At 39.9% G+C, this 62607-nt stretch overlaps 1 protein-coding gene across 1 annotated transcript; it reads left to right on the forward strand.

Annotated features, from left to right (window-relative positions):
• The first annotated feature begins 14070 nt into the window (after positions 1-14070).
• On the forward strand, positions 14071-60712 carry LOC139749322 (probable peptidyl-tRNA hydrolase 2). The gene is made up of 10 exons (XM_071663047.1): positions 14071-14301; positions 14832-14903; positions 18658-19257; positions 20416-20518; positions 26409-26568; positions 28953-28976; positions 29385-29439; positions 34469-34593; positions 45815-53154; positions 53965-60712. The coding sequence occupies exons 3-9, from the start codon at positions 19039-19041 to the stop codon at positions 46014-46016; spliced, it is 888 nt and encodes a 295-aa protein (XP_071519148.1). The 5' UTR covers positions 14071-14301; positions 14832-14903; positions 18658-19038; the 3' UTR covers positions 46017-53154; positions 53965-60712.
• The last annotated feature ends 1895 nt before the right edge of the window (positions 60713-62607 follow it).

Below are 62607 nucleotides of genomic sequence, written 5' to 3' on the forward strand. Positions count from 1 at the left end.
ACACCCCTCCCCGCTGTGCCACCAGTCCCCCTCCCTCCCTCCTCCCCCTCTCCTCCTCTTCCTCTTTCCCCTCCTTTTCCCTCCCCCGCCCCATGATATGATATCACCAGAGAACTGGTAATGTCACAGATAGATAGATAGATAGATAGACAGACAGACAGACAGATAGATAGATAGATAGATAGATAGATAGACAGACAGACAGACAGACAGATAGATAGATAGATAGATAGATAGATAGATAAACCCCTTTCCACCTGTTCATACACTCCCGTCTGTCCATGAGACGATGAAGGCCTGGGCGAATATTATGACCTGACCCCTTGAGTTGAAAGGGAATATTAATACGTCCAACATCGAGAATAAAGAGAAGAAGAAGAAGAAAAAAAAAAGCGGAATAGATTACTAAATATATTTGACCGTCAGTCAGTCAGTAATGTAAGTTATGCCCGCGCCAAAGAGCCCCAGGCTAAATATATAGTTAGGAGGCTATGTCTATTATAGTTAGCAGCGTCGACAATGGAGCAGCCAATTATCTGTGACTGTGACGGTGTTTCAGTGAGGATTGTAGACTCATTTCATCTCGTTAAGCCCATATTTGCCTTGCATAAATATGCGATTTAATAGACATGAATTTTGATGATGCATGTAATGAAAGTTTGATGACAACACATCCCCAGACACACACACATCGTGGGGATGGTGTGCAGGCAGGGACAGAGGGAGGGAGTACTTTCTGTACATGTACTGTAGGTGTGCGTTGTGAAACACATGTACTATCTGTACATGTGTTGTAGGTGTATATAGTGAAGCGAGAGTGAGTTAGTACATCCTTTTCGTGTACTGCAGGTGTACGTGGTGAAACATGGGCACCTGTGCTACAGATGTACATGGTGGGTCATGTGTACTTGCGCGACAGATGTACTTAGAGGCACATGTGTACGTGTACTACATATGTACATAGCTGATGCGCATATGTACTACTGGTGTACATAGTGGAACATGTGTACAAGTACTACAGATATACATGGTGTCACAGCATTTGCATATACTACGAGTGTACAATCTCTTTTGTGTACTTTTGTGTACTTCGCATGCAGTACAGATAGGTAATTACACACACACACACACACACACACACACACACACACACACACACACACACACAAGACTATATATGATATGACGGTAAACAAACGACATCAGACATTATCAAGGAACAGAAAACGGAAAAATTAGTGCCAACAATCCATAAACTGAACTTGCACCTGTGCTTGCTCGTCTGTTCCGTTTTCGTTTAAAAAACAAAACATTTTCTTCTCCTTGGAAACATGTATTGATACATCTCATCCCTAAGAAAGGTGACCGTATTGACCCCTCTAACTATCGTCCAATTGCTTTGACATTTCCAAAGTCTTTGAATCCCTCCTCAACTCCCATATCCTGTCAACACCTCGGAAAATCACAGTCTTCTCTCTGATCACTAGTATGGCTTCTGTAAGGCAAGATCCACTGGTGATGTTCTTTCTTATCTTACTAATGTCTGGTCATCATCCCTGAAAGATTCTGGGGAGTCATGTGTAGTTGCCCTTGACATATGTAAGACTTTTGATAAGGTGTGGCATTAGGGTGTCATCTCGAAGCTCCCCCTCTTTTGGCTTCCCTCCCTCCCTTTGCTCCTTCATATCTAGCTTCCTCTCTGGCCGATGTATCTCTGTGGTTGTTGATGGGTCAGTAACAACCCCCCACCCCCTTCCCTCCACCTTTTCTCCCTCAACAGCGGTCTACCTTAGGGTTCTCTCCTGTCCCCTGCACTCTTTCTTCTTCTTTTTTCCAACGATTTCTTCTCCTCCACAAATAATCCAGTGCATTCACACGCTGCATTCATCCACATCTTTCAATTCTGCTCCCTCCTCTATCTTTCGATCTGTAGCTCGTCTTAACACAGCTTCCTCTGTAAACTCACACCAGGCAATACTCGGCAAACTGCTGCCTCACATGATTACTGTGTGGCCATCAGAGACTCGAGGGTGGGCCATTTTGATTACTTCTTCTTTCCCTGTACCTCGAAGCTCTGGAACTCTTTATCTTCTCAGGTCTTTCCCAATCACTATGACCTGACACAGTTCAAAAGACAAGTCTTTCACTCCCTCTAAGATTCGTAAATACTTTCCCTCGTCTTTTCTTTGTCCATTTCATAATTCTCTCTGTATTTCAGGTAAGGTCCGGCCTTGATGTGGACTTGTGTCCGTGACTGAAACCTTCAGCATAGACCAAAAAATCTGACCTTGTCAAGCAGTTCGACTGGTATATTTAAACCCCTTGAGAACGACTGCTCGACCTGACCTTTAAGTTAAGGTCAGGTTGAAGACCAGGTCGTCGTGCTCAAGGGTCGTACCGTCGTGTTCAAGGGTCGTACCGTCGTGTTCAATGGTCGTGCCGTCGTGCTCAAGGGTCGTACTGTCGTGCTCAAGGGTCGTACTGTCGTGCTCAAGGGTTGTACCGTCATGCTCAAGGGTCGTACCGTCGTCCTCAAGGGTCGTACCGTCGTGCTCAAGGGTCGTACCGTCGTGCTCAAGGGTCGTACCGTCGTGCTCAAGGGTCGTGCTCAAGGGGACATCGTAAACCCCTTCCTCTTCTTCCTCCTCCTACCCCCCCCTCCCACCCTTAAATCTGTACTGCCTTCCTTTTGAATATTTTGTGTGTGAGAATATTCACCCCAGCCGTAGCTCCTCTCAGTATTCCGCCTTCCAGAATATCATCTTCATAAATACTTCCACCCCCCCACCCCCCAAGGAGCGCGCTTCCCCCCCCCCCTCCCCAAAATACTCTCTGTATTTTTTTTCTCACGTATTTTCTTTTATTTAGATATTCCCTCTCTGCATGATATTTTCCCTCCTGAATACTTTTTTTTCGGAGGATATTTATTTCCCGTCCTCAAATATTGTCTTCTCTCTGAATATTCTGTCTCCCTGAAATAAAATAAAAGTTAGAATCCTTCTCCAGTAATTTCCCTTGGCGAAGATTCCTCCCGCTGGGTGTATTCCTCCTTAGGAATATTCCTCCTTATGAATATTCTCTCGTAATCAATCCTTCTCAATACCCAGTCTCTCCAGTGCTTCCCCATTCTCCAATACTTCTCGCCAATACTTCCCCATTCTCCAATACTTCTCGCCAATACTTCCCCGTCCTCGAATACTTCTCGCCAATACTTCCCCATTCTCCAATACTTCTCGCCAATACTTCCCCATTCTCCAATACTTCTCGCCAATACTTCCCCGTCCTCGAATACTTCTCGCCAATACTTCCCCATTCTCCAATACTTCTCCCCAATACTCCTCCGTCCTCGAATACTTCTCGCCAATACTTCTCCGTCCTCGAATACTTCTCAGTACTCGAGTCGACCTCCCCAAACCTCTCACACTCCCCAGGACTTCCCCACTCTGGAAATACTTCTCCCCAATACACTCCCCCACCCGGAATACCTCCCCTCTCCCGCTCCTCCTCCTCCTCCTCCTCCTCCCCACCCCGGGCGGGAAGGTGGGGAGGAGTTGGCTGGCAAAATGTTGGCCATAACAAAGTGGGCGGGAGGGAGGCAGTGGGCGGGAGGGAGGCAGTGGGGGCGGGCGCACCACCAGGGCTCGCCCACTCTTGCCTTTGACATGGAAATTTGTGTCGGTGGAAAAAAATATTTGACTGCCGGAGTCTGAGAAGTCTCTCTCTCTCTCTCTCTCTCTCTCTCTCTCTCTCTCTCTCTCTCTCTCTCTCTCTCTCTCTCTCTCTCTCTCTCTCAGTGAGTCTGTGTGTCTTCCGTGTGTCTTTTTGTCTGTGTGATAACGTGCGTATCTGGAAGTATGTATACATACATGACTGTCTGTGTGTGTGTGTGTGTGTGTGTGTGTGTGTGTGTGTGTGTGTGTGTGTGTGTGTGTGTATTATTCAAATCTAAATTGTTAATGCTAGAGTCTTCCCAGCACAGATGTCAACCCTCACCCAGGTAGGAGGTGCAAGGTATATATTCTGCGTGTCGTAGAAGGCGACTGAAAGGGGAGGGAGCGAGGGGCTAGAAATCCTCCCCTCTCGTTTTTAATTATTTCCCAAAAGAAGGAACAGAGAAGGGGGCCAAGTGAGGATATTCCTTCAAATGGCTCAGTCCTCTGTTCTTAAAGCTGCCTCGCTGATGCGGGAAATGGCGAATAATAAGAAAAAAATATAGAAAAAAGGATATGCATATCTAGTATTTGCTGGTAACACGAGTAAAAGTGAAGCCTGGTAAGTCACAAGTGCACTTTCGTGTAATAATCACATCGTCAGGGGAGATACTAGAGTGAGACAGAAGACGTAGAATATAACATTTTGGGATGAGCGTTTGACAGCAAAGGTTCTGTTCATTGATCAGCCATTCTGTACAAGATGGCAAATTACCTCAAAAACCATATCATGTCAGAAGCTTTTAATGTGTTCTCCTGACGAAGGGACTTTTCACGTATCAAAAAAATGCAGTTAGATATTTCTCGTTTGAGATAGAGTGTATGATCCATTTTTCTATATTTGCTAAATAGTTTCGTTTGTCTCTGTACTCTCGAAAACGACATTGTTGAACATTTAGTGAATTTTCTCGACTGTACAGGGAAATAGATGGCTCTTGTGTCCCACTTTCTCCTTGACTATCCATACGCAACTCGTCGTCGCAATGGTTCGAAATACGAGGCCATGAGGCGTCTCTCTCTTTGCAGGGCTGGGGACGTAATTAATCCAGATGTCATGAAAATCATGGATTAACTTGGATCGTCTTTCCTCTGGTGTCGGATCAAGGAGTAGGTTATTCTGGAAGGAGACAATATATATGTGCCTTTGTACGATTGCTGGACACGGAGTCGTTGGACTGTGTTGTGTTGTGGTGCCTCACATTGGCTACTGGTCCGGTCGGGGGGGGGTTTGGAAAGGCAAGTCGAGCGGATGTGGTCGCGAAGACCATGGAAGATTATGAGCTTCCAGTGGCGAAGCTGCTCCAGGTACCTGGCCTATGACCTGAGAAGTAGGGCTAAGTCATGTGAGGTCATACGAGGTTGGGCCAGAGTGTGGCTTTATGATTTCACCACATCGTCAGGGCGCTGCCACGAACGGAAGGGGACGTAAAGCAGGGGCGGACATGTGTGGAGTGACGTTGGGAAATGTTATTACGCCATGATAACCGAGGCTTTCAGTTCCCTAGGACATGGCCCCGGACCACCGCAGAGGTCCCCCTGGTCGCCAACCTTTTCCGTGTATACCAGTGTGGCTGGTAAATACGTAATGGTCGGTGCCGAGTTGGACGGAGGTGGTGGGGGGGGAATACATAGTTGATACAGTAGATGTGTGTAATGAATGCTGTGGTTGAAGATGCATGGAGATAACGCAGGGTTGCGCGTCGTATATATCCCTCTCGCTCTCCCTCCCTCCTTGTCTGATTTATGCATGATGGCTGGCGGCGGGATAGCCACACGTATAGATGTAGGCTTGGGCGATTGCTGGGAGGATCTTGCGCCTAAGTGCCGTTAGCAGGAGAAGAGAAAAAAAGAATTGCTTTCATGTAATCGTGATATGTTTACCGCATTTCTTTATCTTTCTCCATAAACTAAGACTCTTATCATTTATATTTAGTTGGCTGATCTAGAGTTGTAGGAGTAGTATCTGGCTCCGGATGTGTGAGGGTCGTTAATCACTTAGACCACGAGAGGAGCGGGTGTGGGGTGGGGGTGAGGTGGTTTAGGATGGGCGAGTGAGGGCCGCCAGTGTCGTGCGCACATCCCGTGGGGGGGGGGGCAGCCCCCCAGACCTCATTAACGACCCGAGCGTCGTCTGTGGTTCTACTGGTCGTCTAACCCCGCGGGAAAACCATAGTCTTCAATTTTGGATTTGGTTTGACCAAGTTCTCCCTCATCCTCGCCTGTAGACCCACCCTCCTCCACCCTCTCTTTACGTTCAGGACACACGCGAGGAAGGGCTAACATGTAACGCTCCTCTTGAGCCTGGCAGAGCAAACATCACCTCCTTCGTCCTCATCTGCGCATCCAGCACACGGAGGAGGCTTCCTGGAACGGCGAATTTACCCGCCACGCACACTGACGCTTCCTAGAGGGACACATTAACTCACACTCTGGTCTCACCTGTGACGTGTGGAGCCTGCCAAAATTTGGCTCGTGGATGAAAAGACACCCCAGAAAAAAAATAATTTCCCCAAGCCAATTGATACCATCTGGAAGTAAGGACATTAGGTCCGTTTTCTCTCATCGCGTTTGGAGAGAGTGACTGGGTGTAGAGGGCCAGATATGAAAAGTCTTGGAGGTGACTGTGCCATCGTGGGACTCACACACACCTGCAGCATCTCATGGGGAGAGGCATCTCTGGTCTCTGACCTTTTGAGGGCGTTGACCCTCTGCTTAGAATGTAAACAGTTGATGCTTTCTGTTGATACACCCAGCACAGCATCACACCCGGTGATCAACCTCCCGTGTCATGAGACGACATCAGAAAACCCCAGAAGATTTTTTTTCAACTCGCTCGTTCTATGAGGCTGGGGATTCAGGAGTGTCTTTGATGACGAACTGAGTTACCAGAGCAGTTGGTCTTCCCTTAGGGGTGAGGGACGAGTGGCAATGAGCCAGCAGGGTGACAGAAGTAGTCCAGAGTGGCGCTTGGAAGTGTAGAAATGCCATTACTTTCAGCACATGTGGCGCGAACTGGATAGGTTTCGATTCCACTCTGGATGGACAAGGCTTCAAATACCCAACTGTGAGGTGACTGGAGTGGGTCCCTCCTCCTCCTCATGCAACAGGAAGATTATACAGCTGGTGACTCTTAGATCACGCGTGGAGTGCCACGAGCCTGTCGAGGTACAACTCTTTCAATTATGGTCAAGTTATTTTCAAGAATAAACTGTTGGTAATGTAAGAGGTTGGAAGGCGGGGCGGTGGTGGAGGGGTCGCCTCTCTCCTCTCCCCCTCACTGGTGTCCCCCAGGTCGGGCCTCCCACTTTACATACTAATATCGCGTGAGACTTTTCAAACTTTTCTCATTAGGGACTCAAACATGACCTCACCAAGCTCCTGCAGAGAAAAAGCGCTGCGCCCTTTTTCCCCCGCCTCTAATTGCTCGTTCGGTAAGGCTGGCTGTCCCCCAGCAGGGCCCTCAGGTTTTACGTCCTTCCTCCACCCGTTTGTTGGATTAAATGTTGATGAAACTTTAAATCAAGTTAAATATAAGCAGTGAAGAGTTTTAATTACTTGACAGACGACTGGGGCAAGACAAAGACAGACGTCCCCGGTCTCGCCCCAGACACTCCACACACTGATTATACTAATTTGGCCGAGACGCGTCCATGGTGCTGTGCCGGGCCGGTGCTGTGTGCTGGTGGTGGTGCCAGGCTGTGGTGGTGCTGGGCTGTGGTGGTGCTGTGGTACATGAGGGAATGGGAGGGACAGGTGGCAGAAGACCCGATGGTCTATGACGAGGTTATCCACCGGAAGACAGTAACTGTCCCCTGATGATATTCGTAGTCTATATAAATAGAATAGGGGTTAGGACAGCAGGAGGCTCCTCCCCACCCACTCACTCACCCACCCACCACTCCCTCCGGCTCAACAGCCATCAGGGATATATTCTAGAAGAAGAAGAAGAAGAAGAAAAAAGAGCATCGTGTGGTATTTGGCGGATATACCGCCGTGGAAATTTTATAGGAAAGTGCGGGGAAAAAAGAAAAGATGCTGGTCCGCCAAAAAACACCTGGATATTCTTGGCAAGGAGCTTAAACCTGACGAGAGAGAGAGAGAGAGAGAGAGAGAGAGAGAGAGAGAGAGAGAGAGAGAGAGAGAGAGAGAGAGAATAACAAGTTTAAAATACTTGCGTATCATATTATCTTTCTCGTACAATCTAAATTTCCCTGGGAAAATTGATATCACTGAAGACGTTGTGGAGACATGATTCAAATTCGTTGGCCTCCTTGGCACCATGATGGTTTCTGGTGGTGAGTGTGCTTGTGTCCTGACAGCTGTACGCAGCTCGTAAATATGAGCGTTGGGCAAAGTTACATTATACACACGTGTTTTGTCAGATTCTTGGGGTTTTTTTTTTTTTTTTTAGTGTTTTAAAAGCTTATATATGATCTTGTGGCTTCCTGCGTGTGTGTGTTTGTGGAGATCCTGATGTCAGGTGTGTGAGTGGTGGAGATGGTGGTAGTGTGCCGGTGGTGGAAATGGTGGTAGTGTGTTGGTGGAGACCACAGTGTAAACACACACACACCCACACACACACACACACACACACACACACACACACACACACAGCCAGCCAACCAGGCCAGCCAGTCATCCAGCCAGCCACCCAGCCATCCCCCTAGCCACCCAGCCAGTCATCCAGCCACCTAGCCAGCACTTCCACGTCCCTCCTTGTGAGCAAATCCATTAGTATCCCCCCCCCCCCATCACCCTCCCCCCGGCCATTATTCCACCACTGTAGTTCCAGTGTCCAGATAACCACTTAGTCGTTCGTACATGTGGTGTCAGTGGTAAGGCAAGCCAAAAGCCCCCCCCCCATCCCCATCCCACTGAAGAGACCCACTGGCCACAGGGGTCCCTCATGGTCAGGTCTCTGGGGTCCGCCTCATTTCCGATGTCTCATTCTCCTTTCGGGGTCGTTTTCCCCAGTGGGATAAATGTATAGTATGTCCACTGCTTCTGCAGGTGTTTGTCTTGCCTCACAGATACCAGCAGATGTTCACAGATGTTTAATGAGGCTCCAAAAGTGAGTTGGAAAAATGAGTGTTTTGATGTTCTTGCCACAGCACTGGAACCCCAGCGGGTCAGTATTTACACCCAGGTCACTGGTGGCTGTGGCAAGGTAGGTCAGTCCAGTATACCCAGGAGGTCAGTCAGTGGTGACAGAAGCTAACGGTTGTGATAATGGCTATGCATGCCACTCGTCGTGTGAAGAAGAAATAGATTACAAATAAGAAAGATAAAAGAATGAAATGAATCATGGTTTCATCGTGTGTTTATAGCCCAGAGTTCTCTAGATGTAGGAAGGTAACAGGATAAGTGAAAGACGAAGGAGGATAACAAGATGAGTGAAAGACGAAGGAAGGAAGGAAGGAAGGCCATTCCTCTGCTTTCCAGTTCGAGGAAAGATGAGTGAAAGACGAAGAAAAGAAGGCCATTCCACTGCTTTCCAGTTCGAGGAAAGATGAGTGAAAGACGAAGGAAGGAAGGACATTCCACTGCTTTCCAGTTCGAGGAAAGATGAGTGAAAGACGAAGGAAGGAAGGCCATTCCACTGCTTTCTAGTTCGAGGAAAGGAGGAAGTAATGGTTATTCCTGGCGTGGCCTTAGGCCAGAGGGACAAGTACAGAGCTCACCAGAACAGTGGGTTTAGTCCTGGTGTTACCCAGCCAATCCACCACTCACTTCCTTCGACAAGCTGTGATCCAGAAACCTGAGTGAATCAGTTGCTGTCTGCGTGTGCAGAGTATTTCCAAGTCTGAGTTAGAAATGTCCCGTTGAGTCGCACGTCCCCCACCTACAACAGAGAGAGAGAGAGAGAGAGAAGGGGGCGCCTCAAGCAAATATTTGACGAACATGAGGGCTATGGCTAAGTATGGAGAGCTGAATTCTGAGGAGAATCCATTGATGAATCTTGTGAGGGAGAAGAAGTCGTGTCATTTCCCCAGACCTGGAGAATTTGTGGAAGCAATGGGGAATTCTGATATGAATTAGGAGAATTTGTCCCCTTAATCAGAGTTATACTCCAAATTTGATATGTTCCCCTGCAATTTTTATATAATAATCATTTCAGCATATCTAAGAGATTTGTCCATTATTATTCGTTATGGTAAACGTACACTACGTGTTGAGGAAAGTCATTCGTACACGTACGGATCACGAAAAAGAATAGTAGGTCAAACATATATAATATAAGGGATTCAGACTAATGTAATGCAATGACGTTACTTATGTTTCCTTGAAATGTAAAATCAGTTGAATTATTGTTTCACATTATTTACATTTATCTACGTATGCTATAAGTATACCTGCTTAATATTGCCATGTTGATTTGATGACTTTATCATTTCAATATCTGTTTTTGCACTAAAACTTAAACTAGATAGAAATGTAAGAAATGCATAATTTGGCGGAATTTTTTCTCTCCATATTTGGAGGATTTTGGACAAGTTATCAGACAACACTGTGCTTGATTGAGAGGGTGAAGGGTGGAGTAGTGAAATGGGAGTAGGTAGGTACAGTGACCCCCCCAGAAACAGAAGCACCAGGGCCAATGATTTCTCTCCTCGCCTCTACTGATAGTCACATATGGTTTATCTAAGGCTGAATTTTAATGATGAATTGCAGTATGTCAAAGCTTGTGCTGAAAATGTCATAAAACCTTTTATCAACAACGATATAACAACATCAAAGGTAATATCAAATTTTTTAATAATGTTTACGTTATCCTTTTAAATTTGTTTTCTTTTTCTCTTTATAAGACAGAAAACTGGAATCATAATGTTGCGATATCTAAACTAAATTATATCAACACATGCATTCATAACCGAGTAAAATATACCAAGAAAAATATAGGAAATACATACTTAGTTAACCAGGCCAGTAATGATACAAAATAATGTGTGCAATTAGATGAAAATGCAGATTTAACGGATATCAAGTGTAAGTATGATCTTCCACTTCGTCTTATTGGTGATTGGAATGCAAGAATAGATAGATACAAGCAATTATTTTGACTACAATAAAGATAACTCAAATGACCCATGAGATAGGTTAGAAACTGTGCAAAACCATTTTTCTGGATGTTGTTTTTACCTGCCAAACCAGCAGCAGAAGACATTATTATATATGAAAATAGAAATCGAGATATGAGGCGAAATCATGACCATTGGTTTGGGAGAGAAAATGAGAAATTAAAATATGTATGAAAATGATTAACAAAATAGACAAACTCGAAGGACTATATATATATATATATATATATATATATATATATATATATATATATATATATATATATATATATATATATATAAGACTAAAAGATATTTATATAGAAGTGATTCATTGCTGTCATAAATGTTCATCTTACTAAATACTTCAAAACTGTTGAATTAATAGTTCGTTATCATTTTCATTTTCTTTTTATTGACTCTTCAAAAAGCCTGTAATGTACGTTCATCAGTAATGGAACTGCTCATCGCATTGGTGGATTTGATGAGGGTTTTCGATTGAACTGAATGGCCACTGCTATGGTAAAGAAAAAATAATAGCCATTAATATTAACGGTATGTGGTATACAGGGGTTGACGTGCTGTCAGTGGATTGAATCAAGGCATGTGAAGCGTCTGGGGTAAACCATGGAAGGCTGTGTACGTATGTATATTTGCGTGTGTGGACGTATGTACATGTGTATGGGGGGGGGGCCATTTCTTTCGTCTGTTTCCTTGCGCTACCTCGCAAACGCGGGAGACAGCGACAAAGTATGAAAAAAAAAAAAATATTAACGGTAAATTACGTGTAATTAGAGCGGTCTATAATCTATGATAGAACCAAGTCATGTATTACACATGACTTGATCTATTAGATCTATTTTCTTTTAGTTTTTCAACAGTTATATTTGGATAAGGCAGTGTGAACACTCGCCAACATTATTTCTGTCATTTATTTGAATTATTTTGATGACTGCATCAGCAGAAGGTAACCAAGGCTTGAAAGAATTGTCATTGATAATGATGATACAAAAAAAATAAACACAATTGATCATGATGATGTCGAAATTTACCTCAAAATGTTTTATGTCATTTGATCAGTAGTCTTATGTTACAGTCAGCATTAAATGCAGTATATGACTATAATACTTGGCACCTCAACTTGATTACTGATGAAAGTAAATTAATCATCTTCAAAAGTAGTCACTTCAAGTCTAAATTCGGAAATGAAACGCTTGAAACAGTTTAGAATTTTATGTAGTGTTACGAACACGTGTGTGTGTGTGTGTGTGTGTGTGTGTGTCTATTTCTTATCAGGGCGAGGAGTGATGCTGCTTGAGGCTGGCTCAGAGTTTCTGTCCACCCAGCATTTTATGAAGAGTGTAACTACGCCGAGACTCTGGGACCCTCCAACCAATAAGAATTGCTCCTATATTTCTATAGCCAGTCGAAATGCAAGGTTGTATAGCAGCAAGGGTTGAACGCTTGTCTTCTTGTACCCACAACACCCGCTGAGATCTGATTCCTCTCTCTGAAGCCCAGCGAGGTGGGTTGTGTCCCCTGCTGTAAACCCGTAAGCCTGTAAACCTGTAAACCCATAAGCCTGTAAACCTGTAAACCCATAAGCCTGTAAGCCCGTTACCCGAGTGTTGTGCTATAAGTGTTTACTGTGTTACATCAGATTTAGCTATAAGTGTTTACTGTGTTACATCAGGTTTAGATAAGTGTTTACTGTGTTACATCAGATTTAGCTATAAGTGTTTACTGTGTTACATCAGGTTTAGATAAGTGTTTACTGTGTTATATCAGGTTTAGATAAGTGTAACGATGAAGTTCATTGTGTCACGTCAAGCGTAACTAAGTGTCACAAGAAAGAGATCTCCTGGCTTGAAATCTTATCTGGAATGTTATCTCATGTTCAATGTTAAACTCACTTTCAGTGTTAACGTAAATGATTCATGCTTGATTTATGTGCCTATCTTTGTACACTTGAATTCTTTCATTATAAGTAGATTTAATGTAATGCTGGTCTTTAATTCAATCCCATAACTTTATCATTGTGTTATCCTGAGTTGTGCAACTTGACAAATCTATAACGTCCTTGCAAGACGAGGACCAATATAAGTATTTGTAAAATATGTTACTGGCTACCTTGTTCGAATAAGTATTGAGTTCGTAACAATATTCATGAGGTACTTTTCAAAATCAGATAACTCATTGTAGATGCTCTATTGTTCGACCATTTGCCTGCTGAAGATAAGAGATCAGAATTCCTAATCGATGAATTCTAAACATATCCGTTTGACCTATAAAAGATCAGAAATATAGAGCTAATTAGATCCTCCTAATACAGACACATTTCGAAAAAAAAATATTATAGATTAAGTATCTTAATTAAATGTCAGAAAACTGTACCGTGTTAGGATGAGATAATCTATAAACTACAAAGATTAGAATACTGATTTTTTTTTTCTTTAATCAGGAAAGATATCGGAGACTAAGATTGTCTTTCGTCTTTTTTCTTTCCTTCATCTCACCATCGCCATTTTCTTCCGCACTTTCTTTCATATAAATTCTACCATCTATGAAAATTGTTGCCCGGGTTCGCAGCCATAGATATAGAAGTTAAAGTTGTCACTGTTATTTCTTGGGATCTTGATTCTCCTTTCATTTTGAAGATCAAGGTGGAAGGTTTGGTGATCTATACAAATATCTAGCTTCTTTGGCCAAAAAAAATGTAATAACATTCGAAAATTATAAATGTACCCAATGACGTGCCGGTCTTTCTCTATCATAAGTCAAACGCAAGCATTTGTCATCTACAGATGTTTTATTGGCAATATGCAATTTTTATTTCTTTTAGTAAATATTTATCAATCAGAGAGTGACATCTGCTTTGTACCTAACTTGTAAAAAAAAAAAAAATCACGGGCTGGCAATGGCTGCTTCGTTTCACAATGTTGTAGATAGTCTATTGCCGCTGAATACCCGGTGAAGAAGTGAGATTTGCTTTTTCTCAACAGAAATCCAATTGACACTGATAATTTTTTGTATATAATTATCATAGCTTTTCAATATTGTATTATGATTAGTCATAGCTCCTGAAACAACGTGTTACATCATTTATACTTGTACATTTGAAAATTCCTGTGTACTAAATCACAAAAATTCTTTTATAATGTAGCTGACTATTAGGATATTACAGGGGAAATATTTATTAGCTGAAAATATAACCAAAACTAGTATTTTTTGTAATAATGTCTTCATGCCTCTGATCAATTGTTCCTAGGCGCTACAAGGATATGACGTCATGAATTTGAGTGCTGCTGTGCCATATATTCTCGCTAATGACAAGGGAATTGGCTGGCATTCATGTGGTCATACAAGACTTGGCACCTGTGGTGCATTCATGACGTAATAACCCTAGCGTGCTCAGGAACAAGTGGCGTTCTGTTGTTTACTTCTGCACGCCACCCCCGCTGGGGTTCAGGAAAGGGCATCTTTGAAGTAATTTGTTTATTCAAAGAAAGTGATTTGGACTAATTGATAATCAGGTAATGTGCATTTCCTGAGAGTATATCCCTGCTGATATAATACTGTTAATGCTCATGTTGTAAGATAATTGTATATGCCCGGACTTCAAAGTGTAATTCGTGTATATCTCGAGGCTCACACATGGGTTACTGGGTTCGTTTGACCCAAGCTATTTATACCTTCATGTCAGCTAGATAACACTTTGGCTACTGTTACAGTAGAGTGTGGATAAGCACTTAGGATTAAGTGATGTAGCGCGGAGAAATGACTTGTTCCCATTATTTCTGCCACCAGATATGAACATATGAAGGCAACAGATCTCATTTTTATTATCTTATTCCATTTGTTTTGTGGACTTTATTTTGTTTTTTTTTTATATGTCCTTGTTAAATCAGCCAAAACCATCTTAGTATAAGTAGCTCATGACTTTTATGACCCCATCCCCATACCCTCAGAAGAACTAGGAAGAATAGGCATTAGATTGGACATTACGTAGGATTTTACCTTAAGATACTTAACGATATATTAGTAGCTCTGCGTACCCACACAGGTTGTACGTAGAGGACCTGACCTCAGCTATACCATGATGAAGACTGCTGTACTACAATGCTGACTGTTTCAGGTATACAAATACCTGACACTTTATGCCCTAATTCAGGGCATATCAAATGGTTAAGGGAACCCAGGGAGCACTGAGGGATGTGTGGAAAGAGAGGTCACTATCAGGGAGTGTGAAAATGAGATTGTTTGATAGTATATTGGTCTCAACAATGTTGTATGGATCTAAGGCAGGGATTTTAGATGAGGATGTGCACCGGAGGTTAGATGTGTTGAAATGGATAACGACAGTATGTGGTGTGAGGAAGTTTGATATACTAAGTGATGAATAGGTTAGAGAGAGGCGCAGAAATAAGTAGAGTATGGTTGATTGTGCTGAAGAAAGTGTATTGAAGTGATTTGGACGTACGGAGAGAATGAGTGAGATGCTGACAGAGAGGATATATGTGTCTGAGGTGGAGGGAACATGGAGAAGGGGTAACCAGATTGGAGGTGGAAAGATGGAATTGAAAAGAACTTAAGTGGTCCAGGCTTGAAGATGCGGGAGAGTGAATAGTATGCACGGAATAGAGTGAAATGGAACGATGTGGTATACAGGGGTTGAAGTGTTGAGTTTAGTGTATATGAGGTGGCCATAATTATGATTAGATTATTTTTGGTACATAACTTACTTGTAAACACATAGAAATTCAGTGACTGAACAGGGTTAGATTGAAATTTTGCATTTTCATCACTTATATTGAAATTGACAATTTTTGCAGGGAAAAAATGCAATTGAGTGGGAGATGTATAAAAGAAAGAGACAGGAGGTCAAGAGAAACGTGCAGGAGGTGAAAAAAAGGGCAAATGAGAGTTGGGGTGAGAGAGTATCATTAAATTTTAGGGAGAATAAAAAGATGTTCTGGAAGGAGGTAAATAAAGTGCGTAAGACAAGGGAGCAAATGGGAACTTCAGTGAAGGGCGCAAATGGGGAGGTGATAACAAGTAGTGGTGATGTGAGAAGGAGATGGAGTGAGTATTTTGAAGGTTTGTTGAATGTGTTTGATGATAGAGTGGCAGATATAGGGTGTTTGGGTCGAGGTGGTGTGCAAAGTGAGAGGGTTAGGGAAAATGATTTGGTAAACAGAGAAGAGGTAGTGAAAGCTTTGCGGAAGATGAAAGCCGGCAAGGCAGCAGGTTTGGATGGTATTGCAGTGGAATTTATTAAAAAAGGGGGTGACTGTATTGTTGACTGGTTGGTAAGGTTATTTAATGTATGTATGACTCATGGTGAGGTGCCTGAGGATTGGCGGAATGCGTGCATAGTGCCATTGTACAAAGGCAAAGGGGATAAGAGTGAGTGCTCAAATTACAGAGGTATAAGTTTGTTGAGTATTCCTGGTAAATTATATGGGAGGGTATTGATTGAGAGGGTGAAGGCATGTACAGAGCATCAGATTGGGGAAGAGCAGTGTGGTTTCAGAAGTGGTAGAGGATGTGTGGATCAGGTGTTTGCTTTGAAGAATGTATGTGAGAAATACTTAGAAAAGGAAATGGATTTGTATGTAGCATTTATGGATCTGGAGAAGGCATATGATAGAGTTGATAGAGATGCTCTGTGGAAGGTATTAAGAATGTATGGTGTGGGAGGAAAGTTGTTAGAAGCAGTGAAAAGTTTTTATCGAGGATGTAAGGCATGTGTACGCGTAGGAAGAGAGGAAAGTGATTGGTTCTCAGTGAATGTAGGTTTGCGGCAGGGGTGTATGATGTCTCCATGGTTGTTTAATTTGTTTATGGATGGGGTTGTTAGGGAGGTAAATGCAAGAGTTTTGGAAAGAGGGGCAAGTATGAAGTCTGTTGGGGATGAGAGAGCTTGGGAAGTGAGTCAGTTGTTGTTCGCTGATGATACAGCGCTGGTGGCTGATTCATGTAAGAAACTGCAGAAGCTGGTGACTGAGTTTGGTAAAGTGTGTGGAAGAAGAAAGTTAAGAGTAAATGTGAATAAGAGCAAGGTTATTAGGTACAGTAGGGTTGAGGGTCAAGTCAATTGGGAGGTGAGTTTGAATGGAGAAAAACTGGAGGAAGTGAAGTGTTTTAGATATCTGGGAGTGGATCTGGCAGCGGATGGAACCATGGAAGCGGAAGTGGATCATAGGGTGGGGGAGGGGGCGAAAATTCTGGGGGCCTTGAAGAATGTGTGGAAGTCGAGAACATTATCTCGGAAAGCAAGAATGGGTATGTTTGGGGGAGTGGTGGCTCCAGCAGTGTTGTATGGTTGCGGGACGTGGGCTATGGATGGAGTTGTGCGCGGGAGGATGGATGTGCTGGAGGTGAGATGTTTGAGGGCAGTGTGTGGTGTGGGGTGGTTTGATCGAGTGAGTGGCGTGGGGGTGAGGGGGTGTGTGGAAGTAAAAGGAGCGTGGTTGAGAGAGCAGAGGGGGGTGTTTTGGAGTGGTTTGGGCACGTGGAGAGGATGAGTGGGGGAAGATTGACCGGGAGGATGTGTGTGTCGGAGGTGGAGGGAGCAGGGGGAGGGGGGAGACCAGGTTGGGGGTGGAAGGGTGGAGTGGGGGGGATTTTGTGTGGTCGGGGCCTGGGCATGCGGGAGGGTGGGGGGGGGGGGGGGGGCGAGGAGTGGAGTGGGTTGGGGCGGTGTGGTGTACCGGGGTTGGCGTGCTGTCGGTGGATTGAATCAGGGCATGTGAAGCGTCTGGGGTAGACCATGGAAAGCTGTGTGGGTATGTATATTTGCGTGTGTGGACGTATGTATATACATGTGTATGGGGGGGGTTGGGCCATTTCTTTCGTCTGTTTCCTTGCGCTACCTCGCAAACGCGGGAGACAGCGACAAAGTATAAAAAAAAAAAAAAACAATATTGAAATTGAAACTGACTGCACTTTTAGTGTCAACCAAAAGCTAAAGTTGTATTATCACTTTCCAAAATACAGAACAGGAGAAAGAGTAAAGGCTCAGACTAGGGTATTTAAATGTGCATAGATGTAATAATGATAAGAACATAAGGGTCAGAGCTATGATTGATGAGATGTTGTGGCTCTCAGTGAAAATAAGTTAAAGGGGAAAGACATAGAATGTTATGGGAATTATTTGGGATGTAGCAACTGGCATCAATGTAAGGATAAGAGCTAAGGAGGGGAGGCTTTTCTGGTGGAGGAGGAGCTGTTGAGCTGTGAAAAAGAGCATGAGAAAGTGAGTTCATGACTTACATGGGTGAGAATGAAAGTAGACTGTGAAAGGTAGGTGACTAGCAGTGCTAATGCACCTGGTAATAAGAGGAATGAAAAAGAGACGAGTTCTGGATGGTTTAGCAGTTTTGATGCAAGGGATCAAATCCTTTTGGTCGGGGATCTGAATGCAGGAGTTGATGAGTGTGGCATTTGAGGGTATAACGGGGCCATGAGGTACCCATTGTAAATGGAAGTGGAAAACAGTTTGTCACATTTTAAGGTGGCTAGGAATACTACGTATGAAAAAGATGCATGCATAAGTTTAAGTGACTGAGTTAGGTTATTTGTCTTTGAGCATAACAGTGGAGCAAAGACAGTAGGAAATGCTGTTGTCTCCTTACATTATGATTAGAATAGTCACTTCATATTGTTAAATGTTTTTTTGTAACTAACTGCATCATATAGGATTTTTAATGATGGCTAAATGATATATTGTTTCAGAACACTTAGTGATATAAACCCCATAGGGGAAACGAGTATACTTTGTATTATAGATTAGTTCAACAGTTCTACATGTATGACAATTATTGTGTCAGGATTTTTTTTATATCATTATATTCTGCATTTTGCATAACCTTTTCCCTTCCTTTCAGGGGTTCATCTGGTTCTGCAGAAAATATTTTTAACTTACCCTGTCTTGAAGTCTCAAGTTTACAAGGATGATTATCACTTGAAGCAAGATACACGAGTTACATTTAGAATTGTGTTGTCAGATATGATCACTGTTAGTAATTATCACTGACAGGATTCAAGAAACTGTGCTTGTCATAAGTGTGAAACTTAAATAAGCACATACTGGATAAAGATTTATTTCCAGTATAGCTCAGAGAGACAAGTAATAACTACCTTGTTATCTAAAGAGGTAACAGAGAGGCAAGTGATAACTACCTTGTTATCTAAAGAGGTGTTACATCATTGCCTTTAAATCTTTATGCAGTTGCATGATTTGGCTCACACTGACTTATTGTTCATAAATGGAGCAAGGAGACAAAAATATGACAGATGCTTCGAAGGTTAAGATGGAACCCAGTGAAGAAATAATGAAATCTGATAATTTGTCCCGTGAACAGCAAGAGGAAAAGAAAAACAGTGTGGCTGCTGCTGACACTGAAGATGAAGCAACTGCAAATGTTGACCCAGTCCTCTTTGACAACCTCATCAAGATGGGAATGGACAGAAGATTAACAGCAAAGGTAAAGTTGCATTTTTCAGAACTTTGGAGGATGGTTGTATGGCAAAGAATAGTTGGATGTTAGGGTAGTAGAAATGATGATATGTTAAGGGTTATGAGTGAAGGATCAAGATCTAACCTGTATAGGCTTACCTATTCTGTATGCTACGGTGATCAAGTATAGAAATATATGAGTGAATAGGTCTTTCTTCGTCTGTTTCCTAAAAATATGGTTAATCATCAGAAATTCTTATTGTGGATCTGTCTTTTATGCCTTTCTCTTTTTCACACTCAAATTCTGGATAAAAGATTGTTCTGTGGATAAACTTCAGTCATTCTCCCAGGGTTTGCATGTTATTTCAAAGAGTAAGCTCAAAGGGGACCGATGGCACACCCAGCATATCAAAAGATGGTGTTTTGTGGGTGTTATTTAACTATGCCCCTCAGATTGGTCAACCTGGTCATAAGAGCCATGACAGAGGAGGCTTGTTTGCTTGCACAGCATGAGCATGGGCATTTTAAATGATATAGATAGGCTGGTAAAATTTATATTGGCCCAGCAAAGAATTTTTATCAAGCTCTAGATTTTCTGTGACAAAGACAAGGGACTTACACTCTTTTGTCGTGGAATCTGGCTCTATTGTCTTGCAGGCTCCGAACAGAAGTTTAACTCAACCTGATTGATTGGATCAGAATTTCAGCTTGGGCCCTATTTTATGTTTTTTGTTATTTTTGTTGTTAGTAATACATGATAATTTCAATACAATCAGTACTTTATTTGAGCTGTGTGAGTTTCATCTATATCAAGATTTTTCTGCATACTCTACAGATGTATAGTAGTACAGCACAGTGTACATAGCTTTTCTATGTCTTACTAAAGTGACTGCTGTTTAGAAACTATTTGCTTTTGAATTCCTTAATAGATGTGTTAGAAATTATTGTTGTTCAGTAAAGATAGACAAAAAACTAAAGAAAAAAATAAGGCATGTTCATGTCTGGACTTCCAAGAAAGAGGCACTGATGTGTAACTTAATGTGTTTGTTAATTCTTATTTGAAGCAGTATACTATTATTGTCTTAACATTTGGTGGTGTCTTTGAACATGCACATCAAATGATTCACGATAGTACATGGTGCTTTTCTTCATCAAAGTAGTCTTTCATACTTTTTCTTTTCTCCAGGCTTTAGTGTGCACAGGTAATAAAAGTGTTGATGCTGCATTGTCATGGATAGCTGAGCTGGGGGCAGATGAAATGGAAGCTTTATGTGGAAGCAGTGATCATGGTAAGTGAATTAGTAAAGAAAACAATCATATTATCTGATTTTGTTTTTTATCAGTGGGAAGGCAAATCCCAACTTTCTTGGCTTTTCCTTCGTTGCCTAACTCCAAAGAAAAGATCAAGTTGATGTATTTTGATGTTACATGCAGGAGAGTCCTGCTGAATGGTTCATTGAAAAAGGAGGGAGGTAATGAAAACCTTACTTGAGATGAATAGTGGCAAAGCTGCAGGAGTGGATGGGAGAAATCACAATTGAGTTTCTTGAGGAAATGGAAAAGTTTAGTTGATTGGTTAATCAAGAGCATTGCAGTGTATGTAGAGCATTGTATACAGGGTTCTCTAAAATGTGGCACTGTGAGGTGACCACTGTTACTTAAATTGTGAAAGTGCATTATTATGTATTTTTTTGTAAGATGAAAAAGAAAGACATAGAATTGTGGCATTACCTATCATATTGATTGGGGTTTCTCCATACTTTATACTGTCATTTACATCTGAAATTGTGATATGAAGGTTATTAGGTACAGTAGGGTTGAGGGTCGAGTCAACTGGGAGGTAAGTTTGAATGGAGAAAAACTGGAGGAAGTAAAGTGTTTTAGATATCTGGGAGTGGATCTGACAGCGGATGGAACCATGGAAGCGGAAGTGAATCATAGGGTGGGGGAGGGGGCGAAAATTCTGGGAGCCTTGAAGAATGTTTGGAAGTTGAGAACATTATCTCGGAAAGCAAAAATGGATATGTTTGAAGGAATAGTGATTCCAACAATGTTGTATGGTTGCGAGGCGTGGGCTATGGATAGAGTTGTGTGCTGGATGTGCTGGAAATGAGATGTTTGAGGACAATATGTGGTGTGAGGTGGTTTGATCGAGTAAGTAATGTAAGGGTAAGAGAGATGTGTGGAAATAAAAAGAGTGTGGTTGAGAGAGCAGAAGAGGGTGTTTTGAAATGGTTTGGTCACATGGAGAGAATGAGTGAGGAGATTGACCAAGAGGATATGTGTCAGAGGTGGAGGGAACGAGGAGAAGTGGGAGACCAAATTGGAGGTGGAAAGATGGAGTGAAAAAGATGTTGAGTGATCGGGGCCTGAACATGCAGGAGGGTGAAAGGCATGCAAGGAATAGAGTGAATTGGAACGATGTGGTCTACCGGGACCAACGTGCTGTCAATGGATTGAACCAGGGCATGTGAAGCATCTGGGGTAAACCATGGAAAGTTGTGTAGGGCCTGGATGTGGAAAGGGAGCTGTGGTTTTGGTGCATTATTACATGACAGCTAGAGACTGAGTGTGAACGAATGGAGCCTTTGTTGTCTTTTCCTAGCGCTTCCTCGCACACATGAGGGGGGAGGAGGGTTGTTATTCCATGTGGGACGGGGTGGCAATGGGAATAGATAAAGGCAGACAGTATGAATTATGTACGTGTGTATATATGTATATGTCTGTGTGTGTATATATATGTGTACATTGAGATGTATAGGTATGTATATTTGCGTGTGTGGACGTTTATGTATATACATGTGTATGTGGGTGGGTTGGGCCATTCTTTCGTCTGTTTCCTTGCGCTACCTTGCTAATGCGGGAGACAGCAATAAAGCAAAATAAATAAAATGAATAGTTCATATCAAGTGATGGGGATAGGAGAGAAAGAATACTTCCCACGTATTCCCTGCGTGTCGTAGAAGGCGACTAAAAGGGAAGGGAGCGGGGGGCTGGAAATCCTCCCCTCTCATTTTTTTTTTTTTTTTCCAAAAGAAGGAACAGAGAAGGGGGCCAGGTGAGGATATTCCCTCACCAGTCCTCTGTTCTTAACGCTACCTCGCTAATGTGGGAAATGGCGAATAGTATGAAAGAAAGAAAGATCAAGTGATTTTATTGGTTTGAAAATCATATTAGTGTATCATTGTAAAGTAACACAAAAGTGGATGCTAGGCACATAAATTTGGAGCACACCTCTTGACACATGGTCTTTCTTTTTTTAGCTTTAGTGTGATCCTGTCAATATTTTTTGGGGGGAGGGATTATGATATTTGAAACCCAATTGAATTGTTAGCGGCAGGAATTTACTCTGCTTACCATTGAAACATGACTGAATCCTCCCAGTATTATGCTGGTTAATAATGTCATAACATACTTTGCATTAGCAGGAGCTTAACTGTTAATGTAACATTATGGTAGGAGTAGCCAAATATTAGGGAAGATGTCTGATTAATGTAATCGTAGATACTTCTCAACAATTTAAGACTTATTTCTGATTCATACACCTGAAACAACAGAATTCCCTTACACCTGGAAGGCTTCTCCCACATAGCCTAGCCTCCAAAAGATTAGATATAATAGCAAGGGTGTGTTAGATCAAGTAAAAGATAGAAAATCGAACTTGCAGGGGCAGGTTGTGAGAATAGACTTCGAAATTATCCTTATAAAAGAAGAGAGAATGTTGGGGTGAAGAGAGTGGTGAGAGTAAGTGAGCTTGGAAAGAAGACTTGTGCGAGGAAGTACCAGGACAGATTGAGTGAAGAATGGCAAAATGTGAGAGGAGTGGAGGAGGAATGGGATGTATTTAGGGAAGCAGTGATGGCTTGTGCAAAATATGCTTGTGGCTTGAGAAAGGTGGGAGATGGGCAGATTAGAAAGGGTAGTGAGTGGTGGGATGAAGAAGTAAGATTGTTAGTGAAAGAGAAAAGAGAGGCATTTGGATTATTTTTGTAGGGAAGTAGTGCAAATGACTGGGAGATGTATTAAAGAAAGCGGCAGGAGGTCAAGAGAAAGGTACAAGAGGTGAAAAAGAGGGCAAATTAGAGATGGGGTGAGAGAGTATCATTAAATTTTAGGGAGAGTAAAAAGATGTTTTGGAAGGAGGTAAATAAAGTGTGTAAGACAAGAGAACAAATGGGAACATTGGTGAAGGGGGCAAATGGGGAGGTAATAACGAGTAGTAGTGAATTGAGAAGGAGGTGGAATGAGTATTTTGAAGGTTTGTTGAATGTGTTTGATGATAGAGTGGCAGAAATAGGGTGTTTTGGTCGAGGTGGTGTGCAAAGTGAGAGGGTCAGGAAGAATGGTTTGATGAACAGAGAAGAGGTAGTGAAAGCTCTGCAGAAGATGAAAGCCGGCAAGATGGTGAGTTTGGATGGTATTACAGTGGAATTTATATAAAAAAAAATGGGTGACTGTGTTGTTGATTGGTTGGTAAGGATATTCAGTGTATGTATATATCATGGTGAAGTGCCTGAGGATTGGCGGAATGCATGCATAGTGCCATTGTACAAAGGCAAAGGGGATAAAGGTGAATCTTCAAATTACAGAGGTATAAGTTTGTTGGGTATTCCTGGGAAATTATGTGGGAGGGTATTGAATGAGAGGGTCAAGGCATGTACATAGCATCAGGTTGGGGAAGAGTAGTGTGGTTTCAGAAGTGGTAGAGGATGTGTGGATCAGGTATTTACTTTGAAGAATGTATGTTAGAAATACTTAGAAAATCAGATGGATTTGTATGTAGCATTTATGGATCTGGAGAAGGCATATGACAGAGTTGATAGAGATGCTTTGTTGAAGTTATTAAGAGTATATTGTGTAGGATGTAAGTTCCTAGAAGCAGTGAAAAGTTTTTACCAAGGATGTAAGGTATGTATATGAGTAGGAAGAGAGGAAAGTGATTGTTCCCAGTGAATGTCGGTTTGCGGCAGGGGTGCATGATATCTCCATGGTTGTTTAATTTTTTATGGATGGTATTGTTAGGGAGGTGAATGCAAGTCTGTTCTGGATGAGAGGGCTTGAGAAGTAAGTCAGCTGTTGTTTACTGATGATACAGCACTGGTGGCTGATTCAGGTGAGAAATTGCAGAAGTTGGTGACTGAGTTTGGTAAAGTGTGTGAAAGAAGAAAGTTGAGAGTAGATGTGAATAAGAGCAAGGTTATTAGGTTCAGTAGGGTTAAGGGACAAGTTAATTAGGAGGTACATTTGAATGGAGAAAAACTGGAAGAAGGGAATTGTTTTAGATATCTGGGAGTGGATTTAGCAGCGGATGGAACCATGGAAGTGGAAGTGAGTCACAGGGTAGGGCAGGGGGTGAAGGATCTGGGAGTGTTGAAGAATGTGTGGAAGGCGAGAACGTTATCTTGGAGAGCAAAAATGTTTGAAGGAATAGTGGATCCAACAATGTTATATGGTAGCAAGGCATGAGCTATAGACAGGGTTGTTTGGAGGAGGGTGGATATATTGGAAATGACATGTTTGAGGACAACATGTGGTGTAAGGTGGTTTGATTAAGTAAGTAATGAAAGGGTAAGAGAGATGTGTGGAAATGATAAGAGTGTGATTGAGAGCAGAAGAGGGTGTGTTGAAATGGTTTGGTCACATGGAGAGAATGAGTAAGGAAAGATTGACAAAGAGGTTATGTGTGTCAGAGATGGAGGGAACAAGGAGAAGCAGGAGACCAAATTGGAGGTGGAAGGATGGAGTGAAAAAGATTTTGAGCAATCGGGGCCTTAACATACAGGAGGGTGAAAGGCGTGCAAGGAATAGAGTGAATTGGAATGATGTGGTATACCAGGGTGGATGTGCTGTCAGTGGATTGAACCAGGGCATGTGAATTGTTGGGGTAAACCATGAAAAGTTTTGTGGGGCCTGGACGTGGAAAGGGAGCTGTAGTTTCAGTGCATCACACATGACAGCTAGAGACTGAGTGTGAAAGAATGTGGTCTTTTTCATCTTTTCCTAGTGCTACCTCGTAGGTAGGATGCTATTTCATATGTGGCAGGGTGGCAATGGGAATGGATGAAGGCAGCAAGTGTGAATATGTATATGTGTATATATGTATATATCTGTGTGTGTATATGTTGAAATGTATAGGTATGTATATGTGCATGTGTGGGCATTTATGTATATACATGTGCTTGTGGGTAGGTTGGGCCATTCTTTCATTTTCCTTACACTATCTCAGGGTGGCAATGGGAATGGATGAAGGCAGCAGATATGAATATGTACATGTGTATATATGTATAGGTATGTATATGTGCATGTGTGGGCATTTATGTATATACATGTGCTTGTGGGTAGGTTGGGCCATTCTTTCATTTTCCTTACACTATCTCAGGGTGGCAATGGGAATGAATGAAGGCAGCAGATATGAATATGTACATGTGTATATACGTATATGTCTGTGTATGTATATGTATGTAAACATTGAAATGTATAGGTATGTATATGTGCATGTCTGGTTGTTTATGTATATACATGTGTATGTGGGTGGGTTGGACCATTCTTTCGTCTGTTTCCTTGCACTACCTCACTAACACAGGAGACGATGATTAAGATAATACATGAATATAGATAAAAGTTTTACTGTAAGGAGAATGAATGGGAAAAGGTACAGGAGCAGACCAGAGATGAATTAGAAGGACTTGTAATATTGTCAAAGAGATCTGCTAGTCTAAAGATGGAAGAATAGAGAGAGGAAGTTTTTCTGAGATGTATCTTAGTAGAGGAATGAACGGAGATAGTTTGGGAGTAATTTTTAAGGAGTTTCTGTATGAGTTTCTTTGCAGGATGTAAAGAAAGTTGTGTGATACAGATGAATTGGTTGATGATTGGTGAGGGATATTGATATTTTCTATGGCATGACTCCATTCTGATGCATCGCTTATATTAGAAATGGCTCCAGATAATTAGAGCTTATCAGACTTGATATAGTATGAAATGGGAAAATATGAGTTTGGAACCACTACCTAACTCATGATATCCAGAGAAACAGATATTAATTCCTTTTATGATTCTGAGTAATAAGATACAGGAAAGATTTTTCTTGTGCAATTAGTCAAAATTTAGATAGAATATAAGATTCCTTGACTTGTTATGGAGATGATCCTAATTGCTATAACTTGCCAAAAATTTTAGGTTCCCTTGAAAGTGAGGAATGGGAAGACTGTGAAGAAGAGGATGATGACGACGAGACATATTACAAGATGGTTTTTGTTGTCAATACAGAACTTGGCATGGGAGTTGGTAAAGTGGCAGCACAGGTCAGTTTTGGTAGTGTCCACACCTGTAGCACTTAGTAATGATTATTATTTTTAACTGAAATTTTGCTGTGCTAATCTTTCTCCATCATCCTGTTTGTTAGTATTTCAGGGTTTCTATGTGGTTTTTCACCTTACACCAGGCATTTGGACGATTTTTGCAAGGAAATAATGCAAATGAGTGGGAGATGTATAAAAGAAAGAGGCAGGTGGTCAAGAGAAAGGTGCAAGAGGTGAAAAAGAAGGCAAATGAGAGTTGGGGTGAGAGAGTATCATTTAATTTTAGGGAGAATAAAAAGATGTTTTGGAAGGAGGTAAATAAAGTACGTAAGACAAGGGAACAAATGGGAACTTCAGTGAAGGGGGCTAATGGGGAGGTGATAACGAGTAGTGGTGATGTGAGGAGATGGAGTGAGTATTTTGAAGGTTTGTTGAATGTGTTTGATGATAGAGTGGCAGATATAGGGTATTTTGGTCGAGGTGGTGTGCAAAATGAGAGGGTTAGGGAAAATGATTTGGTAAACAGAGAAGAGGTAGTAAAAGCTTTGCGGAAGATGAAAGCCGGCAAGGCAGCAGGTTTGGATGGTATTGCAGTGGAATTTATTAAAAAAGGGGGTGACTGTATTGTTGACTGGTTGGTAAAGTTATTTAATGTATGTATGATTCATGGTGAGGTGCCTGAGGATTGGCGGAATGCTTGCATTGTGCCATTGTACAAAGGCAAAGGGGACAAAGGTGAGTGCTCAAATTACAGAGGTATAAGTTTGTTGAGTATTCCTGGTAAATTATATGGGAGGGTATTGATTGAGAGGGTGAAGGCATGTACAGAGCATCAGACTGGGGAAGAGCAGTGTGGTTTCAGAAGTGGTAGAGGATGTGTGGATCAGGTGTTTGCTTTGAAGAATGTATGTGAGAAATACTTAGAAAAGCAAATGGATTTGTATGTAGCATTTATGGATCTGGAGAAGGCATATGATAGAGTTGATAGAGATGCTCTGTGGAAGGTATTAAGAATATATGGTGTGGGAGGAAAGTTGTTAGAAGCAGTGAAAAGTTTTTATCGAGGATGTAAGGCATTGTACGTGTAGAAAGAGAGGAAAGTGATTGGTTCTCAGTGAATGTAGGTTTGCGGCAGGGGTGTGTGATTTCTCCATGGTTATTTAATTTGTATATGGATGGGGTTGTTAGGGAGGTGAATGCAAGAGTTTTGGAAAGAGGGGCAAGTATGAAGTCTGTTGGGGATGAGAGAGCTTGGGAAGTGAGTCAGTTGTTGTTCGCTGATGATACAGCGCTGGTGGCTGATTCATGAGAGAAACTGCAGAAGTTGGTGACTGAGTTTGATAAAGTGTAACTGTTAAAGAAGAAAGTTGAGAGTAAATGTGAATAAGAGCAAGGTTATTAGGTACAGTAGGGTTGAGGGTCAAGTCAATTGGGAGGTAAGTTTGAATAGAGAAAAACTGGAGGAAGTGAAGTGTTTTAGATATCTGAGAGTGGATTTGGCAGTGGATGGAGTGGATTTGGCAGTGGATGGAACCATGGAAGCGGAAGTGAATCATAGGGTGGGGGAGGGGGCAAAAATTGTGGGAGCCTAGAAGAATGTGTGGAAGTCGAGAACATTATCTCGGAAAGCAAAAATGGGTATGTTTGAAGGAATAGTGGGCTATGGATAGAGTTGTGCAGGGGAGGGTGGATGTGCTGGAAATGAGATGTTTGAGGACAATATGTGGTGTGAGGTGGTTTGATCGAGTAAGTAATAGGGTAAGAGAGATGTGTGGTATGAAAAGAGTGTGGTTGAGAGAGCAGAAGAGGGTGTTTTGAAATGGTTTGGTCACATGGAGAGAATGAGTGAGGAAAGATTGACAAAGAGGATATATGTGTCAAAGGTGGAGGGAACAAGGAGAAGTGGGGGTCGACGTGCTGTCAGTGGATTGAACAAGGGCATGTGAAGCACCTGGGGTAAACCATGGAAAGTTCTGTGGGGCCTGGATGTAGAAAGGGAGCTGTGGCTTCGGTGCATTATTACATGACAGCTAGAGACTGAGTGTGAACAAATGTAGCCTTTGTTGTCTTTTCCTAGCGCTACCTCTCACACATGAGGGGGGAGGGGGTTGTTATTTCATGTGTGGCGAGGTGGTGATGGGAATGAATAAGGGTAGACTATGAATTATGTACATGTGTATATATGTATATGTCTGTGTGTGTATGTATATGTATTCGTTGAGATGTATATGTATGTATATTTGCGTGTGTGGACATGTATGTATATACATGTGTATGTGGGTGGGTTGGGCCATTCTGTTTCCTTGCACTACTTCGCTAATGTGGGAGACAGCAACAAAGCAAAATAGATAAATAAATAAAATAACCAGTACCTTATCTTGTGACAGGGTTACATTCATGGACAACCTTTTGCCACATTTAGTAATGATTTAGTAAAATATGGCAGGTAATGAATTGTGGAATTGTAGAATAGATGACACATAATATTTTGAAGTTGCTTGGGTATGTGGAAAGATTGCAAGACAAGGAGTTTACAAGGAGAGTGTATGATAGTATGATTAAAGGAACTTATGTGAGAGGGAGACCACTTGTGACATGAGGAAACAGAATAGAAGAGAAATGGTGAAAGAATGCATGCTATGGGCTATGCTTGTGAGGCATGTAAGGACAGGGACAAGTGAAAACTTTATAGACCACACACATGATGTGAGTTCCTTTAGAGAATGGGTTTCAGAGATATTAATAGATAGATAGATAATATGTATTATGTTTAACTGAAATTTTGCATTGCTTATTTTTCTCCATCATACTATGTGTCAGTATTTCAGGCTCTAATTGTAATTTCTCACTTTAGGCCGGTAATTTGTGACAGGGTCACATTCTTGGACAAACTGTCACAAGTCAAACATGTAAGTCAGGCAATTTAATCCCACAGTTTAAGTAAGTTACAGTTCTGAACAAAAATTTTCCCAAATTTATCCTTATGGGTAAATTATATGGGAGGGTATTGATTGAGAGGGTGAAGGCATGTACAGAGCATCAGATTGGGGAAGAGCAGTGTGGTTTCAGAAGTGGTAGAGGGTGTGTGGATCAGGTGTTTGCTTTGAAGAATGTATGTGAGAAATACTTAGAAAAGCAAATGGATTTGTATGTAGCATTTATGGATCTGGAGAAGGCATATGATAGAGTTGATAGAGATGCTCTGTGGAAGGTATTAAGAATATATGGTGTGGGAGGAAGGTTGTTAGAAGCAGTGAAAAGTTTTTATCGAGGATGTAAGGCATGTGTACGTGTAGGAAGAGAGGAAAGTGATTGGTTCTCAGTGAATGTAGGTTTGCGGCAGGGGTGTGTGATGTCTCCATGGTTGTTTAATTTGTTTATGGATGGGGTTGTTAGGGAGGTAAATGCAAGAGTTTTGGAAAGAGGGGCAAGTATGAAGTCTGTTGGGGATGAGAGAGCTTGGGAAGTGAGTCAGTTGTTGTTCGCTGATGATACAGCGCTGGTGGCTGATTCATGTGAGAAACTGCAGAAGCTGGTGACTGAGTTTGGTAAAGTGTGTGGAAGAAGAAAGTTAAGAGTAAATGTGAATAAGAGCAAGGTTATTAGGTACAGTAGGGTTGAGGGTCAAGTCAATTGGGAGGTGAGTTTGAATGGAGAAAAACTGGAGGAAGTGAAGTGTTTTAGATATCTGGGAGTGGATCTGGCAGTGGAGGGAACCATGGAAGCGGAAGTGGATCATAGGGTGGGGGAGGGGGCGAAAATTCTGGGGGCCTTGAAGAATGTGTGGAAGTCGAGAACATTATCTCGGAAAGCAAAAATGGGTATGTTTGAAGGAATAGTGGTTCCAACAATGTTGTATGGTTGCGAGGCGTGGGCTATGGATAGAGTTGTGCGCAGGAGGATGGATGTGCTGGAAATGAGATGTTTGATGACAATGTGTGGTGTGAGGTGGTTTGATCGAGTGAGTAACGTAAGGGTAAGAGAGATGTGTGGAAATAAAAAGAGCGTGGTTGAGAGAGCAGAAGAGGGTGTTTTGAAGTGGTTTGGGCACATGGAGAGAATGAGTGAGGAAAGATTGACCAAGAGGATATATGTGTCGGAGGTGGAGGGAACGAGGAGAAGAGGGAGACCAAATTGGAGGTGGAAAGATGGAGTGAAAAAGATTTTGTGTGATCGGGGCCTGAACATGCAGGAAGGTGAAAGGAGGGCAAGGAATAGAGTGAATTGGAGCGATGTGGTATACCGGGGTTGACGTGCTGTCAGTGGATTGAATCAAGGCATGTGAAGCGTCTGGGGTAAACCATGGAAAGCTGTGTAGGTATGTATATTTGTGTGTGTGGACGTATGTATATACATGTGTATGGGGGGGGGGCCATTTCTTTCGTCTGTTTCCTTGCGCTACCTCGCAAACGCGGGAGACAGCGACAAAGTATAATAAAAAATAAATAAATATCCTTATGGGTAGACTAGGTTTGAAGAAACTTAGTTTAACACCAATGCACCATGCTTTCTCAAGAAATAACTGAGAATATTTAAGGAAAATCTGTAGAGAAGGGACTGAAAATGATGATAATAAGAACTTGTGCTTCTGCTGTTGTGGAATGGGGTGGAGTGAGGGTTACTGGGAGATAGAGGAAGATGTATTAGGTATTTCTGCATCACACACTGAATTATTTATGTAGTTGCTGTTGCCAAATCTCAGGTATTGCACACAGAATTTTGTGGATACTTACCAAAAAATGTGATGTATGGGCTTGATGTGCTGCAAAATTGGGATGGGATGGATTGAAGATTACTGGGAAGTACAGGAAGGTGCATCTGCATATCCAGTTCACCCCCTGAATTATCTGGTTATGTAACTGTTGACCTATCACAGATAATACAGACAAAATATAACCCATAAAGAATGGCGATTCCTCCCTGGTTCATCCCCACATGCCAAATACACTGAATTTCCACAATTTTTTTTTTTCCAGACTGTCCCTGTAATATTTTATTCAAGAACATTCCCTACAGGTTTATATACTTTCATCTGTGTTGATTTAGGAGGGAGATGAGTGGATGGGAGATAACCTATGCTGGCATCATGGATGTTCCATGTATATTAAGTTATAACTTCCTTTTTACAAAAGAGTCCTGGTGTTACCCAGGAGCTCTGCACCGTCAGGGTTACACTACTTCCAGTAGGAGGGAAACGATGGAATCCTTTGGTGAGAAGTTCATTGATGAGACTGTATTCCTTAATGATACAGCCTCACCAAAGGTGGCTTTTCTTTCTCTGTGTAACCCCATGTAGGCAGAGTGTACCAATACATTCTCCTTATGTATACAAATCTGTGAAGATTTTTTTCCAGGTGTAATTTCATTTTTTTTTTTTCCATATGTGTTCTCCATTTCCTATGTTAGTGAGGTGGCATTAGGAATAGAAGAAAAAGCCTCATTCTCACATCCATTCCCAAGTTCTCACGTGTAATGTACTAAAACCACAGCCCCCTGTACACAACCAGACCCCACATACCCATCCATGGTTGTCTGTGGAAGCATCGTATGCTTTTCTCTGTTTCAGTCCTTTGACAGCATGTCATCCCTGTATACTGCATCATTCCAGTTTACTCTGTTTCATACACACCTTTCACCCCTCTGCATCCTTAGACCTTGAGCACTTAAAATCTTATTCTCTCCATCCATCTATCTTCAGTTTGGTCTTCCCCTCTACATTTGACATATATTCTCTTTTATCAGTACTACCTGCATGGGTATCAGGAGGGTTAGTGATGGCTGCGTAGTGAGCCAGCACTTCATTGGTTGTCAAGTTGCTCTCCTCTAACCCAGGTAACTCTTTTCTTTCTGCCTAACCCACATGTAGATCACTGACATTCTGTCCACTTACATACAACCTCTCTTTGTCAAGTATATAACAGTTACACTTAACTCACACAGCTCATTCATCATAACTAGATTTTTCTGCAATGAGCACTGTGCACTATCCCTGCCTTATGGTAGAATGATGAGAGTAATAGATAGAAGTAGCAGGTAGGAGCATTTGGTAGAAGTAGTAAATAGGAACATTAGGCAGGGGCATTAGGTTGAAGTAGTCGGTAGGAACATTAGGAAGGAGCCTCTGCAAATACTGTGTTAGAGTTGCCATCTACCTGTGGCCAGTTAAGGGTGAGGCACTAACGGATAAGAAGCAGCACTGGAGTTCACTTGTTATGGAGAGACTATTGCTGTGGGCACCCCTTTAAGGGAGTTCCAGGAGGAAACAGGTGTCAGATACAGGTAGATAGATAATCCACCTCTCCTCGTTTATTCTATCCTTGTCTATACCATTTTAGCATATCCTTTTCAGCTTTCTCAACCATACTGCAGAAGCCAGTCTTTAAGTTTGGGATAGTGTATGAAAGGAGAAAGTTGAGAGTAAATAAGAATAAAAGCAAGGTTATTAGGTTTATTGAGGAAAGGAAACAGGCTATTTGGAATGCGAGTTTGAATGGAGAGAATATGGAGGAAGTGGATTGTTTTAGATACCTAGGAGTGGGTATGGCAGCATATGGAACCAAAGGAGCTGAATTGACCCATATGGTAGGTGAGGCAACAAAGGGCTTAGGCTTATTGAGGAATGTGCAGAAAGAAAGGTAGCTGTCTTTAAGGAAGTGGATCATAGGGTGGGGGAGGGGGCAAAAGTTCTGGGGGCCTTGAAGAATGTGTGGAAGTCGAGAACATTATCTCGGAAAGCAAAAATGGGTATGTTTGAAGGAATAGTGGTTCCAACAATGTTGTATGGTTGCGAGGCGTGGGCTATGGATAGAGTTGTGCGCAGGAGGATGGATGTGCTGGAAATGAGATGTTTGAGGACAATGTGTGGTGTGAGGTGGTTTGATCGAGTGAGTAACGTAAGGGTAAGAGAGATGTGTGGAAATAAAAAGAGCGTGGTTGAGAGAGCAGAAGAGGGTGTTTTGAAGTGGTTTGGGCACATGGAGAGAATGAGTGAGGAAAGATTGACCAAGAGGATATATGTGTCGGAGGTGGAGGGAACGAGGAGAAGAGGGAGACCAAATTGGAGGTGGAAAGATGGAGTGAAAAAGATTTTGTGTGATCGGGGCCTGAACATGCAGGAAGGTGAAAGGAGGGCAAGGAATAGAGTGAATTGGAGCGATGTGGTATACCGGGGTTGACGTGCTGTCAGTGGATTGAATCAAGGCATGTGAAGCGTCTGGGGTAAACCATGGAAAGCTGTGTAGGTATGTATATTTGCGTGTGTGGACGTATGTATATACATGTGTTATGGGGGGTTGGGCCATTTCTTTCGTCTGTTTCCTTGCACTACCTCACTAACACAGGAGGACGATGATTAAGATAATACATGAATATAGATAAAAGTTTTACTGTAAGGAGAATGAATGGGAAAAGGTACAGGAGCAGACCAGAGATGAATTAGAAGGACTTGTAATATTGTCAAAGAGATCTGCTAGTCTAAAGATGGAAGAATAAGAGAGAGAAGTTTTTCTGAATGTATCTTAGTAGAGGAATGAACGGAGATAGTTTGGGAGTAATTTTTAAGGAGTTTCTGTATGAGTTTCTTTGCAGATGTAAGAAATTTGTGGTGATACAGGGTGAATTGGTTGATGATTGGTGAGGGATATTGATATTTTCTATGGCATGACTCCCATTCTGATGCATCGCTTATATTAGAAATGGCTCCAGACAATTAGAGCTTATCAGACTTGATATAGTATGAAATGGGAAAATATGAGTTTGGAACCACTACCTAACTCATGATATCCAGAGAAACAGATATTAATTCCTTTTATGATTCTGAGTAATAAGATACAGGAAAGATTTTTCTTGTGCAATAGTCAAAATTTAGATAGAATATAAGATTCCTTGACTTGTTATGGAGATGGATCCAAGATTGCTATAACTTGCCAAAAATTTTAGGTTCCCTTGAAAGTGAGGAATGGGAAGACTGTGAAGAAGAGGATGATGACGACGAGACATATTACAAGATGGTTTTTGTTGTCAATACAGAACTTGGCATGGGAGTTGGTAAAGTGGCAGCACAGGTCAGTTTTTGGTAGTGTCCACACCTGTAGCACTTAGTAATGATTATTATTTTTAACTGAAAATTTGCTGTGCTAATCTTTCTCCATCATCCTGTTTGTTAGTATTTCAGGGTTTCTATGTGGTATTTACTCACACTTACACCAGGCATTTGGACGATTTTGCAAGGAAATAATGCAAATGAGTGGAGATGTATAAAAGAAAGAGGCAGGTGGTCAAGAGAAAGGTGCAAGAGGTGGAAAAAGAAGGCAAATGAGAGTGGGTGAGAGAGTATCATTTAATTTTAGGGAGAATAAAAAGATGTTTTGGAAGGAGGTAAATAAAGTGTGTAAGACAAGAGAACAAATGGGAACTTCAGTGAAGGGGGCTAATGGGGAGGTGATAACGATTAGTGTGCTGTGAGAGAAGGAGTGAGTATTTTGAAGGTTTGTTGAATGTGTTTGATGATAGAGTGGCAGATATAGGGTATTTGGTCGAGGTGGTGTGCAAAATGAGAGGGTAGGGAAAATGATTTGGTTAAACAGAAGGAGAGGTAGTAAAAGCTTTGCGGAAGATGAAAGCCGGCAAGGCAGCAGGTTTGGATGGTATTGCAGTGGAATTTATTAAAAAAGGGGGTGACTGTATTGTTGACCTGGTTGGTAAAGTTATTTAATGTATGTATGATTCATGGTGTGGTGCCTGAGGATTGGCGGAATGCTTGCATTGTGCCATTGTAACAAAGGCAAAGGGGACAAAGGTGAGTGCACAAATTACAGAGGTATAAGTTTTGTTGAGTATTCCTGGTAATTATATGGGAGGGTATGATTGAGAGGGTGAAGGCATGTACAGAGCATCAGACTGGGAAGAGCAGTGTGGTTTCAGAAGTGGTAGAGGATGTGTGGATCAGGTGTTTGCTTTGAAGAATGTATGTGAGAAATACTTAGAAAAGCAAATGGATTTGGTATGTCCCCTTTATTGGATTTTTGGGGAAGGCATTAAATAAGTTGATAGAGATGCTTTTTGGGGGAAGGTATTAAAAAATTATGGTGTGGGGGTTTTTGGGTTAAACCAGGGAAAATTTTTTAATCGGGAGGGAAGGCTTTTTGTATTTTGTGAAAGGAGGAAAGTGTTTGGGTTCTCATGAATTTGGTTTTGCGGGCAGGGTGTTTTTTTCCCTCCAGGTTTTTTAAATTTTTGGGATATATGGGGGTTGTTGGGGAGGTGAAGGGCAAAAATTTTTTGGAAAGAGGGGGCAAGTATAAAGGGCCGGGTTGGGGATGAGGAGTTTGGGAAGTGACCCTTTTGTTGTTCCTGATATACAGCCCCGGGTGGCGGATTCATGAGAAAACTCCCCCAGAAGTGGTGCCTGAGTTTGGGTAAAGTGAAAACTGTTAAAGAAAAAAATTTTTGGGAAAAGTAAATGTGAAAAAAAGGGGCAAGGGTTATTAGGTACGTGGGTTGGGGGTCAAGTCAATTGGGGGGTAAGTTTGAATAGAGAAAAACGGGGGAGGAAGTGAAGTGTTTTAGATATCGGAGAGGGGATTTGGCAGGGATGGATGGTTTGGGCCCGTGGAGGGGAACCCAAAGGAAGGGGAAGTGAATCATAGGGTGGGGGGGGGGGCAAAAAATTGTGGGAGCCTAGAAGAATGTGTGGAAAAGTCGAGAACTTACTCGGAAAGCAAAAATGGGTATGTTTGAAGGAATATTGGTTAAGGTTAGGGGGTTTGCAGGGGGGGGGGTGGGGGGCTGGGAAAGAGTTTGTTTGGAGGGAACAAATAATGTGTTTTAAAAGGGGGGGGTTTGATCAAAGAAAGTAATGGGGGGAAGGAGATGTGTGGTATGAAAAAGTTTTGAGAGAGCAAAGGGGGTTTTTTAAAAGGGGTTTTGGGGCCCACATGGAGGAATGATGAGAAAGATTGACAAAAGGAAATGTGTCAAAGGTGGAGGGAACAAGGAGAAGGGGGGGTTTCCGGGGCGTCAGGGGGATTGAAAAAGGGCATGTAAAAGCCCCTGGGGTAAACCATGGAAAGTTCTGTGGGGCCTGGGGTTTGAAAGGGGCTGTGGTTCGTGCTTTTTTTTCAGGGCAGCAGAGACTAGTGGGGAACAAAGTAAACCTTTGGTTTCTTTTCCTAGCGCCCCAAAAAAACCCCTCACACATAAGGGGGGGGGGGGGTTTTTTTTTCATGGTGGCGGGTGGTGATGGGAATGAATAAGGGGAGCCCATGGGAAATTAATTTTACATGTGTATATATGTTTTATGTCTGGGGTGTGTAAGGGTTTTTGTTTTTCCCTTGAGATTGGGGGGGAGTATATTTGCGTGTGGGAAAAGTATGATTCAAGGGTATGGGGGGGGGGTTTGGGCCATTTGGGTTTTCCTTGCACACTTCGCAATGGGGAGACAGCAACAAAGCAAAAAGTAAAAAATAAAAACCTTCCTTAACGGGACAGGGGGACATTCAAAGGACAACCCCCTTTTGCCACCCTTTTTGTTTAAAGATTTAAATAAATTTTGGCAGGAAAGAATTGTGGAATTGTGAATTTGATTTACACATAATATTTTGAAGTTGCTTGGGTATGTGGAAAAATTGCAAGACAAAGGGGTTTAAAAAGGAAGTGTATGATAGGATGAAATTAAAAAGGGAAATTATGTGAGAGGGAAACCACTTGTGACAGGGGGAAACAAATAGAAGAAAAAATGGGGAAAGAATGGGAAGCTTTTAAATTTTTGGGATGCTTTTTGAGGGATGTAAGGGCAGGGACAAAATGAAAACTTTTATAGACCAAACCAAAATGATGTGAGTTCCTTTAGAGAAAAGGGTTTCCCGAGAATTTTAAAAATAGATAATAATATGTATTATTTTTTAAATGAAAAAATTTTCATTGCTTTTTTTTTTTCCCCCATCATACTAAAGGGGCAGTATTCCAGGCTCTTAAATTGTAATTTCTCACTTTTCCAAAAAGGGCCGGGAATTTTTGACAGGGGCACATTCTTTGGACAAACCCTTCCCCAAGGGCAAAACAGGGAAGTCCCCCCAATTTTAAACCCCCCAATTTTTAAATAAGTTACAGTTCAAACAAAAATTTTCCCAAATTTTTCCTTTTGGGGAAATTTTTTTGGGAAAGGGGATTTTTTTTGAGAGGGTGAAGGCATGTACAGAGCATCAGATTTTTTTGGGAAAAACAGTGGGTTTCAGAAGTGGTAGAAAGGGTGTTTGGAAAGGTGTTTGCTTTTAAGAATGTAAGTGAGAAATACTTAGAAAAAGCCAAAATGGAAATTTTTTTTGTGCATTTATGGGTCGGGGGAAGGCATATTTATAGAGTTGATAGAGATGCTCTGTGGAAAAAGGAATTTAAAAATATATGGGGTGGGGGGAAATTGTTTGAAGCAGGGGAAAAGTTTTTTTCAGGATGTAAGGCATTTTGAACCCTGTAGGAAAAAGAGGAAAGTGATTGGGTTTTCCCCGTGAAAGTAGGTTTGGGGGCAGGGGGTGTGATTCCCCCATGGTTTGGGTTTTAAATTTTTTTAAAGGATGGGGTTTTAGGGGGGTAAAGGGGAAGAGTTTTGGGGAAAAAAGGGGCAAGTTGGGCCGGGTTGGGGGTGAGAAGGGGCTTGGGGAATGAAATCAGTTGGGGTTCCGGGTGAGGGGAAAAGCGCTGGTGGCTGATTCATGTGAGAAAACGCAGAAGCTGGTGACTGAGTTTTGGTAAAGTGGTGGGAAAAAGAAAGTTAAAGTAAATGGGAATAAGAGCAAGGGGATTAGGTACTTTGGGGTTGGAAAGGGCAAGTCAATTGGGAGGTGAGGGTTTTTAAAGGAAAAAACTGGAGGAAGTGAAGTGTTTTTGGGGGAACTGGATGGGTTTTTGGGGAAAGGGGGGAACCATGGAAGCGGAAGTGGATCAAGGGTTTGGGGGGGGGGGGCAAAAATTCTGGGGGCCCTTTAAGAATGTGGGGGAAATCGAGAACATTATCCGGGAAAACAAAAATGGGATTTTTTGAAGGAAAAAGTGGTTCCCAAAAATGGGTTTTATGGTTTGCGAGGCGTGGGCCTATTTGGAAAAGAGTTGGGGGCCAAAGGGGGATATGTGCTTGGGAAAAGAATGGGTTTTAGGGCAAATTGGTGTTGGGAGGTGGGGGGTTTTATCGATGATAACTAAAGGGGAAGAAAAGATTGTGGAAATAAAAAGGCGGGGGTTGAGAGACAGAAGGGGTGGGTTTTTAAAATGGTTTGGGCACATGGAAGAAGGGGTGGGGGGAAAGATTGACCAAAAGGATATTGTGGCCCGGAAGGTGGAGGGAAAAGAGGGGAAAAGGGAGACCAAAGGAAGGGGGAAAGAAAAGGGAGTGAAAAAATTTTGTGTGATCGGGGCCTGAAAATTGGGAGGAAAGGGGAAAGGAGGGGAAGGGAAAAAGTGAATTTTGGGGCGATGTGGTTTTAACCGGGGGTTTAAGTTTCTGTCAGGGATTGAACCCAAAGGGATGTGAACGTCTGGGGTAAACCATGGGGGGGGGGAAAGTTTTGGGGGAGGGGGGGGGGGGGGGGGGGGGGGGGGGGGATAAGGGGGTTGGGGGTGGACTATGGTATATACATGTTATGGGGGGGGGGGGCCATTTTTTTCGTCTGTTTTTCCCTTTCGCCTACCCCGCAAACGCGGGAGACCGACCCAAAATATAATAAAAAAAAAATAAATAAACCTTATGGGGAGACTAGGTTTGGGGAAAAAACTTTGTTTTAACACCCCAATTGCACCATGCTTTCCCCAAGAAAAAAAAGAGAAAAAAAAATCCGGGAGAGAAGGGACTGAAAATGAGGATAAAAGAACTTGTGCTTCGCTGGTTTGGAATTGGGTGGGGGGGGGTTTCTTGGGGGAAAAGAGGAAGATGTAATTTGGTATTTCTGCATCACACACTGAATTTTTTATGTGTTGCTGTTTCCAAATCTCAGGGATTGCACCAAATTTTTGGATACTTTCCAAAAAAAGGGATGTAAAGGGGTTTAAGGCGGGGAAAAAATTTGGGGTGGGATGGATTTAAGGGTTACTGGGGAAATAAAAGGAAGGGGCCCTCTGCATTCCAGAAAACCCCTGAAAATTTTCTGGGTTTTGTAAAAAATTGACCTAACACAGATAATCCCGACAAAATATAACCCATAAAGAAAAGGCGTTCCTCCCCGGGTTTATTCCCCCCATTTCCAAATACACTGAAATTTTCCCCAAAATTTTTTTTTTTTTAGACTGGTCCCGAAATTTAAAATTTCACAACATTCCCTACCCGGTTTATAAACTTTTTACTTGTTGGGGTTTTGGGGGGAGATGAGTGGATGGGAGATAACCCCATGCTGGCATCCCTGGAGGGGTTTCCCTGTATATTAAAATTTTAAAATTTCCCTTTTTTCAAAAGAGTCCCGGGGTTTTCCCAGGACTCTTTCACCGTCAGGGTTACACTACTTTTTTATAGGGGGAAACGATGGAATCCCCTTTTGGGGAGAAGTTCATTTATTTAACTGTATTTCCCCTTAAAAGATACAGCCTCACCCAAAGGGGGCTTTCTTTCTCTGTTTTAACCCCATGTAGGCAAGTGTACCAATACATTCTCCTTATTAAAATAAAAACTGTGAAGAAAATTTTTTCCCGGTGGGAATTTCATTTTTTTTTTTTCCCCAAAAGTGTTCTCCCCTTTCCTATGTTAGTGAGGTGGGGATTAGGAATAGAAGAAAAAGCCTCATTTTCCCCCATCCATTTCCCCAAATTCTCACGTGTAATGTACTAAAAACCCCAAACCCCCCGTACACAACCAGACCCCACATACCCCTCCCCTGGTTGTCTGTGGAAGCAAACGTATGCTTTTCCCCTGTTTTTAGTTTTCCCTTTGGAAAAGCAGGGCAAACCCTGTTTTACTGCCCTCATTTCCAGTTTATTTGTTTTAAAACACCTTTCACCCCCTTGCATCCTTTTGAAATTAGCACTTAAAATCTTAAACTCTTTCCCCCATCTATCTTCAGTTTTGGGCCCTTTCCCCCTTCCCTTTGAAAAAATATATTCCTTTTATCAGTACTTAAAAACCCGAAAGGGGGTCAGGGTAGTGATGGGTGGGGGAGTGAGCCGCACTTTATTGGGTCAAGTTGCTCCCCCTCTAACCCAAGGGAACTCTTTTCTTTCTGCCTAAACCCACATTAAACAACCCGACATTCTGTCCACTTACCTACAACCTCTCTTTGTCAAGTATATAAACAGTTTTCACTTTAAATCACAACCCGCTTTCACCCTAACCCCCATTTTTCTGCAAAAGAGCACTGGACATTTCCCTGCCTTTTGGTAGAATGATGAGAGTTTAAAAGAAAAGAAGTAGGGAGGGGGAGGGATTTGGGGAGAAGTAGTAAATAGGAACATTTGGCAGGGGCATTAGGGGGAATAGTCGGTAGGAACATGAAAGGAAGCCTCTGCAAATACTGTGTTAGAGTGCATCTCCCTGTGGCCATTATGGGTGATGCACTAACGATAAGAAGCAGCACTGGAGTTCACTTGTTATGGAGAGACTATTGCTGTGGGCAACCCTTTAAGGAGTTACAGGGAAACAGGTGTCAGATACAGGTAGATATATAATCCAACCTCTCCTCTCCACGTTTTTCTATCCTTGTCTATACCATTTTAGCATAATCCTTTTCAGCTTTCTCAACCAATCTGCAGAAGCCAGTCTTTAAGTTTGGGATAGGTGTATGAAAGGAGAAAGTGAGAGTAAATAAGAATAAAAGCAAGAGTTATTAGGTTATTGAGGAAAGGAAACAGGCTATTTGGAATGCGAGTTTGAATGGAGAAAATATGGAGGAAGTGGATGTTTTAGATACATAAAAAACAAAAAAAAAAAAAAAAAAAAAAAAAAAAAAAAAAAAAAAAAAAAAAAAAAAAAAAAAAAAAAAAAAAAAAAAAAAAAAAAAAAAAAAAAAAAAAAAAAAAAAAAAAAAAAAAAAAAAAAAAAAAAAAAAAAAAAAAAAAAAAAAAAAAAAAAAAAAAAAAAAAATGTATATGTGCATGTCTGGTTGTTTATGTATATACATGTGCTTGTGGGTAGGTTGGGCCATTCTTTCATTTTCCTTACACTATCTCAGGGTGGCAATGGGAATGGATGAAGGCAGCAAGTGTGAATATGTATATGTGTATATATGTATAGGTATGTATATGTGCATGTCTGGTTGTTTATGTATATACATGTGCTTGTGGGTAGGTTGGGCCATTCTTTCATTTTCCTTACACTATCTCAGGGTGGCAATGGGAATGGATGAAGGCAGCAAGTGTGAATATGTATATGTGTATATATGTATAGGTATGTATATGAGTAGGAAGAGAGGAAAGTGATTGGTTCTCAGTGAATGTAGGTTTGCGGCAGGGTGTGTGATGTCTCCATGGTTGTTTAATTTGTTTATGGATGGGGTTGTTAGGGAGGTGAATGCAAGAGTTTTGGAAAGAGGGGCAAGTATGAAGTCTGTTGGGGATGAGAGAGCTTGGGAAGTGAGTCAGTTGTTGTTCGCTGATGATACAGCGCTGGTGGCTGATTCATGAGAGAAACTGCAGAAGCTGGTGACTGAGTTTGGTAAAGTGTGTGGAAGAAGAAAGTTAAGAGTAAATGTGAATAAGAGCAAGGTTATTAGGTACAGTAGGGTTGAGGGTCAAGTCAATTGGGAGGTGAGTTTGAATGGAGAAAAACTGGAGGAAGTGAAGTGTTTTAGATATCTGAGAGTGGATTTGGCAGTGGATGGAACCATGGAAGCGGAAGTGGATCATAGGGTGGGGGAGGGGGCAAAAATTGTGGGAGCCTAGAAGAATGTGTGGAAGTCGAGAACATTATCTCGGAAAGCAAAAATGGGTATGTTTGAAGGAATAGTGGTTCCAACAATGTTGTATGGTTGCGAGGCGTGGGCTATGGATAGAGTTGTGCGCAGGAGGATGGATGTGCTGGAAATGAGATGTTTGAGGACAATGTGTGGTGTGAGGTGGTTTGATCGAGTGAGTAACGTAAGGGTAAGAGAGATGTGTGGAAATAAAAAGAGCGTGGTTGAGAGAGCAGAAGAGGGTGTTTTGAAATGGTTTGGTCACATGAGAGAATGAGTGAGGAAAGATTGACCAAGAGGATATATGTGTCGGAGGTGGAGGGAACGAGGAGAAGAGGGAGACCAAATTGGAGGTGGAAAGATGGAGTGAAAAAGATTTTGTGTGATCGGGGCCTGAACATGCAGGAAGGTGAAAGGAGGGCAAGGAATAGAGTGAATTGGAGCGATGTGGTATACCGGGGTTGACGTGCTGTCAGTGGATTGAATCAAGGCATGTGAAGCGTCTGGGGTAAACCATGGAAAGCTGTGTAGGTATGTATATTTGCGTGTGTGGACGTATGTATATACATGTGTATGTGGGTGGGTTGGACCATTCTTTCGTCTGTTTCCTTGCGCTACTCGCAAACGCGGGAGACAGCGACAAAGTAAAAAAAAAAAAAAATGTATATGTGCATGTCTGGTTGTTTATGTATATACATGTGTATGTGGGTGGGTTGGACCATTCTTTCGTCTGTTTCCTTGCACTACCTCACTAACACAGGAGGACGATGATTAAGATAATACATGAATATAGATAAAAGTTTTACTGTAAGGAGAATGAATGGGAAAAGGTACAGGAGCAGACCAGAGATGAATTAGAAGGACTTGTAATATTGTCAAAGAGATCTGCTAGTCTAAAGATGGAAGAATAGAGAGAGAAGTTTTTCCTGAGATGTATCTTAGTAGAGGAATGAACGGAGATAGTTTGGGAGTAATTTTTAAGGAGTTTCTGTATGAGTTTCTTTGCAGGATGTAAAGAAAGTTGTGTGATACAATGATTGGTTGAATGATTGGTGAGGGATATTGATATTTTCTATGGCATGACCATTCTGATGCATCGCTTATATTAGAAATGGCTCCGTAATTAGAGCTTATCAGACTTGATATAGTATGAAATGGGAAAATATGAGTTTGGAACCACTACCTAACTCATGATATCCAGAGAAACAGATATTAATTCCTTTTATGATTCTGAGTAATAAGATACAGGAAAGATTTTTCTTGTGCAATAGTCAAAATTTAGATAGAATATAAGATTCCTTGACTTGTTATGGAGAGATCCTAATTGCTATAACTTGCCAAAAATTTTAGGTTCCCTTGAAAGTGAGGAATGGGAAGACTGTGAAGAAGAGGATGATGACGACGAGACATATTACAAGATGGTTTTTGTTGTCAATACAGAACTTGGCATGGGAGTTGGTAAAGTGTGTGGAAGAAGAAAGTTAAGAGTAAATGTGGAAAAAGACAAAACTCTTACCTTGGGACGCTTTTGTCAGGAACTGTGGTTCCAAAGCCGTGCTACACACAGTAGCAGGGACAGATGGATTCCCTTGAAGTGAGAAGCCCTTTGAAGAAAATGTACTGTTTCATCATCCTTGACAAATTCCAAAGTTGGTTTGATGAATGGTTGGTAAAGTTCAACCAGGGTGAATTTGATTTAATGAGGATGGGTTTCCTTGCGCTACCTCGCAAACGCGGGAGACAGCGACAAAGCAAAAAAAAAAAAAATGAGTAAGAAGTATATTCCTTGGTGTGTAGTTACAAGCAGTTCTTTGCACCGCAGGGAGAGGAATTTTGAAAAAAGGATACGTTTCAATTTATTTTCTTTACAGTCATTGAGCAGCTCGATGATTGAACTGATTAATGTGGAGAAAGAAGCAAAAGAGTATAAGCATGCCAGAATTTTGCATTTTCTTTTTCAAAGAATTGTTTATATATTTATCTTGATAATGCTTACATGGGAAGTTGAAATAAGCCAGTAAAGACTTAAAAGAAGGAACTTTTCTAAGATTAGTTTGACTGCAGCATTATGTTTGGCATCACATTTCACTCATGTTTAATACTATAATTGGCTTTATTTCAGGCTTTCTTTTTTTAGGTTATATTTCATCCTTGGCTCTTTCCCCTTTTTCTGTCATTAGGTTTCAGGGATGTTCCCAAATGTCACTAATTCTATATGAGAAAATGAATGTTTTGATTTAATCTTTTATATTACCTCTCCAGTATGAAAAGATGTAAGATTTACATATCAGGCATTGACATTTATAGGAAATCATGAAATCATACAGTTACATTCAACAGACTTGGCTTGTAGCTTGAGCATTCACTTTTATCCCACTTTCCATTATACAGTGGCATGATACGGGCACTCTGCCAGTCCTCAGGTACCTCACCATGAGCCTTACATCCTGACTAGCCAGTGTACAACAAAGTCAACACCTTTCATCAGAAGTTCATCTACAATCCCATCCACTCCAGTTGTCTTTTCACACTTCACTAAGTGAGTTAGGCCATTTCTTCATCCCATGCCCTACATGCATACAACAGCACTGGGGCTACTATATATGTATCCTTTCTTTGTCCATTCCTGTCACTACCTAACTATGTGGGAAACGGCTTTGAAGCTTGAAAAAAATTGACAGGTTCAGGGCACAAGCTTCATTGGTCTGTGATTAATGGTGGTGGCTGTGCAACTGGCACTTCATCATTCCAGTAAGATTTGACAGACATTATTGGGTTGCTGTATGATTTGTGAGTCCTTCTGAACAAACACTAGGTGGACAGCCACATGTACTTTATGATGGTTGAGGAGCACAGATTCTCATGAATACATTTTGTTTTAGAGTAATATGTTGTTTTAACCCCTCACTGAGAGAATGCTCTCTCAGGTGCACACTTGCTTCCTTCTGCCCTAGTAGTATGGTTTTTATTCCTGTGAAACCTCATTTATTAGTGAAGGATTTTATACCCTAAGAGGGAGGAGTGAATTGTTTTACTCAAGTCTTTTACTCTTTTACTCAAGTCTTTTACTCTAGTCTTCCCCTTCATTGAATTGGATGAGTTTGTTCCTCCTTCCGATTCCCCTCTTGTTTGACTAGTACTTCCTGAATACTGTTCCTGCAGCAGATTTGGTAGTCTCCAGTTGCAGATATTCATGATGCACTGTCATTTGCTGCTTAAAGTTGCCTGTAGTGATTAGATTGTTCTAGCCAGAGCCAGTGATGTACCACCTGTCTTTCATGATTAAGTGATCTCAAAAAGGGAGAAAGGAGCATATGTTTACATTAAAGCTATATTTCTTAGTTTTACATATCCATCTTCATACTTGATAGCAACTTTATATATCTCCCAATATACTATTCACTCCTATTTCTGTTTCCAGGGAGAGGAAGATAGCATTAAGAGGCAAAAATTCACAAGAACTCGTTGAACTTCAGAAAAAAGCAGAGGCATTGTACCTTCCAACATATTTGGTGCAGGATGCAGGCAAAACACAGGTTCCAGTTGGCTCTACTACTGTCTTGGCAATATTTGGTGATGAAGAGGCAGTTAATGAAGTAACAGGGAAATTAAAGCTGTTGTGATAGTGTTTTTAGAAATATTCCTCTTACATTAAATAATAATTTGTAAGTAACTATCATCACATTCTCTGTTTATTTGCCATTGGTAATGACACTTGGAAAAGTCAATAAATTTTCCTTAGGATTTATACATCCCATGTTTGTGATGTATGAGCAAGATCTCAGCATTTACCATATTTACATTACTTTTTGATTGTTATGAATATCTTCCCACTATGATATTAGCTGGGTTGTGTATATCATTCCAAGAAAGGGGAGCTATGGCTAGCTTCATTATGATTCTAGAAGGGAACAGACAGTGATACATTCAAAAGTAACTATATGTTGTTCCTTGACATATATCATGATGGCCATTGCAATCACTAAACTCATTGCTTCTCATGACAAACTCCTCCAAACTAACACACACCATCTATCCCAGCATCACAGAGAGGAACAGTATTGTTCATCAAGCAAAAGATGCATTGAGTGCTGTACACTAGTGTAGCCGTTATCGTAATATGTTTTAGATAAGTAGGTATTCATTTCATTCACTCTCTCTGAATAAGACAAGCATAACATGTCATAGAAATAATCACAGCCTATTACCTGAAAATGGTAAAAATGAACACGATGCAGCAATTGAAATGGCAACAAATTGAGTGATATGAATTTTTGTTATGACCGAATGATCTGATTGCAGATACAACAAGATTGATGTCAACAAAGAGAGTAGAATTGATCCCAACATAACAGTATTTCACAATTAAGAGTAGTCAGTTGAATAATAAGTCAGATATAAAATTAATGTTAGGCTGTAGGTTATTTGATAAAAAGTATGATCTGCTCAATGAAATTATAAGAAATGTTGAAATAATGAAATCTCTACAGAGGCAAACAAAGAAATTGATAAAGAACCCAATATTATCCTTACATGTGTACAGAACAAAGAGCTAGAATCTAAGATTGTATGGGAGAAGATTATTGGTGATCCCAAGAAAATATGCAAGGTTATTAACTGGTACAAATCAGCATTCAACTCAAAATGCACAAGAATTTAAATGATGAATTGCTTAACCATTGTGGTGATAATGCAGTTAAAGATAATGAGATATCAGAAACCAAAATAAAAAGTTTAGATAATTATATTGGGACCCCTGAACCAGGACTAGATGGAAATCCAACCATCTTCCTGTACCCTTAACCCTTTAACCAAACTCCTCATAGATCTACATTTTTTGGTGAACAGGACATCTGATAAAAATCAGATTTTTAAACAAAAGTTACATGAATGAAGGCAGCATGGATTTGTGTTTGTTAGAAATACAGAAATACAGTGATTAGCCCATTACAATAGCATTTGTGAAATTGTAATGCAAGGAAAGACAAAGGATATTCTTGTTCTAGACTTTTATAAGGAATTTAACAAAGTAACCATATAAGATACATCAAAGAGTTTAACTAATAGAAAATAGAAAGTAATAGCAAAGGGAGCCACATCTGATGAAAGAGATGAATCCAGAGCCAGTAAAATGCTACAGTTAGAGGAGAGTGAGAAAGAATGCAAAAAGGTGTAGAAAAAGTACAGATGCTCCCCAACTTACAATGGTTCAGCTTTATGATGGTGCGATTGCGATACGCATTCAGTTGAAACTGTAATTCAGATTTTGGATTTTGATCTTTTCCCTGGCTAGTGATATGCGGTATGATACTCTCTCATGATGCTGCTCAGTGGCAATGAGCTGCAGCTTGCATTCAGTCACGTGATCATGAGTGTAGACAACCATTACTTTACAATGTACTGTGTTGCCAGCTCAGTTTCATGTAGTGTTTGCAAGGTTGGGTGATGAGCATGAACCTGTTGCAATGCTGCACCATTTTCCTCTTCAGTATCATTGCTGGAAGAGACTGCCCTCAAAATCACTTTCCACACCATCTGGAGACATCATTATGTAGATCCTCTAGATAATCTGCTATGTCGTGCTCCATATCCAGCAGAATCTGCTTGATTTCTTTACCCAGTAACTGGCAATATTGTCTTTTCTTAGGTATGGTTGAAGCCTTAATGACTACTTGCAAGATTCTAAGTGTATTTGGCAACTACATGATTCCCTCTATTTTTGAGTGCCAGCTCTAATATTGAAGTAGGTGTGGCATCAGTGACATCCTCACCGCACCAGTGATGTCCTCATAGCACTAGAACACCAGTAATATCCTCAGAGTGCCAGTAATGTCCTCAGAGTACAAATGAAGCTCTTCATGTGTGGACATGGATCACGTAACAAAGACTTTCCTTTATGAAAGCTAAAGGGTTAATTGTAACCTATTTATGATAGATTTTGGGAGGTAGCACACTTGCCACTGCGAATTCTTGTTTGTCTTTAAAGTCAACACTCCCTTTGGTTTCTTCATAGGGGTACCATGATGTAAGAATATATTCTAGAATGTGCATTTTTAAGTAATAAATAGAATTAGTTGTATTGATATATTGTGGAGGAACTATTTCTCATCTATTATCTTAATTATGGCACTAACTTTAGCAGAAGATTTTTTATAATTACAGCATCTTTGTACAGTTACCAAAAGGTTTCTGTTTGATAGACACAATTCATGGAATGATTTTTTGCATATGGTGTTAAAGAAATTTACAAGTTATACAAATCTGTTAACCACAACAGAAAAATACTGAATATTTAGGTAATTTTGATTCAGCCAAAAGTTCCATACACATATTTTCCTTTTGTGTGGTTATTAATGCAATGCTTCATTTTTATTACAAAAAGCAAGGCTTCTTTGGCATGTGTAAAACATTTATGAAATGTCTGGTCCACCCCAGGTGTTTCATGACTTGTGCACCTCATAACACCCGTAATGTCCTATTTGTTCATTCATTTCATTTATTGGCAGTTCATTACACAAGTTCAGTGAATTACATTACAGAATGAAAGTAATATAACTGAGTATTTACTCCATTTTTATACTTATACTTTGCAAATCTGTGTTAGCATTCATATTCTAAAGTATAGTCATGTAGCTGATGTAATGAATATTGCATTATAATGATATTGGTAACAGTATTCAGTGATCATTGTAGCAGTAAATCAAATTTTTTATTGCCTCTGTTTTTTGTATACTGTATATTTTCCTTACTTATCATAGTTAAGCATGTCTAAATTTTAACATCCCAAATTGAATTTCAGGAACTCCTTAGGAAACAATGAGATTGACATTTTAATAAATGAAAGTCTTTTGAATTTTACTCAAGTTTTTGTCAAATTGCATTTGCCCAAATAAGTCCCATAGCATTTTTTGTGTTTAGATATGCCTTTACCACAATGTCTTATTTCATCATTAGTGACCACATGAATTTGAAGAAAGTATGATGAGCTCAGTTGTTTTGACATATTTTTGTAGTCCTAAAGAGTATTTCAAAAGTTTAAGTAAACACTGGATGGCACTCATAGTAAAAGTAGGGACAGGCAATTGGAATATTTTGACAGGAAAATGATATTAGGCATTGTAGTAGGAGGCACTATAGGCTATGAAGTTGCACTACTCTGGAGATCATCAGTTATGGAAATTTTTGCTGTGGCCACCCCCTTAGAGGATAGTTCCCGAAGGAAATGGGCATCAGAAATGTAGATAGGTAGATAGGAGGAGGAGCAATGATGGTTGGAAATGATTAAGGGGCTAGGAATCAAAAGTAGCACTGAGGCTTAATGCATCTCTTATCGGGCCCTGTTCATGGGCTGGATTAGGGTGGTGTGTGTACTCCACCTGTCTTACCTCTTACTGTAGGCAAGTGAAACCCTCCTTGCATTGTCTGACAGTGGTGCCAAAATATTAAACTTTCTTATATTGTATCCTGCATACCAGGCCCATGAAGTCAAAATATATAAACTGGAAAAGCCAGAAAGCATAGTAGCTATCTTAAGAGTTTGTGATGGTAGTTTAGGTGTTCCATATTTTCAGATATAAAATGCTCAGTTCTCTCAGTTACTTTCAGTTGTTTGGTTAGTTATCATACAATTCAGCATTATTCAGTTTTGCTGCTGAGGTATACATATGTTGAACATTTCATCAGCTTTCTGCCTCTCATATAGAGATTCTTTGTCATACCGCTTATTACTTGTCTGAAAAGTGCTGTCTAATCAGTGTGCTTGGTGAATTTATGTTTCTTGTTTATTCTGACAGATCTTTGAAATTTACCTCTTTTTTTATCTCCTTCCATGCTGATGTCACTGATGCATTTTTAGTTGTTCCATGACTTCCTTTTTAAGATGTTTCCTCATTAAATGTCATCTTTGATTCATATATAATTTTGTATATTTTATTGGTCTTTTTCAGTTCCTGTCATTTTACTCCAGTTTCATCTGCAGAACATGACACTACTTTCTTTTACTTCTTTTACTTCACTGGTTGAATGCCCCACTTGGGATTTGAACCCATGTGAACCTGATATTTGACTAGCCCCTGCATGTACCAGGGTTAGTAATGCTAACCATGACACTGTGGTGGCTCGTTGTTTTGCTTTTGTTTAGGTTTTACTTCATCAGTAACATCATAAATTTTACTGATATCATCCTTCTATTTTTCAGGCAGGTGGCAGTATTCCATTGTGCTGTTGCTGATTTCTCATTAAGTTGGCCTGTTGCTTTGCATTCTTAAGTTTCTGATATCTCAACATAAGTAACTGCATTTTCCTTATAGTGGTTGAACAATTAGTCATTTACCTTCACTTAGTTTTTGTGCTGAACATTGATTTGTACTGGTTCAAACAGGAACAAGTGAAGGAGCCAAGTGAGGATTTTTTTCTTGAAGGCTCTGGCTAGGATGTATGAATGTGTGAATGTTCTGGCTCTGAGTGAAAATAATTTGGAGAAGGAGAGACAATGGTTTCAGAATCTTTGTTAAGTATAGTCAGGGTCAGTGAAAGAGCAAGGAGCGAAGGAGGTGGCGGTTCTCATTAAGTAAGAGCGATGGGATTATGTTAATGAGCATAGAGAAGTGAGTTCAAGATTGAAAGGATTACAGTGAAAATAGACTACGAGATGAGGGTGATTGTTAGGACCTACTACATACACTCAGTTTTCATGTTTCGGGACAATGCACAGGTAAACCTCAACAATTGGTTAGAAAATTATACGCAACGTTAACTCTACAGGCCAAATGTTGGCCAATATTATATCAGGTGGTGACAGAGAAGTTAAAGGTAAGTGAAAAATGGAGTGCATGTAGTGGCCCTGAGATAATGTAAGCCTGTTAGGAAGGGGAGTGAAGAAGAAAGGGTTGCTTTTTATGAAGAGTGATCCGAGTTTGTAGGTGATATGGCATTTAAGGTTAAAATTAGGGAGCATGGAATATTTAGTATGAATGAAAATAGGGAAAGGTTTGTGCACTGTACAGAGATTAGTGATAAATGAAAAGAGGGAACAGCTTGTAAAAGGATTATCAATTGGAAATACTTGGTTAGATATAGATTCATACATAATCATATGTGGTTCAGGGCATTTGGGGGTTAATGGGCATTACAATATTTGGAATATGTGCTGATTGATGGATGTGCAAAGGAGAGGTTGCTGGGATTGGTTGTGGAAGATGTTAAGAATATATGGTGTTAGAGGAAAGCTAAAGAAAACAATGAGGAGTTTTTATAAAGGGTGTAAAGACAAAACTAATACTTTTTTTTTTTTAGAAACATTGGAAAATTGAGGGCACACTGAACATCTTGAGTAGATGCAGTCATTGGGTTAATGTATTCTTTTGAGGTTCTTTTTCACATAGAGAAATTCTTTTAGCATTTTTTTTTATTTTTTTAATACTTGGTCTGATTTTCCTCTTCTGCTGTCTTTGTGATCTTGATTTTATCACTTGGCCTAGATACCCCGCAAGCCTGTTTTTTATATTTACTGGAGTCGTTCATTTCTCTCTTCATCCAACCTGGCTCTTCCCTTTCACAACTCCTTTTCATCTCTCTGGATACAGTGATGCTCTCAAGGGGAAGTACTGTATCCTTGAAGTTTCTCCACATCTTTTCTACTGTATACATGTCTAAGAGTCGGATCCAATTTACTGCAGCAGTCTATCGCAGTCATCTAATTTATTTTCTTTGAAATCAAAGGAACCATTTATATTGAATTTGACAATACTTTGATTACTGTTTTCTACATTTTCACTGACCATACATGTGCTGATTAGGTGTATGTTTTTAGACATCACTGTATTAAATATATTTCTGCCCATTGTTGGGTCTTGGGTCACTTGACATGGAAAGCAGTCTTCCATAAAATCACTTAGCCTGCTTTCTTCATGGTCACCAGTCATAAGGGTGTGCTCACAAGATGTCAACTTTGGCAAGGCTGCATCATTGTCAGTAGCGGGAAATAGTACAGCCTTGTAGAGAAACTTCCATTTCTAAAGGGACCATCATTTCCTTGTTCTTGCATGAAGTGCAACTTCAAAGACACAGGGTGCTGGGGTTATATTATGATGTTAGATTTCAAAGTTGTTTTCTCAAGAGAAAGGTACCCAATTCAATAATGTTTGTCCATCTATGTGTTTTTATTTATTTGTTCATGTCTATATTTATATATCTTACTCCCCATCTGTCTGTGTCTGTCTCTGTCTATGTATCTTGCATCTGTTTACCTATCTATCTATTTATAAATTCACTACCATTTACATGGGATAGATATAGGTTTACCTTTTGATGACAATGATTTTGCAGAACTGGAGTACTGTACATGATAGGCAGACAATGGATGGGAATGCCCATTTCTTTGATGTAGACTTGGTATACTGTTACACAGGGTTGACTTGTCAAGGAAGTAATATTTGTTGTTCAATATAAAAGAATGTTTGAGGTAAATGGTTTCAGAGTTCAGTAAGGCATTTACAGGACATGTTCCACCCACAGTAGAGGAAGAAATACCACTTTCATCGCCTCATTAAGGGAAACTTATATATTTGCAGGAAAAAGGTCCATCAGAGGGAACAAAAATTGTGCATTCAAAAGAGGGGGATGATTTGGAAGAGAGGAGGAAGACAGGAAATGTGATCACAATCGTCAAGATTCTAAATCCACAACTAATGACATTTCTTTTTGATCCAACAGATAATTCTAAATCGTCAGTGAATCAGGATTCAAAATCAGTTTGACAAGGTGAATATTGACGAACTTTTTGAATTAAAAAAATGTGTCACCAGTAGAAGAGATTCTACAAATTGTTAGGACAGCTGTGAAGATATTCTTTTAAACAGTGAATAGCTATATCATGCTGAAGAAGTTTTGAGAAATGGGGCTCTATCGATATAGCACTCCTTTCTCCATATTGTACTAATAGGTAATTCGACACATGCACACAAAGTGTTTGTTCTTAGCAATTTACAGACATTCATTTTTACCTTGAATTGATAATATATCATGACTGCATGGAATGGTGACAGTTCCTAACATACACATTTGAATGCAAAGCTTGATTAGTACATCATGTACTCATATATTTCATATACATCATGCAGGGTTCAGTGATTAAGGCTTTCCATCATCATTTATTTCAGCATCCAGCTAAGCTTTTTAGGTCACTGTAGTTACTTCATTCCCATTCATTCATGTAGGGCCAGAATCCATCTTTGCATCATGTTGATTATAATGGTGTAGTCTTTTTTTTCAGCCATTGTTATTAGTAAATTATGACTTTTCCTTCTTTATAAATACATTTTATATTTTTATGATTCATATATATTTCTACTCTTTTAGACAGTCTGAGAGTATTGAAACAGGAAATATCAGTTGTACTGATGTCAGACTTTTGTCACAAATGTGGTATTTATTTCTACTTATTTAGATTCTGTATACTTCACTTGAAGACTAATAGATTATGTATACTGATTATCAGATGTTTGATTTATCAGCACTTTTATTCTACCACAGAAGCCTTAACAGGCTCTTATTTATTTATGAAATCTCCAGCATGTTCCTGCCAATACTTAGTCTTGGATGATGTATGAAAGTTATGTACTGCACTTGTTTTCATGCAACTGAAGAAACTGAAAAGCTGCCTCTCTGAAGCAGGGGGTAACGATGCTGCTTCATGTGGGGTGGAGTAGCGACAGGAATGGATGAAGGTAAAGAAGTATTAATATGTATATGTGTATGTATGTATTGATATGTATATGTATGTATATGTGCATACATGGGCATTTATGTATATATGAGTGGATGGGCCATTCTTCGCCTGTGTCCTGGCGCTACCTCACTGACATGGGAAACTGAGATTAAGTATAATAAACAAATAAATCAGTAAATAATATATTTGCTTGAAATTCTCAATTTATGGACTAGTTTACTTGCTGAATTCGAATCTGGTGTATGAATGTATATTTGGGGATATTAAAGCCTTTAAATAAGTAATTAATGGGTACTTATTTGGAATATTCTGTGATTATTTGGTTCGTATTTATTAGGTATCAGTCATGTAATGGAAGCATTATGAGATATTTTCTGTGATTATTTCAAGCATAGAAGCATTTCATTATGTCTTCTTTCAGTTTCAAAAAAAGTAATGGTTTTTAGATTATAAATCTTTCATATTTTTATGAAGGTCATAGATTTGCTTGGAAACCTGAATAATAGGCCTATTGAATTTGCTGAATTCAAATCAGGGGATAAAAGCTTGTGAATAAGTCATTAATGGTTACTCCTTTGGATGATTCTGTGATTATGATGCTCATATTTATTGGTTATAAATCGTTTTACTTAAGAATTATTGAGATATTTTCCCTAATTATTTCATGTATAGAAAGGAGCATGTCATTGTGTCATATTTCAGTTTTAAAGTGAAAGGTTTTTTAGTCTACAAAATGAAAATAGTAACCATTGAATAATTATTTTCAGATCTTAATGTCCCACAACATATATTTCTAGCCCAGATTTGAGTAAAGCATGAAAAGTAGTCCTAATATTGGTACTTCTGGTATTTTCTTGAGGTTAATAGATATGCTTGAAAACCTTGATATAAGGATTGATTTTCATGCTTAATTCAAATCTAGGCTTGAGATGAATGTCCGGGACATTAAGACCTGTAAATAATTAATTGGTCATTATTACTTTGGATTATTGTTAGATCGCTCAGTTCATCTTTATTGGGTAAGCATTATGAAACATTTTCTGCGATTATTTCAAGTGTAGAGGGGATTTATTATGTAATATATCCATTTTAAAACAATATATTCCTGAGCTAAAAATTTTCCTGAACTAGTACCTGCAATTTTTTTTATTTTCTTAAGGCTAATAGATTTGCTTGAAAACCTCAATATAATAATGACTGATTTTCATGCTTAATTCAAATCTTGGCTTGAATATATGTTGCAGGACATTAAGACCTGTAAATAACTAATTGATTGTTACTATATTGGTTACTATACCTTTTTCTTTTTTTCATACATATTCACCTTATCCCGCATTAGCAATTAAACGTTAAACACAGAGGAGTGAGCCTTAGAGGGTATGTCCTCGCTTGACCCACCCCTCCGTTCCTTGTTTTGGAAAATTATAAATGGGAGGGAAGGTTTTCCAGCCCCCGTTCCCTCACTTTTTAGTCGCCTTCTACGGCACACAGGGAGTACGTGGGAAGTATTCTTTCTCACCTATCCCCAGGTTACTATACTATGTTACTATATTTTTTTTCTTTTCTTTCAGACTATTCGCCATTTCCCGCATTAGCAAGGTAGCGTTAAGAACAGAGGACTGGGCCTCTGAGGGAATATCCTCACCTGGCCCCCTTTTCTGTTCCTTCTTTTGGAAAAATTAAAAAAAAAACGAGGGGAGGATTTCCAGCCCCCCTCTCCCTCCCCATTTAGTCGCCTTCTACGACACGCAGGGAATACGTGGGAAGTATTCTTTCTCCCCTATCCCCAGGGTAATTACTATATTTGTTCTGATAATTATTTGGTTCAAATAATAAGGTATAGGTATAAGTTTGTTGAGTATTCCTGGTAAATTATATGGGAGGGTATTGATTGAGAGGGTGAAGGCATGTACAGAGCATCAGATTGGGGAAGAGCAGTGTGGTTTCAGAAATGGTAGAGGATGTGTGGATTAGGTGTTTGCTTTGAAGAATGTATGTGAGAAATACTTAGAAAAGCAAATGAATTTGTATGTAGCATTTATGGATCTGGATAAGGCATATGACAGAGTTGATAGAGATGCTCTGTGGAAAGTATTAAGAATATATGGTGTGGGAGGCAAATTGTTAGAAGCAGTGAAAAGTCTTTATCGAGGATGTAAGGCATGTTTACATGTAGGAAGATAGGAAAGTGATTGGTTCTCAGTCTGAGTGAATGTAGGTTTGCGGCAGGGGTGTGTGATGTCTCCATGGTTGTTTAATTTGTTTATGGATGGGGTTGTTAGGGAGGTGAATGCAAGAGTTTTAGAAAGAGGGGCAAGTATGCAGTCTGTTGTGGATGAGAGAGCTTGGGAAGTGAGTCAGTTGTTGTTCACTGATGATACAGCGCTGGTGGCTGATTCATGTGAGAAACTGCAGAAGCTGGTGACTGAGTTTGGTAAAGTGTGTGAAAGAAGAAAGTTAAGAGTAAATGTGAATAAGAGCAAGGTTATTAGGTACAGTAGGGTTGAGGGTCAAGTCAATTGGGAGGTAAGTTTGAATGGAGAAAAACTGGTGGAAGTAAAGTGTTTTAGATATCTGGGAGTGGATCTGGCAGCAGATGGAACCATGGAAGTGGAAGTGAATCATAGGGTGGGGGAGGAGGCGAAAATTCTGGGAGCCTTGAAGAATGTTTGGAAGTCAAGAACATTATCTCAGGAAAGCGAAAATGGGTATGCTTGAAGGAATAGTTCCATCAATGATGTATGGTTACGAGGCGTGGGCTATGGATAGAGTTGTGCGCAGGAGGGTGGATGTGCTGGAAATGAGATGTTTGAGGACAATATGTGGTGTGAGGTGGTTTGATCGAGTTAGTAATGTAAGGGTAAGAGAGATGTGTGGAAATAAAAAGAGTGTGGTTGAGATAGCAGAAGAGGGTGTTTTGAAATGGTTTGGTCACATGGAGAGAATGAGGGAGGAAAGATTGACCAAGAGGATATATGTGTCAGAGGTGGAGGGAACGAGAAGTGGGAGACCAAATTGGAGGTGGAAAGATGGAGTGAAAAAGATTTTGAGTGATCGGGGCCTAAACATGCAGGAGGGTGTAAGGCGTGCAAGGAATAGAGTGAATTGGAACAATGTGGTATACTGGGGTCGACGTGCTGTCAATGGATTGAACCAGGGCATGTGAAGCGTCTGGGGTAAACCATGGAAAGTTCTGTGGGGCCTGGATGTGGAAAGGGAGCTGTGGTTTCGGTGCATTATTACATGACAGCTAGAGACTGAGTGTGAACGAATGGGGCCTTTGTTGTCTTTTCCTAGTGCTACCTCGCACACATGAGGGGGAGGGGGTTGTTATTCCATGTGTGGTGGGGTGGCGATGGGAATGAATAAAGGCAGGCAGTATGAATTGTGTACATGTGTATATATGTATATGTCTCTGTGTGTATATATATATGTGTACATTGAGATGTATAGGTATGTATATTTGCGTGTGTGGACATGTGTTTGTGGGTGGGCTGGGCCATTCTTTTGTATGTTTCCATGCGCTACCTTGCTAACGCGGAAGACAACGACAAAGCAAAATAAATAAATATGAATAAAATTATTTGGTTCATATTTATTGGGTATCAGTCTGCTTGGGAAGGGATTATGATACATTTTTCATAATTATATCAGGTATAGAAGGGATTTATTATATAGTATTTAAGTCTGAAAATAAAGTTTTTTGAGCTAAAAAAATTCCCTTCAATTATTGGTATTTTTGTGAGAATAATAGATTTGCTCAAAAGTCTCTGTTTAAAGACTATTTTACTTGCTGAATTTGAATATGTGGTTGAATTATGTATTAAGGGACATTAAGGCCTGTTGATAGATTATTAATGGTTACTGTTTTGGAATATTCTGTGATTATTTGGTCCATATTTATTAGGTATCACTCATGTTTCTCAAGTACTTTGATATAGTTTTAAATGATTGCTTCAAGTATAGAAGTGTTTCATTATGTTATATTTCAGTTTTAAAACAAAATGGTTTTTGGGTTAAAAAAAATTCCTTAACTATCACCTGAAATTTTTTGATTTATTGAGGGTAATAGAGTTGCTTGAAAATTTTAATATGGACTAATTTTCATGCTTAATTCAAATCTTGCGTTGAAATATATGCTATGGGTCATTAAGACCTGTAAATAAGTAATTAATGGTTCCTCTTTTGGACTTTTCTCTGATTATTCAGTTCATATTCATTCGGTGTCTGTTGTCTTGGGAAAGCATTATGAGACTGTATCAAGTATAGAAGTGATTTAATATGTATTTCAATTTTGAAAGGTTTTTTGGCTCAAACATTCCCTGAATGTAGTATTACCTGCCATTATTGGTATTTCTGTGAGGATAATAAATTTACTTGAGAATCTCAGTTTAAGGACTATATTTCATGTTAAATTGGAATCTGAGGTTGAAATATATGCTGATGGACATCAAGGCCTGTAAGTAAGTAATCAGTGGTTAATCTTTTGGATGATTCTGTGATTATTCTGTTTGTATTTATTGGGTATCTCTTGCCTTGGGTAATCATTGAGATATTTTTCATGATTACTTCAAGCAGAGAAGCATTTCATTGTCATATTTAAATTATAAAGCAAAAAGGTATTGAGCTACAAATTTCCTGTAATTTTTGGTATTTTTGTGAGGGTAAGAGTTGCTTGAAAATCTCAATATGAGGACTATTTTACTTGCTGAATTCGAATCTGGGGTTGAAATATATATTTTTAATATAAAGGCCTGTTAATGAGTAGTTCTTGGTTACTCCCTTGAATGATTGTATAATAATTTGGTTCGTATTTATTGGGTATGTGTTGTTATGGTAGCATTATGAGATATTTTCCATGATTATTTCAAGTATAAAAGTGTTTCATTATGTCATAGTTCAGTTTTGAAACAGAAAGGTTTTTGGGCTTCAGAATTCTCCTAATACCTGTAATTTTTAGTACTTTCTTTTTCAGGCTATGTATTTGCTTGAAAACCCCAGTTTAAGGAATAATTTTCAAGCTTGATTGAAATCTGGAGTTGAATATATGCTGTGGGTCATTAAGACCTGTAAATAAATAATTATTGGTTACTTTTTTGTGCTAGATTAAGATTATTCTGTTAATATTTATTGGCTATCTCTTCTTAGGAAAGTATTCTGTGACATTTTCCGTGATGTATTCCAACTGTAGAAGTGATTTATTATGTCACATTTCAGTCTTAAAACAAAAAAGATTTTTGAGCAAGAAAATTCCTTGTAATATTACTTGCAATTTTTGGTATTTTTATGCAGGTACAGGTACACCACCAATTTCCAGCACTCTTGGTTCCAAAGCCTTGCCAGATTAACAATTTTGCTGGACCAACTGTGGTCACATAATGATATTTTATCAACACACCTATAACCCACTAATTATACATCTCCCATTTTTCTATAGTATACCATGGACTGCTAGAAATTTGAATTAAACAAGTATGTAAATTAAATGAATAGATGAAATACATTATACACCTGCTCAGGACTGAGGCGCTTGTCAGCTACGAGTTTTGCAAATTCGTTCACATACTCGGCAGCTCCATCATGGTTTGCAAACCGCTTTTCTCCGCACGCTTTATTCATGGAAATTCCATGATGCTTCTTTAATTTTTGAATCCATCCTTCGCTATAGTCACTCTCATGTTGTAATTTAATTTCTTTATGGAACAACTTAGCCTGGTCCATTATCATGCTACCTGACAAGTCCACTCCATCACTCCAACACTGTCAAAACCATTCCATCATCACTCGATCATGCTCAGTACTCTTACCATCTTTCATAGTTTTTCTAATCATCATTTGCTTCTTAGAATTGCTGTCTGCATAGAATTTCAATACATTCTCCCTTTGCTTCTTTATATCATTAACATTGATGAACCAATACTGTAGATGTCACACAGCTTACGCACTGAAACACCACTTTATCTTGGATCAATATGGACTGGTGTTTACGTTTCACACCACGACTGACGTTCTCATATGTCTTAGAAGCCATAGGTAGGGTTAAATTTAAGCAAAATAAGCTAAGAATCTCACAGAATTGCGGTGTGTCACCACCAACAAGTGCAGTGTAAAGAGTGTAAATGAGCGTGCCCTACACACAATGCCATCTGTGGCCGCCCAGTAAACTAGTCTGGTGGCCGCAGTGATTTCAAGTCCCCTCACGTAATTTTGTCTGGACTAAAGAGGTGCTGAACCATTAGTTGCCGGAAATTCGGTGGTGTACCTGTATTAGCTTTGGTTGAGAACCTCAGTATAAGGACCATTTACTTGCTGAATTCAAGTTTGGGGTTGAAATCTGTATTGTGGTATTTAAATTTAAGGCCTGTAAATATGTAATCAAAGGTTAAACTTTTGGATGATTCTGCGATTACTTGGTTTTTGTTAATTAGGTATCTCTCACCACAGGAAATCATTTTGAGATACTTTTGTGGTTCTTTTTATTATATAAGCATATCAGTGTCAAATTTAAGATTCCCACAGCTTTTACTTATAATTGTTGTATTTTTGACGGTAATGGATTTGTTTGAAAACCTCAATATAGGGACTGTTTTACTTACTGAATTTGAATCTTGGGTAAAAATATATATTTGGGGATATTAAAGCCTGTAAATAAGTAATTAATAGTTACTCATATAGAATATTCTGTGGTTATTCAGTTCATACTTATTGGGTGTCACTCCTGTTACAGAAGCATTATGAGATGCATTCTGTGATTATTTTAAGCACTGAAGCATTTCAGTATGTCATATTTCAGTTTTAAAACAAAAAGGCTTTTAGGATAAAAAATTCTTTGAACTATTTCTTGTAATTTTGGTATTTTTGTGAGGGTAACATATCTCCTTGCAAACTTCAGTATAATGACTATTCAACTTTCTTAGTTTGAATCTGGGGTCAAGAAATATATCAGGGGATATTAAAGCCTGTAAGTAAGTGATTAATTGTTACTCCTTTGGATGAATCTGTGATTATTTGGCATTATTTGGGCATCATTCGTGTCACAGAAACATTGTGACATATTTCCTGTGATTATTTCATGTTTAGAAGCGTTTATTATGTCACATTTCAGTTTTAAAACAAAATTTCCTTGATATATTACTTGCAGATTTTGGAATTTTCTTGAGGCTAATAGGTTTGCTTGAAAACTTTAATATGAGGACTAATTTTCGTGCCTATTTCAAATCTTTGGTTGAAATATATGTTGTGGGACATTAAGACATGTAAATAAGTCATTAATGGTTACCATTTTGGACTGTACTGTGATTATTCACTTCATATTTATTGGGTATTAATCAAATTGGGAAAGCATTAGACATTTCTCATGATTATTTCAAGCATAAAAGCTATTTACTATGTCATATTTCAATTTTAAAGCAAAAAGGCTTTTAGGCTAAAACTTTGCCAAACTATTACCTGCAATTTTTGGTCATTCTGTGAGGATGAGAAATTTGCTTGAAAATCTCGGTATAAGAACTATTTTTCATGCTGAATAAGAATCTGGCATTGAAGCACATGTTGAAGGACATGAAGGCCTGTAAATAAGTAATCATTGATTAATCTTTTGGATGATTTAGTAATTATTCCGTTTGTTTTATTGGGTATCTGTTGCCTCAGGAAATCATTGAGATATTTTCTATATTTCAAGTACGGAAGCATTTCATTGTCATAATTAGATTATAAAACAAAATTGTTTTGCACATGAAAAAATTACCTGTAATTTTTTTTGTGGGGGTAATAGTTTTCCTTGAAAACCTAATGTAAGGACTATTTTACTTGCTGAATTCAAATCTGTGGTTGAAATATATATTTGTGGATGTAAAGGCATGTAAATGAGGACTTGATAGTTACTCCTTTGGACAATTCTGTGAATATTTGGCTTGAATTGGATATCATTCAGGTTATAGTAGTATTACAAGGTACTTTCTACGATTATTTCAAGTAAAGAAGCATTTCATTATGTCAGTTTTAAAACAAAAAGGTTTTTGGGCTTAAAAATTCCTTTATATCTTATTGTTTATTTGTTTTTTCAGGCTATTAGATTTGTTTGAAAACCTCAATATAAGTAATAATTTTCATGCTTAATCGAAATCTGGAGTCGAACTATATATTGCAGGACCTTGACATGAACTACTTAATGGTTACTCTTTTAGGTGTCTGTCATTTCTGGAAATTACTACATTTTTTTATTCTTTCAGCTATATAAGCATTTCATAATGTCTTAAAATGATAAAACAAGGTTTTTTTGGGGGGAAATGCAACTATTGCCTGTAATTTTTTGTATTTTTGTGAGTAATAGATTTGCAGTGTCTGTTATCTTTGTGAGTGTAATAGATTTGCTTGAAAGCCACAGCATAAGGATTATTTTTCATGTTGAGTTCAGATCTGGAAAATAAGTAAATAAGTAATTAATTATTACTCTTTTGGTTGATTCTGTGATTTTTCAGTTTATA

Source organism: Panulirus ornatus, chromosome 7 (genome assembly GCF_036320965.1).
Source record: "Panulirus ornatus isolate Po-2019 chromosome 7, ASM3632096v1, whole genome shotgun sequence".
Lineage (NCBI taxonomy): Eukaryota > Metazoa > Arthropoda > Malacostraca > Decapoda > Palinuridae > Panulirus > Panulirus ornatus.

Bases quoted from the DNA above. Each gene is read 5' to 3' on its own strand.
- LOC139749322 (XM_071663047.1), top strand. From the start codon at position 19,039: ATGGAGCAAGGAGACAAAAATATGACAGATGCTTCGAAGGTTAAGATG. The intron at 19,258-20,415 runs GTAAAGTTGCAT...TCTTTTCTCCAG, and splicing joins ACAGAAGATTAACAGCAAAG to GCTTTAGTGTGCACAGGTAA. The intron at 28,977-29,384 runs GTAATGAATTGT...TTCTCACTTTAG, and splicing joins GATTTAGTAAAATATGGCAG to GCCGGTAATTTGTGACAGGG.